This window comes from Ambystoma mexicanum, chromosome 9 (genome assembly GCF_040938575.1).
Source record: "Ambystoma mexicanum isolate Mex_15411 chromosome 9, UKY_AmexF1_1, whole genome shotgun sequence".
NCBI lineage: Eukaryota > Metazoa > Chordata > Amphibia > Caudata > Ambystomatidae > Ambystoma > Ambystoma mexicanum.
Genome location: NC_090931.1, coordinates 964,797,455 through 964,869,543, shown reverse-complemented (window position 1 = coordinate 964,869,543; position 72,089 = coordinate 964,797,455).

Here is a 72,089-nt window from a genome sequence, read left to right as displayed (position 1 = left end):
CCCCCCTGGTCGACCCATGGCCATTTTAGATTTTTATTATTTTAATTTTTTTCCTCTTTTTTTGTCTGTTGTGCATTCATGTCACAGTGTGTTGCCTGGGCTCGCAAGGGTGGCACCGTGTGCCAGTAACTTACACAGAGGCATTGGGCTTCCATCAGTTGTGTGGCCAGTCTGCAGTCCAATCTGTGTATACACCCCTAGTGGGGATTACTCATGATTACTTCACTGCACAGTTGATTTGTATGTTGTATTCCATATGGCTCATTATGCATATTTGCATGTAGCTTGTTCATGTCTTACCTTGCCTGTCTCCATTGCAGATGCAGTTCATGTTGTATGCACTACCTTGCCACATTTACCTACCAGCAACACACTGGAGATGGGAGGGGTCGATGTGCTGCCTTTGTCAGGTGGTCACACTTGCAGTATTGTGATTGGTTACTGTCAGACGTTGCCACTGTTGGGTCCTGTACTCATGTTTTGTCATGCTGGTAAGTATATGTTCATGTGTGCTGTTTCTTTTTCATAGGTGAGAGGGAATTGTCTGTGGCCGGTTTCCATTTGTGATGGTGCACTTTATGACAGTTGTGTAATGTGTTGTGCATTCATTTGGTTGCTTTCACATTGCATGCCATGCCATGGTGTCTTGGGTGGGTGAGATGGGGTATGGGAGGGGTTGGGTGACATACCAGTATTTGGGTGTGCTGTTTTGCAAGGGGGTAGTCCTTTATGCAGCATGAATGTGTGCCTTTTACTGACACAACACTGGGTCTGTTTAAGTAGCTAGGGATGCACACAATGTAGCACTTCCAGGGAAACAATCTCAGGGTAGTATGGTTGTGACAGTTGGCTGACCCTTTGTCATCATCAATTGTCAGCTGGCATGTGCCAGACCTGTGTGCACTCCGCAGGGGAGGGATTTTAGGTGAAAAATGTTGCCACAAGCTGGGTACAGGCTGGCTTGCCATGTGTCCTTTCCCCTCCCATGCGCAGCGGCCGTGCATGTGGTTGGGGATGTGGGGGAACCACCATGTCCACCGGCACACCCTGCCGGGTTACAACGTTGTGCAGGACACATGCTGCCACTATTATCCTGCACACTACTGGGGGCGCATATAGAAGCTGGCCGCCAGAGCAGTCAAGGGAGCGGAAACGTGACTTCAGCACTCCGAATGTGCGCTCCACTATGCCCCGGGTTGCAATATGGGCTGAGTTGTATCTTACCTCGGGTGTTGTGGTGAGGTTCCGTATTGGCGTCATCATGTAGGTGCTCAGAGGATAGGCACTGTCCCCTGGGGAGGTGATACTGGTTGTCATTAGTTGGGTTTTGCCATTTCTCTGTGTGTGACATGCATGCATGTGCACAGGCATTTGTACTCGCCAATGAGCCATGTGTCGCCATGCCCCCCAGCTTCCAGGTCCCGGTTTAGGGGTGATGTTCTGAATATGAAACTATCATGGCTGGACCCCGGATAGTTGCATATACAGAGGTGATGATTCCCTTGGCATCACATACAACCTGCACGTTGATGGAATGCCAGTGCGGGCGGTTGCGATAGATGTGCTCAGTGGCCCTAGGAGGATGTAGAGCCACATGGGTGCAATCAATGGCACCTAGCACTTTGGGGAAGTGTGCCACCCCGTAAAAGTCCTGGACCATGACCTGCCTTTCTGCAGATGTTCTGGGCATGTATATGTGCCTGCGGACTGAGGGGCGTGCAGTCATGATCGCCAACACCTGGTGTAGGCAGCGTGACTGCGTGGCCTGTGAGACGCCCCCAACTGTGGCACTTGTCCGCTGAAATGACCCAGTGGCCAAGAAATGCAGTACATTGAGCACCTTTTCTAAGGGGCTCAGTGCTTGGGAGCACAGGGTGGCTGATGTGAGGTCATCCTCCCACTCAGCACCCGGGTCTAAGATGATATGGGGTGGAAAGCTGTACCTGCCATAGACCTGGCCATCAGGCATCCAAAAAAGGCTGGACCTGGGTAAAAAAATGTGGGGCCTGGCTATCCACCTCCTCCTGCGTTATCCCACGACCACTGATGCTAGAAACGGTATATTCATCGTAACGTATGAGCTTGTTTGTTGTTTGCATGCACTTTTATGCTGCGCTGGGCCGCTTCTGCCAGCTTCCACCTGGCGTGCGTGTTTCCGGATTAGCGCATCTTTTGTGGCATGTGGGTGTCCCCTGTTCGATTCCATGAATATGTGTTGTTAGCGTGCGTGTGGGCGTTGCGAGGATTTAGCAGCAGTACTTCCCCCGTAATGCCCACATGTTCACGTGTTGTTCCCCATTCCGCGTGTTCTGCCCCCTTTTTAAGTGTGTGTGCTGCCCTGTCTGCTCTTTCACTGGCCGTCTCGCGCTCAGCCTTTGGGATGTCGCAATGACGTGTGTGCCACACGACGATTCAGCGCAGATCTCAGGTAAGCCATGTGCAGCTCCTTCCATGAATTGACAACCTGCGGCTTTTGCGTGCGTGCGCTACGATTTTCACGCTTGTGCCCCCGTTTTCAGCGCACATTAATTCCATGAATTACCCTGTCAATCTGATCAACGAAATTCATATATCCCTTTGAATAATGAATTTTGAATACGAAACAGGTAGTAAGTGTATTGCGACCTGTCTCAATCCTATTTCCACAAAGGCGACATAGCCCATCTTGAAGGGGAATTCTTTCCAAGCCCCAATATAGTCCAAACTAGGGAGGAGATTCAAACGCAAATATATAATGATTCACCTTATCGAAAAGGAGCATTTTTGAAGTGGTAATGCCCCCGCCCAGCTCGGGGCTTCTTGCTTAATTATTTTATTATCATTTAATCATAAGATAATCATTTTTGACAGTTTCTGTTCCATACTATGGTTGCTTCCTTTCACTCCTGTCACTCTTTAGCCGGAATTGCTTTATTTATTCAAAGTCATTTGCAGTCATTAATTCATGTTGTGCTACTCCTCATACGCATTATATTTTACAGTATTATCCATTTCGCATATCTATTCCTATGAATTCTATTATCTGTAGATCATTACTTGAGCAATTGACATCATTTGAATGTGCATGTTTTTTTTATATCAAAATATAATGATAAACAGACGCATTTAACAAGATAGATTGAACCAGATATGTTTTGTGTCTTATGCCTTTACTGCTGCTGATCGTATTGCATGTCTTCCTAAATTATAAAACATCCATTGAATATATGTATTCTTCTTAATTTAAGGCTAACAATTTCATAAATCTATTTGAACAGAAATCCTAAATTTTTAACAAAGATCAAGAGAGTACATTTTTGCATGGTTCACAGAGAAGGATTGGGAATATAGAAGACATATTGATAATGGAAGTGAGTTTCATATTGCCACCACTGTGACTGAAGTCATTTCAGGGGACAGTGGCATGTCCAGGGAGTGGCCTGTGGTGGCATGTGCTACCCCTCGAATCAGATTGGCCACACCGGGTGCCACACCATTATCCTAAACTATGATCATTATCTGTGTGTGCGCTCATACTTCATGCCACCCATGCATGACTCAGTGTCCCACTTGGGCCACCCCAGTCAAACGAGTCTGGACGCGCCACTGTCAAAGGACTGGGCCAAGTTGATATTTAGTTGATATTTGGATGGAAGCAGATCGAAGAATTATACAATTATTTCTCATGCCCATGGCTCGTATTACCGAATAAACTATTTTCTGCTTCCCAGAGGATGTGCCCCCTTTGTAAAATGCACAGATTTTGAACATTGCCTCTGAGGGCAAAAGGGGCACTTGCCCCAGTCCCCCACTTTTTAGAGGGGCCCCACAAGGCTGCCTGATCTAGCGAAGTTAGTTTCCATTGTTCACCAAACATAAATGCCACACACACACGTCAGAATATTTTATGGCATGTGGCATGCTGTTGAGGCTAAACTATTGCCTGTCTGTTATTGACAAGTACATTGTGTAAGAGGTACTAGGCCCTCCACCATCAAACTGAATATAGATAACATAATAGGCTGATCAATGATTCCAGTATTGCAAAAATCAGAAGTATAGTGCTTTTTGAAGATAAAGAGTGCATATAGGGTGACATATTTTAGGGGTCAGAATGACTCTGGAAATGAAGGGTGTCTTTGTTATTACACACACATCATGAATATCTAAAAATGAAATCTGAAAGCTGGATAGAAAATTAGGTATGCTCAAAAGTAAATAAGACCTCACCGTTGGTAGCCGAACATCTATGCTGAACAGACAGATTCTAAAATGGATGCCAAAATACAAAATGGCTTTGGGAGCAGGAGTCAAAAGTCCTCACTCATGCATATAATGAATAATTCTTTGGCAGCAGTTCACTGTAGATAAACACGTCTGGAGGGTATATTTAGAAATTTTGGCAGAGAAAGCAGACATGATTGATAGATCAAGATAAAGGCACGGGAAGGCTACCAATTAGACAGAACAGCTGTGGAACTTGGCAAGCATAATTGAGTTTATATGTGTTTCTTTACAGTATGAACTGCCAAGTGAATTTAGCAGAGCCTCAGGAAGCAGATAAGAGTTGGTTTTTGGCAAGCATTAAAGGATGTTTAAATATGTTTAGCTGAGACTGGAATGAGCTTATCAGTCTATGTGTCAGTCAACCTATGCTTGCCAAGATGAGCAAATGTGGGCTTTGTGAGTGACGTATAAGCCAACCAATCAAAGACAAGGGGGCTTATATTCTAGTTAAGTGAACCAATTAGAAATGTATTCTGAATGTGCATGAAAATATTGCATCATTGAAATAAGCCTATATAAGCAAGCTGATTGTAGGAGCTCTGTGTGCTGCTTCCAGTGTCTTCTAAACCTGTATTAAAGATGACTGAACTTGTGCCTGGGCGCCCATTCCTGTATTCCTGTCTCCAGTGCCAGAGTCCATAGATTTCAGAGGGCTTGAGGTGATGCAGAGGGTCCCCCTTTACAACATTCTGCTCCGATCAATTCATCCTGTAATGCTTTCTGTGTTCACTGTGGTATACACAGTGTGTGCATTCACTACAGCACAAATCTTGCAACATTCTCACCGCTCTCTGGGGATCATATTGTTCATGTGTAATAGCCACCGTTGAAATGCAGATTGATAAGTTTGAGTGCTGCGATGTTTCAGAAGTTAGCTCAGTGTATTAAACACATACTGCAAAGATCTGTGTTATGCACAATTGCAAATCTAAATCCCAGCAAGTCCGACATAGCCTTTCCTATCTATGAAGTTAATAAAGAAGCATTTATATGCACTTTGTTTGGCAGCACATCAGCAATGTACCTGCACCCGATAGCGGTTGCTATAAAAACAAACCACTAATCTTACACACCCCATACAAAAAGCCACCCCGATTACACACAGAATGGAGCAGGATTGCAGATACAATTACCTGGGTTCCCACTTCGTGGATAATGGGAGTTGGGCAGAGCCGATGGAAGAATCCTCATTAACATTGGAAAGGGTCAGCAATGCAGTCATAAAATGTGCCCATTGTAATGGAAGTCGTGTGTTCACCCCAGCCCTCAATACATACAACATGCAGGAGGGCTGCTGCTATAACTGGAGCCAAAAGCTGGAGTTTCATAAATACATCCAGATTAGACAAAGCAGAAACCAAATTCTTGAAATATTTCTTGAAAGCACCCCAAATAATAGACTACACACTGAAATTAACCTTGATCAAATCTCAGACGTCATCACCCTTAGGCCTTTGCTATACTGGGCAGAGCTGTGTGCTTCGCCACACCTAGGAAAAGACAGAGAAGCAATGCTCAATCTACTTGCACAGGAAGGGGTTTGGGGTGCAGACCTGACCATGGTGCAAAAACATCAGGGTAAAGCTAAGTCTTTTAGGACTGGCAGTGTTATGGTCCAATTCGAAGAAGGACCTAGGCTAGAAAGCCAACTGCGAGGGCTGCACACCGCAAGGAACCTAGATTGGTTAATAAATGGTAGTAAAAACTAGTCATGAATACGCAAGGTGATCAATTTAATGAAGGTTTACTAATTTTCAGAGGAACCACCAGTGAGTAATGGAAATTAAGCAACAAAAACTTTAGCTTGAGGAAAAACAACCAAATTCGATGTTCAACAGTGCACATGAACCAATAGAAACCACCAGTGAGTAATGGAAATTAAGCAACAAAAACTTTAGCTTGAGGAAAAACAACCAAATTCGATGTTCAACAGTGCACATGAACCAATAGAATCAAACCAGATTGGAGTACGTAAACCAAAGTGCATCAAGAAAAACACATGATGCAGCATCAAAATGGAAGCCCCATGAATGTAAATTTCCAATTTTGACATTATTCATAGATCGGTAAAACATGAAAATCCAAAATATTGCTGCAATAAACAAATGAAAACATATGAACAAAAGAGGAGAATGAAAGAAGAAAAAACATGTTATGATCATCTTAAAGGGCATGGTTACAGTTACCCTTCTACAACAGCTTGCTGTGAAAAGCGGAGAGGCGTAAATGATCACAGGAGTAAATGGGAACTTAAGAGAAGCCAAATGAGGTTGCTACATGATCTGATCACCGAAGTAGACAAAGGTGAAGGAAGCCCAGAAAAGGGGGTGCATGGCTTATTGATGGCAGATTAACAAAAAACCCGGTGGAAACTACCCTCTTAATGCAAGACTTAAAGTGCAGGACCTAGAAAAACAGCGCTCTGTGTGACCTAATCAAACACTTGAACAGAGAAGTCTTAAAACCGGTGCTCCAAAAATATGGTATCAGTCATCTTGCTGAGGCCGTGGCCCTGTGCAAAATGAGTGGAGAGGAACATATAATGTAAACTGGGTCCAAAATCATATGCAGAGCGTGGATGATCAGGAAGCAAATGATTCTGCCAAAATAATCTCTCAGACTAGGATTTTTATGATGGATTTTCTGATAGAACTGCTTGATTAGACAATTGATGCTCTTTATATGCTTGAGGTACTAAAGCTTGCAGGGTCATAGGCACCCGCAAAAAAATCCTTCTCACAAGCATGGTATCCGTGATGATGTGATGGCCCTGTGCAAAATGTGTGGGATAATAATCTATATTGAATGCCCTAATATAATTGGCTGATAGGACACAACTTTCTTTTTTTAAACCTGCACGGTCCCTTTATATTTTTGAGCTGCTAAACCCTATGATCACACCACATGCACTGCCAGCACAGCCCACACTGTAAATGAGCTAAACCAGCTTGAGTCAGCAGGTGTCTGCATCTGTTCTGCTGGATGACTCTGCTGCCCCATGCTGACTCAAGCTGGTTTAGCTCATTTACAATGTTGCTTTTGTAAATATAATTGAAACAGAATGTGTGCTTTCTTATCCCCTTCTACATGTAATGCTGAATTATTCCTTAGATTATGTGTAAAGTATATTGTGCAAAGCTGGATGATTCTGCCACCACATATTTTCTCAACTTGTTTTCAGCCTGTTCAACACAGTGCTTTCTAGAAAACGCTGGGATTTTAGTGTGTACTGCTTTTACTCATTTCCATTTGCAAACGATTAATTACTTCTTTGTTTGTTTTATGCTTGTTGTGCTGGCTCGTATGCCGGATTGTATGCTTGTTGTGTAATGTTGCTGCTATATGACAAAGTTATTGTCGAATAACGCAATTTGAATTGAAAATAAAAACAAACATAGCATCATTATGGTGAATGTCTAGAAATCGGTTTCTTCAGAGGGGTGGCTGTAAAACTTGGGTAGCCACCCCCAATGCTGAGCATAAAGTGTTAGGCTGGAGAGGTGGTAGGGAACCAAATTCAAGACTGTGGAACCATGGCATTCATTCTCGTATCCTGGCTTCGCCGGCAAACGATACAGTGATCTTGGAAAAATCATCTCATATCAGTGACAGTACTGTACTGTCTTCTGTGAAAAGGTTTGCCTTCTCGCATGCAGGTGGAATTGTTCAGCTCATTAACTGATCTTTCTTTTTATGTAGGCTATTTTAGTTGAAAGGGTTCTAGACAGAAGAAAGGGGACCAGATATTGCAGGCTTCTGGCAAGCATATTTTAAGGCCTCCTCATTTGACACAAAAAACGGTTTGCATTTCAGTACTATTCAAACGTGTATCTGCACTTTTATAAATAACAATTTACAAACCAGTGTTTTGGGCATATTTAAAGCTTTAAAATACCAATGAGATAAAGGGCCTCATTACCGTTACCGCCACTTGGTCGGCGGGATTCCCGCTGGATTACAAGTGGCAGTGTAGATTCGCATTTTCTATGAGTCCATGGGACTCTATGGGGCTTTTTGGCAGAATTACTGCAGCGGCAATTAAGCCACAGTAACTGTGCAGAAGTTGCCAATTTTGCAAATTATCCAGCAGTGATTTGGAGGATTTACCTGCAGCATGACGCTGGAGGTGAATCCTCCAATCCATAGCCATACTAGTAGTATGGCACAGCAGGAATATTGGCGGTAATTCAGTTACCACCAGTTTTTTCCCGCTCCGCCATACTTGTAATGAGGCCCAAAATCTTTTAAGATCACATCAGTTATAATGCTTGTACTTATATACTTCTCTTGATAATGGAAACAATGAAGCAAAAATCATTCCCATTTTACTTAATAGGCTTCTATAACATTTTGTTTATAAAAATGATCATGTTGGGTTATGTGATTTGTGTACTTCCCAAGTCAGTTCTAAACATTTTGATTATTTTAGTTCATGGTAAGAAGTGAAAAAGAAAGTGCTAAAGTGCAGAAATTGCAGAGTGGGTGCAAATCCCAGCGTCACCTCTTAACCTGTGTGTGCTCCTCATCTCATTTAATCTCGTATTGCCTAACCTTTCAGAATTGCCAGTTCCTAAAACCTTCAAAATTGTCACACTTCAGATTTATTTCTCAGGGTATGATCATCAAAAAAACGCGACTCGTGGTTTCACTGGCTACAGTGTTTCCTCTATAACAATAGTGAGTATTAATATATTGCACAGCACAACCACTGTTTTCCTGGCTCTCTAATGGCAACACTACTTAAAAATGATGTCCCTCTTCTAATCTCAGTCTGTCTGGATACGGACACTGTCCTGGTAGTGTCTTACCTTCATCCACTATGTATGCTATGGTATGCATAGCTTTCTCTTTGCTTCCAATTCGTCTCCTGTATCCATTCTTCGGCACTTTTGTATAATGAGCGGTAGCTAATCTGAGTTGTCTGTCTTTTCTGGATTGTGTGCACCTTTTTCATACAATCGGTGTTCTGCATTTATACAATGACCAGTATACCTTCCTTGTGGCTGCTATTAATGAAAAGTGCCCTGTACCTATGCTATAAAAAAGTACCCTTATCCTGGACTGCTAATGTTGCCCTTGAAATGCTACTCGTTTATCACTCCGATTACAGGAAGAATTAAGAGGCTAATGGGACTGAAATGGAGTAACCATGTTTATTTTGATTGCTGCGAGGCAGCATAACAAGCTATGGGTGGTGAGGGTGTTACGACACGATATTCAGATCCCTTCATTCTTTTGGATTGGTGGAAGGAGCCCAAAGGTGTTCCTGCCCCAGGCCCCAGAAGTGCTTAAAATGGCCCAGACCTGAGTGCTTTCTCATGGCTTCCTGAGCTTGCTAGCCCTGTCCTGGATGGCCTTCTGCGTCTCCTCTTGATGTTCTGCTCCATCCATCTGCTTCTGATGGCTTCACCTAACCTCCTCCTTACCTTTCCATCCAACCTCCTCCTCCTCCTCCTGATGACTTGCCCAACCTCCTAACTCTCAATCAAGTTCCTGCTTTTCATTACTTCGATCCCCCTCCCATTTCAATGATTCTTCTGCTTCAGATTTCCCTGCAAACCCATTCCTTGCTCTTTAACTTGCTCCAAACCCCTGCATCAACCACACTATCTGAATGAGCCCGGTGAAAGTACGCTTAATGAGATGAGCTTCACCTGTTGATGTGAATGCATTTGGAGGGTTTTGTTAGCTCTATTTAATTTGTTACCTATGTGCTTTGGGACATAGGTCCTGGGATAAGCCTTTAAAAGACTGACGGGTCATTTTGTATTCCTCTCCACTCTCCTGCACTGCCCAGATCTTCCCACAGCATCGTTTGGGTTTTTTGTGCCCGGGCTCCACAGTTATTTGAAGGTAAGCGGAACGAAAGCCCTTATGAATGGGCTGCAGTTTCTCTGCCGGAGCGCACTGCAAATAAATGCTCTTCAGAAGTATTATAGGGTAGCATGGTGTGCGCCAGCTGTCTGCAAGAGCTTGAGCACTGCTGGAAAATGTAATATGCCCCGGACGACTGAGTGCACACACCGAACGAGCGCCAGAGTAACATTGAACGTGCCTATGTAGTCTGAGCGCACTTGCCAAGTGAGGGCTGGAGAGGATGTCTGAGTCGGTGCTTTCTACCCACAACAGAAAGACGCATTTCCTTCACTAAATGCTTGTCCTCACTCCCAGTGGTCAATTTTCGCAAAGAGGCAGTGTTTCTAAAAAAATCAAATTACTTTATGAATGTATAAAGTGCTAATTTCTGAGCATGGAAAGAGACATATTTTAGTGGTTTCTTTACTGTTCCAGATCCTTGGAGTTATGAACAGTCACCCTCCAGTGGGCCGCGTCCTTAACTGGTACAATGCGTCAGTTCCCTGCCCGAAGATGAGGCTTGGTGTGAGAGTCAAGGAGATCTTACCCATGCCACGGTGGGAGGCACCAGACTCCCTAGATCACTCTATTCGATTTCTCGAGAAGCAGGCAGAGGACTGTCACATAGTGTCTCCCACTTCTTTCTGATCCCCGTGAGCCTCCTCCACAAGGTACTTACTTAATCCATATTGGCCTTCCTGTAGGCAAGGGAAAAAGAACAGGGCTGAAGGGATAGGAAACGCCTCATGAGTCTGGAGTTGGTGTTCCGGATTCTAGACAGCCGCAGAAAAGGGACATGATCCATGGCTAATGTAAATGTACAATCTGCCCGGTAAATACATGAGCAACTCTATAAAGTCCTTCCACTGGCGAGGCTTTCTTGTTCGTTGTTAGTGTCGCTTTTCTCACAGGGGTGGAGATTCCTGCTAACATAACGGATGGCTTGTCCTATGTCATTCTGGACTTGAGAGATTTCTGCACCAACGCCACATGGGAGGCATCCATTTGTAGGACAAATGAATCATTAAAGTTGGCTATGCTTAACAGTGGAATAAAAAAAAGGGGGCTCTTCAACATCCCAGAGGCCTTCTACGGACTCTCTGCATATTGGATACAGTTACATTTGTATCCTTTCAGCCGGTCCACCAGTTTTCCCACTATTGTTGAGAAATTGGGAGCAAAGTGCTGGTAATAGCACTCTAAGCCAAGAAAAGTGTGCAGCTCCTTCACTGTATCGAGAGTCAAGATCTTCCACATGCTTTCCACTTTCACCTCTTGTGGTTTCTCTGTTCCTCTCCCAATTTGGAAGCCTCAGTACTATACTGGAGGCAAGGTGACATGTACATATGCCTTAATCCCTGCATTTCCAAGACTTTGGGTGACCAGATATAGATGTCTCGTGCTCGACCTAGTTCCGAGTATATAACATGATTTCATCTTGGTAGGCTCCCACCAAACGTTGTTGAAGCTGAGGTTTTGTGTCCATCACCCATTGAAATGTAGCAGGGGCCCCTTTAGAGCCCCAGGGGTAGAACAGTGGATTGGAAAAAGCCTATAGGTGTGACAAAGTCTGTTTTCTCTCAATAATCGGGGGCCAATGCAATCTTCTAGTATTGATTTGTTAAGTCAAGGGTGGGGATAATCTTTGGCGGTCCAATCCTCTCAATCATTTTGTCACTTTTTGGCATAGAGCAGGTGTCAAAGCTAGAGATCTTTTTACCTTCCTGAAATCTCTGCAAAACTGAACACCAAGCTTTGGTGGAAGGATGATTGTGGATCACCAGTGGCTTTGTAAAGGTGCTAGGCCATTAAATTCCAGCTCCTTCTTCACCTTGTCGTCCACAGCCTTCTGACGATCCTTGAGTAGGTGATGGGCTCATAGTTGGGCCAAATTTCCCTGGCAGGGTCTTGATACGATGCACACATTTGTGGGCCCAGCCTGGACAATCTACAGAGACATTGGATAAATGCTGTAGGGAGGTATGTACATGATGGTTCCACTTTTTTGTCTGTCTTGTATGCTCTGTCTCAGTTTATTTGCACCCGCAAACCTCAGGGTCCTTGGTGCGCGTTACAAATAGAATAAAGTAAAGTAAATGGTCTGGTCTTGAGACAGGTCCTTGGGGATCAAATCAGTTAATGGTTTGTTAATCAGTAAATGGACACAGTCAACTACTCAGTCCTGCTGGACCACTTGCACAAGCAGGCATTGCTGGCACTGTTTTGGCTTGTTTCGGTTCTTTTCTGTCTGACCGGACTTCGTCTCTTTCTCTACCACTTTTAAGTCTGTTCCTGTTCCTCTCACTCGCGGTGTACCCCAGGGGTCTGCCATCTCACTCATTTTGTTTAATATCTACATTCAGCCTGTGGCCAAACTCATCTCCTCCCACAACTTCCTTTGCTATTCCTATGCCGATGACACCCTAATCATCAAGTGTTTGGATCTTTCATCAGAGGAGACAGCCTCTCGTTTTAGGACCTTTCTGGCAGCCGTGTGGAATAGTATGAGGACTAATTGGCTCATGCTGTATGGTAGCAAAGCTGTGGTGTTGATGGTAGGCACTCTATCTGCCACTGCTCTCTGGACCCCTCTGTTCTGCCCCCCTTCTCTTGGCCCTTTACCTGACCTGGTTGCTATGGTAAAAGACCTTGGTGTTAAGATCTCTGCCACCGTCTCCGCTGATAAGCAGATTGGTGCAATATGCCATCAGACCCACTTTCAGTTGAAAATCTTGAGGAAGGTCCTTCCCTTTATACATTTGCAGATTAGGGCTCCTGTGGTGGCGTTGTTGTACCTGGGGAAACCTGCATATCTTATCAAGCGACGTTAGGTCCTCCAGAACATGGCGGCCATGGTGGCCACTTTTGCACCTTGTGTTTCTCATATTACTCCCATTCTTTGCCATCTACACTGGCTCCCGGTCAACAAGCAGATTTCTTTTAAGTCCATCTGTCTGGTCCACCAGGCTTATTACAGCAAGGTAGCAGGGCATATGCAGCAGAAATGTGTTGATTTTACCCCTGCCCTGTCTTCCATCCTTTCTTCCTCCTTTCCATAGGACTCCACGGGAATGGGGACTCGGAAGCATCGGCACTGTTGCAAACGGTGCTTCAATGATAACTCTGCCTACCTGGGCCTTTGCACCCAGCAGTGTCCGACCTGCTGGCGCGGTGCCCCCGGCAGGCAGACTTCTAGTATAGTGGTCCGGAAACAAGGGTGCCGGTAAGGTTACTGGCATCCTTGCTTCCAGACCGCCACACTCATAATGAGGACCAGTATGTCTGAATACATTGGTGGACCCCTGGCCAAATGAAGTGACTAAGTACATGATCCTAATCAATTTATTTTTGTCTGATTTTGTTTGTGTCCATTATTTGTCCTTTTGACTTCCACTTATATTATTGTGTCTATGTGGCTCAAATATTATTATATATCAACAATGTTCAGTCTGATAAAGTTATGAAACTATGCCCTGGCGAAGACCACAACTTTAGAAACATGTGTTGGCATAAACGATGTCAGAAGCTCCCTTCTTTCTCATCTTTTTATCCTTGTTGGCGTTCTTCCGGGATGTGGCTTCTTTCTTTTTCACCGACCGTGACTTGTATAAACTGGAACGCGAGTCCTCGGGTTCCAGCGTGGAAACAGGCTGCCAAGCCGGTAGCATTCGAATATCCAGGAACAATGTCAATTAATCCAGGAAGGCAGATAATGAAAGGTAAGGAATAGAAGGGGGGGGGCTTCCAGGAGTGAAGGAAGGTAGAATGCATGATAAACAGAGAGCGAACTCGAACACGTCTAGTAACTCGTAGGGGTAGAGTTGAGACGCGTGGAGCCACAGGGGCGTGCCGGTTTTCTAGGAAGCTGGCGAGTGCACGCAAAGGCTAGACCACCGCAGTTCTGTGTCGGTGGCGATTTTGGATGGGTTGCAGAGTTAATGCCGCGGTGCATCAAGGACCATGAAGTCCAGAAAGGTCGAACCTGGCCATTCATGACAGCATGCCTCCTCCTTAGCCCGGACCCACCTGGTTTGCCTGGGTGTATTCGATGAAACCTTTGTAGTAGGCGAGGAGCATTCATGTTAGAAACTGGTTCCCATGTACGCTCAATAGGGGGATAGACTTTCCACTCCACCAAGTATTGTAGTTGGCCTTGTCTATACCTGGAATCACATATCCTAGAGACCTCAAATTCGACCTGATCGTTGATGAGCACAGTATTAGGTCTAGGAACTGTCTGATTGGACTGCACATATGGCTTCAATAAGGAGGTGTGAAAGACCGGATGAATTTGTTTGCAGGAGTCTGGGAGCTGAAGTCAATATGCCACTGGGTAAATGATTTCTTTGAAGGTGAAGGGTCCGTAATACTTGGGAGCCAGTTTGTTAGGCCGTAGATGTCGAGGAAGGAGTCTGGAGGATAGCCAGACTTCGTCCCCTATTGAACAAAAAGGGCTAGGTCTTCGCTTAGCTTCTGCATCTCGTTTAACAGCTATCCTGGCCTTTTCCGAGTGTTCTTTAGCATCCTTGTAGCCGTTCACTAATTTTTCAATCCAGGAATCAACTGCAGGTACCGGGGTAGGATGTGGCAAAATTGATGGTAAAACCGAAGGATGGAATCCTTGACTGCAGAAAAAAGGACTTGTCTTGATGGCCGAATGATCTGAATTGTTGTAAGCGAATTCAGCTACCGGAATCAATAGTGACCAATCATCCTGGACCTTGCTAGCAAAACAACGGAGATATTGCTCTAAAGTCTGGTTGGTTCTTTCTGTGATACTGTTGGATTGAGGATGATATCCTGAAGACAATGCTCGCTGAATACCTAGCATTTGACAGAGCTGTTTCCAGAACTGGGATATGTACTGGGGACCTCTGTCAGAGATGATCGTGGATGGTAATCCATGAAGTCCGAATATGTGTTCAATAAATATCCCGGCAAGTTCAAGTGAAGAGGGCAATTTGAACAGTGGTGTGAAATGAGCTGTATGGGTAAACAAGTCAATTATAACCATTATGGTTGTATAACCCCGGGATGGTGGTAATTCCACAATAAAATCTGTAGCGATGAACTCCCAAAGACGTGTTGGTAATGTTGTCGTGTTTGTTTTGATTGCACACAGTACAGGATTGAATGTAGGCCTTTATGTCAGTGATCATTCTTGGCCACCACAATTGACTCTGTATGAGCTGAAGGGTAGTAGTGATGCCTCGATGTCCTGAATGAAGGTATCATGACGGAGATTCATGACTTTATTTCTCAGTCCTTGTGTAGGGATGACCAGTCGTTGATCCTTGAAGAGATAACCATCCTTAGTATTCAAGTTCAAATGATTATTCTGGGTGTATTCCTTCCAAAGATCTGAGGAAGGAGTATGGGCATGGATGTCTTCCAGGAGGCAATTAGCTTGTGCCACAAACACAGTTTTTTTGGCGGTTGTTTCTGCACTCCAGGGATTGTAATACTTGTAAGTTCCGATGATCTGTTCGTACTTGCACTGGATATTTAGCTCCCAGGAGTAAATGACGCCAATCAGTGAATGCTTGTCGGATGGCCAAAAGCTCTTTCTCCAGGAACGAGTAATGACATTCACTTGGGGTCAAAGTACGGGATAGATAGGCAATTGGATGTTCCAACTTGTCCTCAAATTCTTGTTTTAGGACTGCCCCAATATCATAGTCAGAAGCATCGGTTTCCACCAGGAAGATTCAATCTATGTCGGGTTGGGCTAGGATAGGACCTTCCGTGAACTTTCTTTTTAGATGTTGGAAGGCCTTCTCTTGTTCTGTAGACCAAACAAACGGTGTATCCTTTTTTAAAAGAGCCACGATGGGTTGTACAATTGCAGAAAATTTAGGAATGAATTTTCTGTAAGAGTTTGCAAGTCCCAAGAAGGATTGTATTTGCTTCACAGTGGTAGGTGCCGGCCACGAGAGTATGGAATCTATCTTGCCAGGGTCCATTCCAATTCCTTTAGGACTGAGCACAAAACCCAGGTAGTGAACGGTTTGAGTATGGAATAAACATTTTTCAGGTTTGGCCAGGAGTTTGTTTTCTAGTAATCTCTGTAGAACTGCCTAAACATGCTCTTCATGAATCTGAGGGTCTTTAGAATAAATCAATATGTCATCCAGGTACACGATAACAAAAAGGAACAACATATCCGAGAACACTGTCCATGAATCGTTGAAATACTGCAGGAGCGTTGGCCAGACCGAAGGGAAGGACCAAATACTCAAAGTGGCCGAAGGGAGTTCTAAAGGCTGTCTTCCATTCTTCACCCTCCTTAATTCTAATGAGATGGCAAGCACCCCTAAGGTCGAGTTTGGTGAATATAACAGCTCCTGGAACGCCTCCAGAATATCTGAAAGGAGTGGTAATGGATAACGGTCCTTGAGGGTACATCAATTAAGACCATGGTGATCCAAACAAGGTCGTAACTCCCTTGTGTCATTTGGAACAAAAAACAAGGACGCGCCTGCGGGAGACTTTGAAGTCCGGATGGTTCCATTTGCTAAGTTGGTATCCAGGTACTCACGTAGGGCCTTCTTTTCAGGCTCGGATAATATAAACATTCTCCCAAATGGAATCACAGCGGAAGAGTCCGTTTCAATTGCGCAATCCTCAGGTCTGTGGGGCAGAAGAGCTTGAACAATGTCTGTTGAAAACACATCAGAAAATGCCTGGTAAGTTTCAGGTACTTGGATAATGTTGGACACGCTCAAGGAGGATGGTTCATGGTTCTGAGAGTTTACTAGAGGGATCCGGGATGTGTCCTGACAAACAGTGTGACATACAAAACTCAGAGCCAAGGAACAAGGAACCTGCTGTCCAATTGAAATAAGGGTTGTACTTCTGTAACCAGGGCATGCCTAGTACCATGAGATAGTGGACAGCCTTTATGATGTCAAACCGTATTCTTTCCTGGTGGTTGTTTATTGACAATTTTAGTTCCCTTGTTTGATGAGTGATAGGGCCTGAAGACAAAGGTCTCCCGTCGATTCCCTCCACGGGTTGCATCACTTCTTTAAGCTCTCTCAGAATCCCATGAGCGGTGGCCCATTCATGATCAATAAAGATCCCCATGGCACCGCAGTCCACGAGAGCCAGGATGGGAAAGGATTCATTCTCTGTAGTTGTCAGTACAGTTTGTAGAAGTACTAAGGTGTTTTGTCCAGGAGTATTCAAGGAAGGAATGGATGCAGAGCAGGCATCTCTCTCCCGAAGCTGTGCTCCGTTTAGGATCGGGAGCCTTCTTTTCCCGAACGCCGGGGTGGTGCTATAGGACATTCTCTAACCAAATGTTTGTCAGAGGCACAGTACATGCAGAGACCAGTATTGATTCTGCAGAGCCTTTCTTGTGGAGAAATTGGCCCCCTAAAGGCACCTAGTTGCATGGGTTCCACATCAGGGGTTTGTGGAGCAACGGTCTCTTTGGTAGTTAAGTATTCAGTAGCTGTCTTTGGGGACGTTTTCGCCTTTCTTTTCTCAGCCTTTCTCTCCTGGATCCTGAAATCTATCTGCAAGGAACGATCCATAAGTGCCTGGAAGGTTCCTGGATGAGCCACTCTGGCTAGCTCATCCTTAACTTCATTGTTTAAAACTCTTCTGAAGAGAGTGAAACTGGCTTCTTGCGACCAATCTGCTTCTTTGGCTAGCTGCTTGAAGAGAGTGACGTAAGAGAGCATGTCCTGACTCCCTTGTTTAAATTCAAGAAGTCTTGCTTGTGCGCTGTAGACGAGCTCAGGTCGATCGAACATGGCTTTTAGGGCATCCACAAATCCTTCGTAGTCATCGAAAAGCTGATCTCCAGAATTAACCAAGGGAGTAGCCCAGGTTAATGCATTACCCGTTAATTGGGATATCATGAATCCAACCTTTGCTCGTGGTGTAACGCGAGTCCAGCGTGGAAGCCGGCTGCCAAGCCGGTAGCATTCGAATATCCAGGAACAATGTCAATTAATCCAGGAAGGCAGATAACGAAAGGTAAGGAATAGAAAGGGGGGGGGGGGTTCCAGGAGTGAAGGAAGGTAGAATGCACGATAAACAGAGAGCGAACTCGAACACATCTAGTAACTCGTAGGGGTAGAGTTGAGACGCGCGGAACTGCGGGGGCGTGCCGGTTTTCTAGGAAGCTGGCGAGTGCACGCAAAGGCTAGACCGCTGCAGTTCTGTGTCGGTGGCCATTTTGGACGGGTTGCAGAGTTAATGCCGCGGTGCATCAAGGACCATGAAGTCCAGAAAGGTCGAACCTTGCCATTCATGACAAACAAGTTTTGAAAGATTACTTAAATAAATTGATATAAATGTTTTTCTTGGTGTACTTTTTGATACTTAGGCACAGACCTATTACCCAAGAGACTATTTTGTAACTAGGTGTTCCTCCATATACCACAGTTGGGTCTATCATGCACTAGCTTGAGGAGACACCCAGCTCCTTTTTGCCACCTAATTGGATATCTACGGAGGCAGGCAACTGACTTTGTCAAATAGACCTTATTGCTACAGAAGAAATTGAAGGTCAGATAAGGTATTGTAGGTGTGGGCAAGGAGGAGACTGACACACAGGTAGCATGCTATACAGTTTTTCTAATGAAAACAAATAACCAATAGCTTTTTCAGTGAAAAAAAATAATGAAAGAAATGTCGAAGTTATGGTAAAAAGCACATAAGGGGTTGGGTAAGGGCTTAGAAAGGCTGGGGGGGTGGAAGGTAATAAAGCTTAGGGAAACAGGGTTTTGGGGGGACCCACCAAATTAAAAAAAGAGAAGAAAAAAAATCAAAATGTTTTGTTATCTTTCTTTCACTGAAAAGGTTTTCGTTATTTATGTATTTGTTGTGAAGACATGGAACCAGGTGGCATACTAGTTGCTATAGACTTTTATTCAGCAAGAAATTAAAGGGAAAACCTAACATTCCCTATTTCTATGAGGGGTTTCCCTGCTCAACTAAAATGCTAATGCGTCTGTCAGAATGTCCTAGTAAACTAAAAAAATCCATCGTCCCATGTCAAAACTCTATGTCCATTACACTTATAAACAAACTAGAAGGTTGCGTCAATGGTCTTGGTCGAGGAGAATGACTCTCTCCTCTTAGACTGGGTAGCACAGTTCTGGTTGCCAGTTCTTACCAAGGGGAATTACTCCCTTCCCCAGGTCCCAATACTTCCCAGACAAAGGATTGTCAATCTTGAAACACTATATATGAGAAAAGGTCTGCATTTCACCCAGGGGGAATGACTCATTTCCCTGGATGACAACATTCTGTGGTTTGATCCTTTTTGCAGATTCAACTACTAGGAGAAAAATTACTCCCTATTCTTGGTCTCTGGTTTCCCTGTTTCTCACACAAAAATGGGAGAATGACTCAATTCCCCCAGGCCTCTTGGTTAGACTGTCCTTTTTCCTGTAGATGGAGCACTACCAGGAGAATGACTTGCTTCTCCTGGAATATTGATTTCACAGTCACTTTGCCCTCAGCGATACTCAGGGGGAATGACTCCCACCCCCTGATGATCCTTGTTTCACTGTTTTCCTTCTTTCGCAATAGTTCATGTACAAGTATGGTTCTTGACCAAGGTTTCCCCAGTTTAGTCGACTTGGTCTTCTGGTTTACCAAGTACAGCAACGAGGGAGAGGATCGCTCTCCCTCTCTTGCCTTTTCAGATCGTGAGTCCCAGGGCTAGGTTTCCTCATCTCTAGATGTGGTTCACTCTCCTGCCAAGTACTGACACAAGGAAGATGGCTTACGCTTCTCTTGTGAGCGTGGGTCCCAGACCCGTATCGCTCTTCTGTTTGGCTCTGGCAGGCCTGGTTTACTCTCCTGTCAGGTACTGCACGAAGAAGACGACTTATATTTCTCCTCTCTTGTGGGTGTGGGTCCCCACCCCATATTTCTCTCGTTAAATATTTAAGGTTCTTCTTCTTGCCCCTGCTCTGTGGGTCTTGCTCTATTAACTTTTTCTGAGTCTGCCGGACTCTGTTGTGCCCCCACCAACTGTCCTGGCAACCCAGGTATCTTAAGGGTTTTCACCAGAATGCTCCAGTCAGTCTCCGGCTCTTCCTTCTCTAGTCTTGTGGCTTCCTTCTCCTTCCGATTTTTGCGGCGGCTCTGAAGTGTCTGGTTGTTCGCAGACAGTTCGTCAGAACCTGACTGCATGGTCCAGCTTCTCCACAGGTCTGAACTACTGCTTTTCCAGCTTCCTGGTCTGTCCTTCAATGCTGGACCGGGTGGAGATGTGTCTGCCCTTTCGCCAGTGACCTGGTTAGCAACCCATTATTTCTTCAATGCCAAACTGCTTCCTTGCTAGTGGCTCCTCAAGTGAGGTGTGACGAGTCCTTGGATGTCAACACTTTGCCCCAAGGGGAAGACCCTTCCCATGAGGCAGGCAGGTTAAGCCGCTACCTGATAGTCCCCCTGGGGGTGGTACTCAAAAGGGAGGATCTCATAGGGAGAGACACCCCCTCTAAGGATAGGGATGACCATTCAAGAGAAACACGGTATGCCAACCCTCCATCACTTCCACCCACCTCCTACACATCTTCCTATCCTCTCTCTCAACCCCTTGTAGCCGACACTTCCATTTGCTTCTGTAGCATTAATAAGTCAGTGTTAGCCGAGACTAAGTAGAGTATAGTAGGGATGACTTTGGGAAGATTTCCATGGAAGGTACTAGGACGAGGAGAACAGGCAGAGCAATAAAAAGTCCACAAGAGAATGTACATACATGTTATAGTTTTGCTAAACTCAGGATAAAAACAGAAGAAGGACTTCCCAACATGTCCCTGGAGGAACACAGAGTGAAGGTGGTATGGCGTGGTCAGAGGAAACAGATTGTGACACAGAGAAGGGAGCCGAGAGGGCTGAAGCCAGTCCAAGTAAGAAAAGCAGCATGGCAAGCTGCTGGATGGAAGCTCCAGGAGTTCCTGAAACCTAGGAGGTGCGGCAGAGAAATGTGGCACGACCGGGAAGAAGTCAAAGTCTGCACAAGTGTCATCACAGACAGCAGATGTAAACAAAAGCTACAGGGACCCCACAGCTGTTGGCAGATGCCCAGGAGAGACCAGAACCCTTGTGGACCATGACACAGGTGTTCAGGTTAAAGGGAAGGCATTAGGGACCCGGGAGGGCTGTGGCAGATACAGAGGAGCCCACAGAGAGCCACCAAACTCTTGCTGGGACTGGCAGGGAAGCCCAGGAAGCACAGAAAGCCAGAACGGGTCGAGTGGGAGCCCCTACCCGAGTTGTAGGCACCCAAGGGGAAGGTCATCACAGTATTAGCAAGATAACCGAAGAGTAAGGGTGAAAGCCCACCCAACCGATTACCAAGATCATACTTGCCAGGTTAGTGAACCAAGTGGGTCCAAACCAGAGGAAGGGAGTCATTCTCTTGGTAATTGAGTCTACAAGATATCTGAAGAAGGGAAACATTCTACAGGAATCCTAACAAAAATAGATATTTGGAGAGGCAGCAGCTGACCGAAGACTTAAAGGATCAAGAAAGGGAACACGCATTGTCTGACTCGAAGAAGCTCTAATCAATCAGTGGCTAGCGTAAGGCCTATCTGACTGGTACAGTTAAGAACACGCTTATTCACACATGCCAACAATCATACAAGAAAAGTGACAACGCCAGTCGCCCTGCTTGCCCTCATATTATGTGGCCAGAGACAACAGGATTATGTGCAGGTGTAATCAATCAATGTTGATTCTGCTGCAAGGGATTATGCTAGCTGTAGGCATTAGGTTTGCAGGAACCTGCTCACTCCCAAACACCCACAGTGGGGGAGGGAGGGGAGTAGCCCACAGTGTGACACTCCAAAGCTAGGCATATATTGCTTGGTGCAGCACCCTATAGGACCATGGAGCTTCCACCCTCCAGAGTACCTTAAACAAACAGCACTGGTAGGAAGGGGCAGACTCTGGTTCCCTGCACAATTTACTTCCACAGCTACTGATGGCAACCTCTCTCTCCTCCCGCTTCCTAACCTCTCTGCAACATTTAATTTAGTGGACCACCAAACGCTTTGCCACCACCTTACTTTTGCAACCCACTTCTCCACGGATGCAGCCAATTGAGTCGCCTTGTTCCTAGCTGATAGAACTTCCTGACTCTTCACTGGCAAAGCATCATACCCCAGCCCCTTGTAGTGTATCACAAGGCTCCTGCGCCTCCCCCACATTATATAACATTTACACCAAACCCCTCTTCAACCTTCTGGATTCGTCATGCATTTCATACACCAACTATGCAGACGATACGCAGATCCTCATCCCCCTCTCAGGTAACCGCAATCAAGATTCGCTCAGGATAAATGCAATTTGTGAAACCATTCAAACCTGGATGGCCACACACAGCCTCTGTCTGAACGATGACAAGACAGAACTGCTCCTCATTGGCCCCCCGTCACGCCTAGCCAAGCATCCACAGGAGTATTAAACATTCACCATCGATGGGCACAATATTCCTGTAGCCAACGCAGTAAAAACCCTTGGAGTATATTTAGACGCCTCCCTTAACAGGCTTGTTGGCGAATGTATTAAAGGAAATCCCTATGCACATAGTGGTGCAAACTCGGCATGAACCCTAGATCAGTAATGTATTAGAGGAATATTAACCCGAAGTAGGGTTGGGCATCATGTTCGCAAATGGTATAAAAGAGCAACGAATTCTAATGTACAGCGTCTCTCACTAAGCACACTGAACCACGCTTGAGTTCATTGTGTTGTACTGAGGGCCGATAGCTATCTGGTACTTTTCTCTGAAAACTGTTCAGTATAAAATTAAAAGATCTTTGTATGTTCCTTTGTAACCCGTGTTCGGTGTATTTCCTTTTGGGGTACTCAGCCTCGATATTTTGATTTTGTTTTCACAATGTAGTCTAGCTTCGTTCTACTTCTTCCTCTTCTTCATGGCTGGAGATGGGTTTGACTCACATAACTGCTCTCCATACAATAATTTTGCTTCGATCCATGTTTGCCGTAAGGGTACATTGCTTGTAGCATTCTGAATGTCATGATGCTTTTTCCTTTCTCAGTTCTTCAGGTGTTAAGTTCCCTAATCGTAGACTTATGCTCAAGTATTTGTTATTGTTCCACTTGCCTCTCTTCTTAATACACTCTACAACCTTTTCATAACATTTGGGATTAACCAGGGGAGACTTCTTTCTTTGTTGTCATAAGATACACTAGGAAGAGCCTGTTATGCATTTTCTTTTTTTGGCTGGTGGTGGAAGTTCTACTTTTAAATGGCTTTCAACACCTGGAGGTATCGACATTTTGAAAAAATACATTTTACTGGAAGATAGAATCACATTTCATGCTTAAAGTGCTCTTAAATAATTTTCAATTTTTCTTTCCAATTACCAAAACCCTAACAAAATAGAAGGAAAAAAAATGTTACAAATCATGAAAAACAAACTGAACAGAAACCTCTAAACAATAAGAGATATCAGTGAACAGAGTATAGCACAGAGGCAATGCGCTGGTCTTGAAAGCAAGACCATGCAGAGCAACAGAGGTTCGAATAATGGATCCGCGCTTAGAAACCAAATTCAGGTATGGTTATAAAAAAAAAACCAATAAAATACATAAATATCAAATTCTTTTATGGACCTTCTTTAGTTCATTTTTATCGTGATAAATAATGTCCTTAGAACATATTTGATAGGAGGACCCTGCAAGGAGTTATACATCAGATTCTGATTCATAGACTCTAGTGGCGGCCATCTTGAATTAATGATGTCACACGCCCTCTGCCACAAATTCAGACAAAACACCTGGTAATACATGATTATTTGCTTCATTTGCAATGCACCCACGGTATTCATGACTTCCCTTCATTCAAAATTCAGCAGAATTACATATGCCTGGAACCAGTTATGAAAATATCTTGTTTTTGCCGTTGTAAAGTCTAGTTTCAGTCTAAAGTTCAGAATATAGTTTAAGGCAGGCACGCTACTACAAATGCGTGTATCTCTGATAACGGACATATATCCTAGAAATATTAGAGCCAAAGGTGAACCAGACAAGACTTTCATTTAAAAGTACACAAATGAATGCTGACTGATGTATGAATAAGTACATTAAACACCAAAATCAGGTGATATTATTTTTAGTCCACTGTACGAAGTACATTTTAGGATTAGTATCATTTTATAACCAAACTACAGTCCTAGAATATGTTGGGAAACTGCTAGTAACTGGGCTTAAAATAACATTGTTCTCATATGTGAAGTTAAATAGGTGTAATGTTTTCACATGTAACAGAAAAGGCAGCACACGTTCAATAATACTGTAATAACAGCATCAAAATAAATGACAACTCAATTTCTCTTTTTCATGTTTCACCCAACATTGCCCCCTTAGCCATTTGTATTTCAAACCACACACAACACTGAGGATGAAGGGAAACCATTACCAGATGTTCAGCAGGTCTTGGAAAACCCTTTAGGAACATGCAATTTGTTTTCATATCCATCTGTTTATGTACCACATCCCTATATGGTCTGCTTAAAAAGCATTCAAAGGCTGTCTTCAGGTCTGACTGCAGTGTTATATACAACTCTCAAGTAAATAAATAACTGTAAACATCTGTTGGAGGATATCTGAAAAATTGATCTCTCTGTTCCTGGGAGTGTAGGAACTGAATGTGCATATTACTTGCCATGTACAAACTAGCAAAACCTATTATTATTCGACATGTGAAAACTATCCATAACAGTTACGCAGCAAGAGCAACTGGTTCTATCTGCATATGGAGCATTTGGAAACTGGTAATATTGGAGCATGTAAACTTGGAAATATCTGTTACTTGGCGCATGGACATTTTACTTCGGTCACATCTACAGCAGTGTTGAAGATTGGCAAGCATGTCCTTTGCTAGTGTAGTGCTCCCCTGCATATATGCTTTACAGCTGTAATGTGTAAACTGTGCACATACATTCATTATTCATCCAAGGAAGTGTCAAAATGTGTGAATTTCTTTGGCACTGTGGGAATTTAGGAAATATTTGCTTTGCTGTGCTACTCTAGGACCTGTGCAAATATATGCATTACTGTGTCATGGTGATAATGGGGCATTCACGTGGAGTTGTGAAAACTAGGCGTAAATGCACATAATAATGCAGCATTGCAGAAATTTGGCAATGACAAGTTTATGTGAATCTTTATGGAAATTGTACACATTTTTGTATTACTGTAGCAATGCTGAAACTAAATTGTTTATGTTGCCGTGCCTTACTTTGCAATTCCAGAACCTAACTATTCGTGGTATCTGGGCGGTAAATCTGCCCAGATATCACAAAACGGAATTACTGTTAATGCCACTTGGTCTGCCAGTATTACCGCCAGATTACAAGTGACGATGCCGGTGTTAGTAACCATTTAATTGGAGTCCATAGGACTCCATCGCAGATTTCGGTGGAATTACTGTGACAGTAACTCTGCCAGTGGCAATTCTGCTTAAAATTGGCAGAAATGTGGCAGATTTGCCTACAGCTCATAGCTGGAGGTGAATCCACCAATTTAACACCAAACTCATAGTTTAGCGGTGAGGTAATGCTGTGGTATACGGTATTACCGCCACATTTTACCCACACTGCCCAACTTGTAATCAGGCCCTATAGATGTTGAAGGACATTAGGAACATATTTTCTGACACTTAGATCTATGTAGTGCTGATTAATTTGGGCCAAATAAACTTGTCATTTGGCTTTTTATGTCGAGCCTTCTTTAAATTTTCCTTTAAAATTCATCTAGCTTTTATTGAGATACTTGGCAAAAGTTGCTGAAAATGCATAGTTTTCCACACATTTCCTATACATTTACACATTTCTTGCAACTCCATACCAACAGGACCTCCCTCCACCCCCCTGTTCCAATACTTGTTATGATTTTTTCTTTAAATCACATCTAACGTTGGCTTTTGTTACTGGGTCAATTTACCATTTTCCACCAATGTCCCCTCCACATCGAAGGGGGAAAACTCCCAACCTTATATAAATATGTATTTCAATAAGATCATGTTTTGAAAAATGTTACTTGTGTAATTTGCTTTGAAACAAACTATTTGTCCTTGTTTTTGTCAAAAGTCACTTGAAAGGGGACAGACTGAAACAGTGAATTTATATTGTATGAAGTTTTGCCAAATGTACTGCTCTAATTTACTTTAAACCCCATTTATATTTTTTCATCAACATTTCTCTCCAAGCATGCTCTAAATGTAAAATAACGAACTTTCCCGGTGAGATGCCCACTAAAAACCTTATCAAATTGCTTTACAACCTATCGAAATTTCTCTCGTTACAAATGCTCTAACATAATCCTTGAACAAGTTTCCACAAATCGCCCAATACATTTTATCATGTTATTCCAAAAGTCACTTGAGGGGAAAACTCAGAATCAAACAGTAAGTATGTGTTGAAAGTCCATCCAATAACAGCCAATGTTAAAGTACTTATCTGGTACAGCCTTACTATATTCTGCTACCAAAATATCAGATGTTCTCCTCTGTTACTCCCACAAAATTCCTTGGAATGTACAATTTACCACTAACATGCTCACACTTATTAATTTCCAAATAATACAAATGATAAAAAAAAGTAGTCAAAAACATGTTAAACAATCTCACCATTTGGAATGAGCCTAGCATTGGTTACAGGTACAAGCCTGGGTGTCAAAATGCGTGATACTTCCCCGTTCCCTCTCCTCACCTGATTCTTCTTTTAAGACGTCCAATATGTTTTTCTTTCGGTTCCCTTTAGTTTCCTGCGTCTTTCTTTCCTTTTTCTCATGCAAGTAAGGGCGAGCTCCCTCAGAGGCCTCCTTGACCTGTAAGGAAACAGGATTGGGGGATCCCCAACAAGCAAGCCCCCCAAAAGTCCAGGGAAAAAGCTGTTATGGCAGAAAAAACCCTGATAACAGTTCTGTGTAGACAGCAGAGGTGATGTTATTTTTGTTGGAATTCCTAAGGATCAGGAGAGAAGGGCCGCTTTCCTCTTTCCTCTGTAGAGATCCTCCAAAGTTCACCCTTGATACCCAGTGGCAAGGAAATGGTCACCGGTCCTTTGACAGAATAGAATACTGTAGTTCAAACTCTTCCAAAAGATCTTAGTAGCAGGCGTAGTATCATCCAGATTATGGAACACAGGAAGTGGATAGCAGGAGGAACAAGAATTGACAGAGGAAGTGGAGGTGCGTATCAAGGAAAAAGAGGAAACCTGGCGCGGCTCCAGGACTGCATCCGACCTGGCGTTCCTCCAGAACTCAACAACTAATCAGCACAGCCAAAACCTCTACTATCAAAACATGTTAGGAGAAGCCGAAAACAAAAGCAAAGCCCTCTTCAATTCCATCAAGCACTGCATCAACCCGGTAGCCAACCCTGCCATACACCACACTCCATCAAAAAATCCACTGCCATCAACACCTTTATCGACAAAATTAGCAAGATTCACCAGCACAGAGACACCAGTTCTGCATCCACAGGCCCACCTCATGTCTCTCTTCATGAAATCGCCACACCCTGGACAACATTCATGACACTCTCTACAGAGGACCACATCGTATACAGACGACATCCTCCGAGCATCCATCCTTAAAACCCTCCCTGCAGATGTGATCCTTCCCTACCTGGAGATCATCAACAGCTCCCTAACTCAAGGCACCTTTCCATCTACCCTAAAGACAGGACACATCCATCCTCCCTCTAGTAAAGAAACCCACTCTGGATTCCGACAACTTAGGAACCTAAAGCAACAGATTGACACCAACAATCTCCTCCAACCCTACCAATCCGGGTTCAGACCCAGATGCAGCACGGAGACAGCAATCATACAGGTGGCTGACAATGCCCTCAAAATCCTTGATGACAGGCAACCCTGCCTCCTTGTTCTCCTCAACCTCTATGCCGATTTTGACACAGTAGATCACCAGACGCTCATGGACACCCTATATCGGAGCATGGCGATCAGAAACCTTATCCTACGCTGGTTCAAGTCCTACCTTGTGAACCGCCAGCAGATTTTTGTACTCCTCTAGATTGCCAATGCTACCCGTCACCTGTGGATTCCGGCAGGGCTCCATCGTCTCACCAGTGATCTTCAATCGATAAATGGAGCTGTTGGGAGCCCTCTTAGCCACACACAACATCCACATGCACCAATACATCGCTATACCTCAAGATTGATTCCATCAAGGGCATCCACAGGCTCAAAACCTTCCTCTCGTTGATCCAGTCTTGGATATCCAGTGGATACGTGAAGCTCATTCCTCCAAGACCGAATTCCTACTCCTCACCAACAACTCTGAATACCCAGACATACAGACCAGGCTATCAACCATGAACCCTGAGGGCTTCACACCCGACCTCACCTCCCACACCAAGTCCCTCGGGTTCCACTTCGACAAACACCTCTCTTTCAAGACACATATAACCAAGACAACTCAGACAGCTTGGTATCAGCTCTCCCTCCTGCGGAATGTCAAGCCCTTACTCCAGAGATGTCTTTATGGGAGGGCAAAATGGGCACTTGCCCCGGGCCACCACCCTGGAAGTGGCTCCACAAGGATACCTAATCTAAAGGAGTCCCTTTCCATTGTTCACCAAACAATAGCACATCAGGATATTTTATGGCCTGCTGCTGAAGCTAAAACTATTGCCTGTCTGCTGTTGACAAGCACATTCTGATTTGATCAATTCATCCTGTAATGCTTTCCGTGTTCACTGTGGTATACAGTTTGTGCATTCACTATGGTACAACTCCTGCAGCACTCTCATCCTTCTGTGGGGATCATATTGATCATGTGCAATAGCCAAAGTTGAAATTCATATTGTTATGTTTCAGTGCTGCGATGGTTCAGAAGATAGCTCAGTGTGTTAAGCACTCATTTCACATGCAAGATTAGAATACCAAATTCTAGCATGGCCGACTCAGCCTTTCCTATGTCTAAGGTTGATAAGACTGCATGTACATTAACTCTGTTTTGTAGCACATCAGGTGCTATTATCAGCAATGTACCTGCACCAGATAGCGGTTGCTATAAATACAAAAATAGCATCTGTGTGGTGAAGGTCTAGACATCGGTTTCTTCAGATGCCTTGTTATAAAACCTAGGAAGCCATCCCTAATGAGGGGCATAAAATGTTAGTTTGGATAAGTGTTTAGGTAACCAACTTTAAGACTGTGGTGCAAAGCATTCATTCAGGTATCCTGGATTTGCCAGCAGACAATGCTGTGATCCTGGACAATCATCTTAGATCACTGACAGTACTGTGCTGTCTTCTATGAAAAGGTTTGCCTTCTCACATGCAGTGGATAATGTTGAGCTCATTACCTGATCTTTCTTTTTATATTGGCCATTTGAGTGGAAGGGGATCTAGACAGACCATATATTGCAGGCCTTTGCCAAGCATATTTTAAGGTCTGCTCATTTATCATAGAAGGAAAATTGACCTCATTACGAGTCCGGCAGTAACCCTGCCGGTGCTACCGACGGGTTCCCGCTGGACTGGTAACATTTTACCTGCACCTACCTTCCCGGTGACGTTAGTCCCCATTCCCATGTAGTCCCATAGGGAATGGGTTCACGGAAGCATTGGCGCTGTTACTAATGGTGCCGATGCTTCTGTGGTGAGTTTGCCTAACAGGGCTACTGTGCCCGTCAGACCTGTCGGGCACAGTGGCCCTGGCAGGCAAACTTGTAATTTTCCGGTCCGGAAACAAGAGTGCTAGTAAGCTTACGGGCACCTTTGTTTCCGGACCGGCAAGGTTGTAATGAGGCCCAATGTGTTTTTTTATACAATTCAAAGGTTCATCTGCACATTTTTAAATAACAATTTCACAAGCCTGTGTTTTGGGCATATTTAAATCTTTAAAATACAAGAACCCAGAGAAAAACTTTTAAGATCACATCAATTAGAATGCTGCTACTTATATACTTCCCTTGATGATGGAGACAATGAAGCTAGAATAATTCCCATTTTACATAATATAAAAATTCTATAACATTTTGGTGTTAAATATTGTCATGTTGGGTTCTGTGCTTTGTTTCATTTCCAAGTCAGTTCTATAAAACTGGATCATTTTAGTTCATGGTAAAACCTGGAAAGAAATTGGTAATGGGAAGAAATTGCAGAGTGGCCGCAAATCTCAGTGTAACTGCTTAACCTATGTGTGATCCTCATCTCATTAATCTCGTATTGCCTAATTATCTGTCTCTAAACATTTCCAAATTGTAACCCTCAGAGTGCGTTAATTCTCAGGGAATGATCTTCAAAAACGCCTTGCTCATGGTTTCACTGGCTATAGTGTTGCTTTCTCTGCATAACAGTGAGCAGTGATAAATTGCACATGACAGCCACTCGTCTATGCTCTCTAATGGCAACACTATTTGAAAACCATATCCCTCTTTTTATCTCAGTCTGTCGGATATGGACACCTTTCTGGTAGCTTCTAATCTTCATTCACAATGTATGCCATGGTATGTGCAGCTTTCGCCAGAGGCGTTGCTAGGGGAGGGCCTGGGGGGGCTATAGCCCTGGGTCTTATGGCTGTAGCCCCGGATAGAAACTCAGGGGCTACAACCAAAAGGCTAGCTAGCCCTGAGTCCCGGCAGTCCTGACATTAGCGTAGCCCCGGATCTTTTCCAAACCTAGCAACACCCCTGGCTTTCGCCTTGGCTCCAATTGGCCTCCTGTATCCATGCTTAAGCACTTTTGCAGCTAATCTGGGTCGTCTAGTCTGGATTGTGTGCACCTTTTTCATACGATCTGTGTCCTGCTTTTAAATTATGTCCAGTATACCCGTCCAGTATACCTTCCTCGTAGCTACGACTGATGAATGGTGCCCTGTACATGTTAGAACACATGTACCTTTATCGTGGATTGCTAATGTTGCCCTTGAAATGCTAGTTGTTTATCCTGATTACAGCAAGGATGAAGAGGGTAATGCGTAATGCTTATTTTGATCACTGGGAGGCAGCATATCAAGCTATGGGTGGTGATCGCAGTGAGGGGGGGCACAACCAGATATTCGGATGCCTTAATTGCTTTGGTTCGGTGGAGGGGGGCCCCCCAAAGGTCTCTGTGCCCTGGGACCCAAAAGTGCTTAAAATGGCCCTGAATTACTCCCGCGGGACAGCTTTAGATTTACCATTCAAACACTGGTCCTATCCCACCTGCATGGGGTCAATGCCCTTGTTCAAGGCCTGCCATCGTCCTCCCTTGTGCCACTGAAAAGTCTCCTGCACGCGGCTGCATGCCTCATCAAGGGTCTGCGCAGATATGACCACATCACCCTGGCCCTCATTGAACCTTCACTGGCTACAATCACCTTCAAGCCATACATTGACAACAAGCCCATCAAATGGACAATAAATCATAGATTAAATTTGCAGGAATGATGAACGATTCGTTACCACAACGTGGAGGTCATTTGGTGCTTAAACTCAGGCAATTAGAAGCCGGCCTTATCTGTCAATATCGGACTGTTGAAAATGGCCTCAATACAGACCATGGCCTATCTGTTTTCCTGTGATTTATCTTTGACCATGATCGTGTATTAACATGCATAGACTTGGGTTTATATCCTTGCTGTTGTACAGCTGTATATTTACATGTACATTATCATAATTGATCAACCTCACCCAGTAGTGGCCATCCAGCCAGTCCATGTGTTTCTCACCACATGTGCTTTTTCACCATATGTATCTTTAAAATTGCAATGGAGAATGAGGATTCCAAAGTACGACCCATTAGCATGCAAAGGTCTCTGTGTGCACAGCAATTCCCTGCACCTCATGTTCATTGTTACTTGTGCTCCGTTATTAGATTCCTAAAATGACACATTTCAAATTGAGGATGGATGTACCTAGTTATTTATTTCCCTTATCCATGGGCTGTGATTAAGTATACTTGGCTTAATTACAAGGACTTCGCAACCCTCAATTTATAGCCTCTAATTTGTACAACATGTACATATAATGTAGTTGTTTTAATACCTTACTCCAAACTGACTAATTCGCCTCCTTTTCTCTGCGTTACGTGCAATTAATTCAGCGCCTAACATAGATATACTCACTTTTGCATTGAATATCGCGGTCAACTATACGACCAAGATGGCGGCACGTTTGAGACTCCTTGCCGTCCATCTCTTTACGTTGCCACGCTTTTTTGTTAGTTGTAATACACTGCATGAGCCGCGAACGAGGATACAAGGTGTTTACGGATGGTTCAAAGGATCCTATGTCTGGGAGAGTGGGAATGGCGTATTATATAGAAAACATTGGGGAGTATAAAATAGGACGACTGACGAATGATGTGTCTATTTGTACGGCTGAGTTGGTGGCGTTTGCATTGGTGATTGACAGGGTGTATGAGTTGAGGTATGAGAAAGTGGTGGTGTTCTCAGATTCATTGAGTGGGTTACAGGCGATTGTGGCAGGGGATGGTGATAGGAAGGATGTGATTTTGGACATTAGGATGAAGATTGATCGGTGTGTGCGTGGGGGTATGGATTTAGAGTTGGCGTGGGTTCCCAGCCACAGTGGCATTTTGGGAAATGAGTTGGTGGATCTGGCGGCGGGTGAGGGTATGAGGAGGGGAGCGATTGATATGAGGTTGCCTTTGAGTATGAATGAGGTGAAGGCTGTGATGATGAGACGGGTCCTGGATGAATGGCAGGAGAGGTGGGTGAATGGGGTGAAGGGCAGGTGGATGTTCGGTGTTCGTGGGAAAGTGTCGGTGAAGGTGGATGCAGGGAGTTTAGAATGGAGGAGGGGGGAGGAGGTGATGCTGAATCGGTTGAGGATAGGTCATGTGGGGCTGAACGACTGTCTATTTCGAATAGGGAAGCGTGAATCAAGGGACTGTGCGGTGTGTGGGGTACCTGAAACGGTGGGACATTTTTTGATTAGGTGTGAAAGACATGTTACGGAGAGAGAATTGATGAGGGTTCGGTTGAATGCGTTGGGAGTGGCTGAGCTGAGTGAGAGGATTATACTGGGAGGTGATGGGGAGAGAGGCTGGAGGAGGAGTAGTGTGATGTTGGATTTTGTGAGACAGACGGGGAGGTGGGAGGAGTTGTGAGCTTAAATGGAGCCAAATAATAATTAGTGGGTGCGGTGCACATCATCCTATAGGATGGGGAAGCGCCTGCGTGGGTCCGCCCATGCTTCTGATAATTAAGAAGAAGAAGAAGAAGAGCCGCGAACGCTTGGCTCCTGCTCGTCACTTTGCAGCGTACACGCTGGTGAGTAACCTACTTTGCACTGATCCCTTACACAATTGGAGGGTCTCCGATAGATCAGCTGCGCGTCTAGACGGCCTCCGGCAGACAATGCTAATTGGTCTACTTTTTCTCCCTTTTATCTCCGAGCCCGCTCGGCTTGAAAACTTGCCTCCAACTCCTTGACCAAACCAGCACAAGCAATAATTTACAAAACAAAGCTGCCCTTGCAACTGCAAATTAACTGGTACATGCTATTCGTCTATCCTTTTTATTATAATCTAATTGTGCTTGGTTTTGTCATTAGTTCGTAATCCAACTGGCCAACTTATTTTCACTTTTATTTTAGTGGAGCCCGTGATAAAGTCTGATCCTTAACCCTAGTTATACCGATTTATGGGTAAGTGAATATAATCCTTCAACTATGGCCTTGAACCTTTGCTACAGATTCAATAGAATTTTGAATTCGCCTTTGGCAATTTACTTCTACTAACACTGGCAACTACCTCATTTAATTAGCTGTTTTGTCAATTTTAATCTCCCAGTATTCAGCTAAGAGAGGCCAACATTAAGGTACAATCCTCATGGCAATCGTTTAACACATGAATTGAGTGAATGATCACCATTGCTATTACTAGCTTATATAGCTATTGTTAAATAATAATTCTTTTTTCTCCCTCCCCATATCTTTTTCTTCTTTTTTATGAATTGGTGTGCACTACATTATATCCTTTGAACTTTCTACGAATTGTTCTATTTGCAAAAATTGCATGTATATGTCCAATGTTTATCTGATTTTGGTTTGTTTGTACCACCACAATTGGCCGGTTCCTTTGGGTTTGGGCTCTTATTTTGTCAGTTGTTGTAATTAACTGTATTATTTGACATTTTTCAATTACACTTAACATTATGCAGCCTCAGTGGAAGAGATTGGTGCTCGAAACACGTGTCAGGCTGCAATTTTGCTGATTCAATTTACAACAAAAACAACTGTTTCAAAACTTTGTGTGCGCAGTGTGGGAGCCAAACAACCCTCTCATGTTCACTGTACTCATTGGGTAATCAGGCAGGTTCTCACTACCGCTCCCACCGGCAGCCCATCCGAACCACCGAATTTCATAGTCCTTGCACTGAACCTTGCGGGCTCCCTTTCTGCCACAATTCTCATTATTATTATTATGGTATTTATTGAGCGCAGACCAAACTTCGAGAAGCAACGGAGCGCTATACAAAAATACAGATACACAATAGTGTGTTTTACAAAGGTGTATAACAGTACAGTTGCATAACCGAGCACTGTTTCAAAACTTTGTGTGTGCAGTGTGGGAGCAAAACAACCCTCTCATAATAATAATAAGCATAATAATAATATTAATAGTAAGGTTTCTGCGAGTACATCCTGGAGTTAGACCTTTAGCATGCATGGGACTCATGGATAGGGGATTACTGGCGCAGGCCCCTGCTTCTTGTATATGGTCTATAGGAAAAACTGTTGGAGCACAGAGGTCGCTGCGCTTGCCTTGTGGTTAAGGACGGAGGCTTCCCTGACCGCAGTGGTGACTTGTGGGATCTGTTCTCTTATCACTGCGGGGAGGGGTGGAAACAGGGGAATCCGGATAATGTTTAGTTCTGTAGGCAGGCTGAGCAGTATCCACTCCTGTGACCAGGATGCATGTTCCGGGATGGCCGCTGGGTAATCCTCCATAACCGTCCTCTGGGAAACTACGCACATAGCTGGCGAGCCTCCCCAGTCTCCATAACTCCTCTTGTTCCCAAAGAGGGATGGTCACACCGTTTGCTTAAGTCACACATTCTGTGACTTTTCATGTAGTGGATCAGTTCCCACTTAGATGTCACAAATAGTGTGGCGCAGGGGGATGGGGGGGGCGAGGAGTTACCTTTTGGCCATCTTCTGTAGCGTCAGAGCACAGCACTATGGCCCTTAGTGTAGCTATTCAGGCTGGTTATGGCTCCATTCCGATTTCTACAACACCAGCCTGTGTAAGAGGACTTGTTCTTTTTCAAGATGTCAAGATGTTTTTTTTCCTGTGAAGGAGGGCTGTGTTTGTGACATATTTATAAGGGGCTCCTATTCCAGCATGGGTGGTGTTATGCTCCGCCCATTGTCTGGTGCGTGATGGGATGGAGAAGCTTTGCAGCTCATGGATGAGTGGCAGGAGAGGTGGGTGAGTGGGGTGAAGGGCAGGTGGAGGTTTGGTGTTCGTGGGAAAGTGTTGGTGAAGGTGGATGCGGGGAGTCTGGAATGGAGGAGGGGGGAAGAGGAGGTGATGCTGAATCGGTTGAGGATAGGGCATGTGGGGCTGAATGACTGTCTGTTTCGAGTGGGGAAGCGTGTTTGAGGGACTGTGCGGTGTGTGGGGTGCCTGAGACTGTGGGACATATTTTGCTTAGGTGTGAGAGACATGTTGAAGAGAGAGAATTGATGAGGGTTCGGTTGACTGCGCTGGGTGTGGCGGGGTGAGAGGCAGGAGGAGGAGCAGTGTGATGTTGGATTTTGTGAGGCAGACGGGGCGGTGGGAGGAGTTGTGAGTTTATGTGTGCTAAGTATTGATTGGTGGGTCTGGTGCACATCATCCTTTAGGATGGGGAAGCGCCTGCGTGGGTCCGCCCACGCCTCCGAAAATTGAGAAGAAGAAGAAGAAGAAGAAGCTCTCCTATTCTGTGAGTGAGGCTTCCTCGACATCTACTTGTGCATTGCTCCAGACCATCACAAAGATAGTCTTATGTCACAAGTCTTTTTACCTCCTTTAAGTCTTCTAAGCATGGGTCTTCAGGCCTCTCTTTTATGCCTAAAAGGGCAGATGGAGTGGCTCCAGGAAAAGGCAGCCCGCTTTGACGCGGATCTCGGAAAGGTCTGAAACAAGTGCGTCTAGAGCCTGATACACAGTGAACATTTTAAAAACTCGGGTGGGAATTTATCCCCGACTTTCCCAGACAGGTCCCACTTTACTGTGGCTGCTGGGGCCAATGGCCCCAAAACATACAGTCCTAATTACTAGGGGCCCATAGCGCCCCGGCTGATGAAGGGGGTAGGGATAGATTTGATTTTAAACAAATAATGGAAAAGAACAATGTTTTTGTTGACTAAGGTATTTTTAAATCCCTACATCCCCACTTTTGGTCATGTGATCTAGATGCAAGGTTCCCTCTAGATCCATCAGTGATCAGAAGATGGCTGCCAGGGTAATAAGGGGCACATTTCTTCAAAACATTTTATAAAGCGAAGCGTGTTTGCTGGCACCCCACAGATGATCCTCATGGTCTTGAAGATGGCAGCGTTGTTTTTAAATTGATTTTGCCTTTGTGGTGAAGTCATCTTCTCTAAGTTCACCGGGGCTTAGAACATTTCTTCCATGATGTTAAAGGAATCAAGGGTCCGTTTTCTTTCAAAAACAACGCAAATCTGCATTGTTTTCTGTTCCATGCCCATTGATGGTCTCCAGGACTTTATGGACGCTGTTATCAATGGCATTATGGCACTGCCGTTGGCTTGCTAAACACCAGCACCCACCAAAACTCGAACGCACAACGTATTTTATTTTAATTTTATTGTTTAAAGCACAGACCTAGCTCGAGAGTAGCAGAGCACTGCACAGAGTGTGGGTAGCCAGCATTTGGGGCCTCATCACTAGTTGGGCGCAGCGGTAAAATGAGGCAGTAACAGTATTACCACCACATTTACCGCTCCGCCCAATCTCGAGTTGGGCGGAAAGTGGGAGTTTTACCTCCAGCGTTTTTTGATGGAGCTAAAAATCTCCCCTTTCCGCCCCATTTCAGCGATATTAGCGCAGCGCTAATTGCACCAAGAAACCCCCATTGGGTCCAATGAACCCAATGGGAATGGAGATTTACCTCCCCACTGCAACTTGGGATTCGGTGCAAATTGCGGTAGAACGAGTTACAGTAACACTAATAGCGTTGGGTAATATCCTGGCGCAATTAGCACCGGGATACTGCCAAAGCACTGATGAGGCCCAATGGACTGACGTCTTTTAACAGTAAATGTAAACAAGGCACGCTCAAACCCACAAGCAGTCAGCAGTAAAACAGGGCCTGCCTCACACAGACGATCTAATAACCTCTGCTTTGCTTCCTCTAGTCCACCCCTAACGCCCTTTCAACTTGCCTCATCCAAAGTGCCAAGAGGCCATGCAAAAGCCAAAAGATGTGCTATAGCAAGTCCCACTAACATAATGTAAAATAACATAAAGACAGCCCATAATTCTTGGTTCCAAAGATGTTGCTGGTCTCCAAAGACCATTACTTCTATCTTCAGTGGGTTGTGTTTCAAGAACCAATGCCACATTGCAAACAAGGATGAAGGTGGCTGATGGTGTTAATCCAGACAAAGAAAAAGTTAGGCATCAGCAGCCTAAGCAATTAAAACCTATTAAGTGGATTTTAGGATAGAGGTATCAAGAATCGAGTGGCGACAAGGAAGTGCCGTAGAGAATGAAACTGACAGTGTAAAGAAAAAAAAGGAACAAAAATTAAAACATCCATTTTACAGCACAACCCTGCAGAGTGACCTCACATCGGTGAAAGAGCAAAACTTCAGGTTCACCAGTATAGCATAAATATCTAAAAGTCTCCATCAGGAGGACTTCAAAGAGGGTTACCAAGAGTGAATGTCCTGTCTTGAGAAGCCCGGAAGCCTGCCTCAAAAAATAAGGGATCAAGAACATTAGTGTTTAATGCAGAGGTAGAGCTGCTGAGAGTCAAGGTGGGTCAAAAGCTGCCCAGACCAAGTTTTTTCACCATAGGAATGTCTATGATCTCATTAAATAAAATGGAAAGGCAATCAGGAAATGAAAGCAAAGTTACTAGGGGCTAGATCATGAGAGGTTCTTTCAAGTTGGGACAGATATTTTTTAATGAAATGAGGCTGTTTGGCAATGAGTGGTCCTTGCTAATATATCAAATTGGGGTGGGGTAAGTGGAACAAACAAGTCCAAAATAGGGAACATGTGAACAAAAGGCTGATAAGTAACAGCCAAAATATAACAATTTATTAGCTGGAGAGTAAGTAATAGCCAGTCTTCCAACCCCTCACCTAATTGCATTGCGTCTATGATAAGAAATAATGGCAAATTGTTTAAAAACGGTGATGGCTAGAGGAATAGCAAGAATGGAAGATAATGGAATGGTACATTCTTTTAATACCTGCAATACTATTGTCTTGGATATGATGGCACACATGCATTTTTGAGAGTTATAGACTGCATCTCCCTGGTGCATCTTGTGTTGATACAAGCTAAGATTTCAAGGATTCTCAGCAGCTATCTCTCCAGTGAACCACACTGTCATTACAGCTTTGTTTTTGAGGGAATGTTAGTATTCCGGAGTGTCAAAGAAATAACAGCTTTTTTAATTGTTATACAGGAGCATTGGTCGTTCATTCCATGGGTTAAACTTGAAGGACTATTTTTGGTGCTTTATATTGATACTGCCAAATGGGGTTTCAATGTGCATCATCAGATAGGAACTAGGCCTGTCGTTGTTAGAATATATGGTAAAATGGAAAATCATGTCCTTCTATAGGAATGTTGTTGACCCCCTAAGGTCTCCCGTTCCAGCAGTCTCATTTCAGCCCTACTCCAACACACTGATCAGGAACTGATCATGTGGAAGAAAAGATGTATAAAGTTAAAAGCTACTGAAGAATTGCTTATCAACCAACCACTTTCTGTAAGGAATAAATTAAGAGAACATGATTGGATAACAACCAGAGAGGAGGGGTCCAAATAGAAGTTGATCACATAAATATCTGGGCCAGATAAAGTGGTAAACTGCATACCCAAATAACCGCAAAAATATCCCGATAGCAATTAAAGACAACTGATTTTAAGAATGCGATTTTATTTATTTCCGACTAAGGAGATTATGGGAAAACATTTAAGGGCGCAAGGCCATACTAGTTTTAGTGGATGTTGTGACTGTGAGGCAAAGGTAGAAGCATTAAAAGACATTGTTGTTGAATATCAAAGTCTAAGCAGATTAGACATTTATACCCTTTCGACTGTCTGGATTAGGGCTGGGCGATATGGACCAAAGGTCATATCTCTATTTTGTGTGCTGAATGGCGATACATAATATATATCTCAATACTGTTAATTTTGGTTAAATGCTCAGTTGTAAGCCGCCAACTACATGTGAGAGGTCACAAACACCTTTATTTATAAGACGTTGTTCAAAATAAAATGCAAATACAGGGTTCCTCTTCCTGTTTGAGAATGCACACAACTGTGTAAATAACATGTTAATAAAGAAAATTGTAGTACATGCCTACCCACTAAACTTTGGAACTCCCTCCCCAGATAAATGTGAACCATGAAGGACCATCTAAAATTCTGAAAACTTCTAAAAACCTGGCTCTTCAACTCAGAATGGTACAAAAACGAACAAGCAACACCCTGGCCCCATGGATGGAACACACAACTGGAAAAGTCGGGGGACTAGAACAGACCACAGCGAAGTGCAGGGAAGTAGAAGGGCCTCTCAATGGGAGGGAAGATCCAGGTGCAACCACTCCAATAGAGGGGCCCTACCGGAAACAAAGGAGAGAGATGGGACCGACCTAATAGAAACACAGATAGAGGGCATTAGAATTAAAGGGGAGAGAATGGCAGCTGAACAGATGGACCACAGTGAGCTCAAGGAGTGCAGGGAAGAGGCGCTTCCTCCTCGAGGAACACTTGCAGCGATGGTTGCTGCACACTGGGATGTGCCAGGGGGTAAAGTGATGTGGATATACAGTAGTCTGAACACGGGGGTGGAGATGGTACCACCATTAAACAGCCCTGTTAACGACCCACACCCCTGCACAGAAAATAGAAATGGGAATTGAAGCGCACCACAATGCACAAATTGAGGGGGTACGTTAAGATATTGCCACTTTCCAACCTCATCGCTCTGCATACACCTCTCAAACTCTGAACTAAACACAACCATACCTCTACAGCACGCCAAACAACAAAACACACGATCTTCACTACACTGCTTCAACAAAACAAACCACACATGGCCTCGCACAACAGCACATGACAGATACTCGCTGAAAATTCATACCTACAATCAGCAAATGGGGTGAACCAAACTGAAGCTGCCATAAGCACATCACAGCTCGCTCGCTCTTTGGTCCCACACAGTCCTACAAACTTACCTCCCCACCCCCAACAAGTTACCCGCTTGCTTTACAGATCTGCCAGAGCACCAAGGGACCACGCAGTGCACAGTATAAAAGACCATTAACATAACATAACATTATGTAGACATATGTGTATATCTCAATGCTAATTATATTTTCTCATCCTATATCGATTTTGAAAATATATAGATATATCTCCAAAACTCAATATATCGCTCAGCCCTAGTCTGGATACCATTAAGTACGTTAATCAAAATGAACTGCATGCAAGAATTAGGATTAGGTAATGATAGCAAGATTTATCATCTGAACTTTTATAAAAGTCATTCAGAAAGTCAGACAGTGAGGGATTTTGAATGTTCAGATACAAACCAATGTTCATCTATTTTAGACACCTTTGAAGGTTGTGAAATCTAATTCTGATCGTATCACAGTAATGGAAATGGTCATGGTAAACCCAACAGTATTAACCATATCAATTTCTCCAATAATATTTAACCAAGTCCAGTTGGCTCCCAGTTACGCCTCTAAGCCATGAAATAAAATAGGCACACCATTTTTGGGTATATGATAAAAAATCAAGGGTAGTAGTGAGAATGTTGAATATTGTGACTTAAAAGATTTGATTCTGCCCATTATTGCAACAATGTTTAACCTAAGCATCTTAAACAATAATCTTATCAAATGAAGAACTTATAAGAGGCCTATGTACATTATGTGTTCCATCTTTTCCAATTTCTTTCTCTTCATAAACAAGGACATTTCATTTTAACTTTTGTTCCAATTAAATCTAATTATTCTATATTTCTCTGTATTAAGCTTCAAAGAATTCACTTCTACATTGTATGTATTCATTTTATTGAGCATTTGTAAGGCGATCTATACAACAGAATTGTGTTTCAAAGCGCCACAAGGCTAAATGGGAAGGGAACAGGGGAAATAATAACAATGGGAAAACAGTAAATATACAGTCATGGTCCTACTAGGTCTTGCAGCATTCGAACATGCAAGTACATTGAGGAGAAGTGCAGGAGATGGCGAGGGAAATAGAGCAGAGGAGCGGACAAGTGCTGGGGGAGGGTCTGGGAGGGAAGTGCTAAGGGGGGCCAAGGAGGCGAACCTCAGGCTAAGTGCTAGTACAAGCGACTCTCAAGAGTGGGATGTGGAGCCACCAAGCAGGGGCCTGCAGGCCAGTGCAGTGGGGGCAGGGGTTGCTGGTATTGAAAGGGAGGAAGGGCCTGGGATCCTGTGAGATTCATGAGGATCAAGCCACCGGCCACAATGGCAGCAGGGTGGTTAGCAGGGAAGGGAAAGGGGTAGAGAAGAGCAGAGCTTTCAGCAGTTTTTGGATCTTAAGGAGGTCCGGCTCAAGTCTGAGAGGGGCAGGGCAGCTGTTCCAAAGGGAGGCACCAACCGAGGAGAGAGACCTGCCCCCCCACTCTCTGCTTGGAGAAGCGTTTGACAGTCAGAAAGTTGATGTTAGAGGAGCATAGGGCTCTAGCAGGGGAGTATTTAGGGAGGGAAAGTTGGAGATAGTGTGGTCCCATGTCCCAGAAGGCCTTGTGAATAATGCAGAGGGTCTTGAATTTGATCCTGGCAGCCACCGGAAGCCAGTGGAGAGATTTTAGGGCTGGAAAGATTCAATCCCTGGTCTTGAGGCCAAGGATAAGTCTTGCAGCCCTATTCCGGATTAGCTGGAGAGGCAAAGGGAGGAAAGAGGGAGATTGAGAAAGAGGCTGTTGCAGTAGTCCAGCCTGGAGAGGACCAGAGCTCTGGAGAAATTGAGCCTCTGGGGGAAGGTGAGAAAAGGAAGAATGCCTCTGAGGAGGTGGAGCATATGTTTCTATAGCAGCTAGATTACATTGAAGTCCTATCAGAGTAGACTCCATCGTTTTGATAGCTCCAGGGTTAGCACACTTTATAAATCCGAAAATAAATACATAAATAACAGGCAAGAAATCATGATCAAGACAAAGTTCTGAGCGTCTTCCAATTCTTAACTTCATTTTCAGCTCCCCTTCCCCAAGTTCAAGAAAGTTCCACAAAAAGTCTTAAGAATACCTTTCCCAAGTTCAAGCTAATACAGTTCCACACAATTCTCGGGGTTCCCTTGCCCAAGTTTCAGGCAAAACAGTTCAAAAAGAAAAGGGTCTTGAGGCTCTGTCCTCAAGACAGCATTTGTAGTTCATCAAGTCTCAGGGTTTCCTTACCCAAGACCTCAACCTAGCAACTGATATTTGTTTCAGTCTTTCAAAGTTCAACATAACTCTAGGTCAACCTGACCCTCCTTCTGGATTGCATCACCAGTTCACTTACAGTTCTTATTTTCGGTATGTTTTACCATGTCTTTGGCTTTCACAATTTAGGGCTCACTGGTCTAGGCGCAGTTGTCAGACCACACAGTCCACCAATCCAGGTGGCGCAACCAGCAACCCTAAACTCTTTCGCCCACACAGGTTCTTTGGTACTGAACCCTGTGTGCAGATTCACATTCACTTAGTTTCTCTTTGTCTGCCTCTTGGCTTTATATGCAGCTTTACACTCTCCTGGCTTCTCCTGTTTAGCCCCTTGGCTTTGCTATAACGTGTCACAGACTTATTGCCAGTCTTTGGCCTTACTGTACTGTATCCATTCGGAAGCTTCACATTGTGGTGGACTTGTTCATGCCCAACCTTACTGTCGGACTGTTTCACAAAGCGCTCTTTTCCGTAGGTTGCTTTCAAAGGGGCACTTTCCCTTTGCGCTTTCATCAGCTATTATCTTTGCCCATAAAGTTTTATTCAGTTCCGTATTCAATATGCTTAAGTTAGATTGGTTTCAAGTTTTCATTCAGTTTGGTAGTCAATATGCATAGTTTAGCTTTGTTTCAAGTTTGCATGGATTTTGGGATTCAATATGACAAATTCGGCACTTTATTACTTATGCGTAGCCCTTTAGGAGCACCCCAGCATTGAGTGACTTTCCCCAACACCCACCGGTCATCAGCGTGCCTCTCTGGCGGCTCTGCTTCTTCCTTTCTGCCTCTCAGGCTGGAGGGCCGGCCTCTGCGAGCCCTGCTTACTCCCCGGGTGTTGTCCTCCACATGCCGACGGCTTTGCTGCTTGAGGCCAGACATGGACAGTGTCCTTTCTTCTTTCTTCCACGCTTGCAGCTGCTCTCTCTGCACCACGGAGGCTCCCACACCTGTGGCACCCTAACAGCCCAGCTCGCCCTGGGCTCCATAGGTCCTCTGAGACATGGGCCAGCGTCCTGGCTTCCTCTCAGGTCCCACCACGGCTACCTCCACACGAGAAGGGTCCCCTGCAGGTCTCTCCCACACAGGCCTCCCTGTTCCTCCCTCTGCTGCTCTTTGGCTCTCCCTTTATAAACCTACAACCACTTGACAGGTTGCAGGTGTGTATTCTCAATTGGGCTTGCCTGACCATAGTTAAAGGGACATGACTGACCCACAGAGTACTCTGCAGGCATGTTCCATATCCCAGTACTACTCGTCCCAGTACTAGAGTTGTGAAATTAGGTTTTTGTGTTCATTACTCTCAGTCACTTCTTCCTCATCCCAGTACTGTCAGAGATACAATGTGGAGAAATAATGTGATAGGTTTTACAGTAGCCTATAAAGGCCCGGGGGAGGGTTAGATTGGTCTTAAAGAGGAAAGGGGGGGAACCATGTCTCCCCTACCTCACCCTTAGCCCCTCTCTTCTTCACCCTCTTTCTAGTGCTTCTGGATTTGTAATATCTCCTGTCATTTTCTTGGTCAGTGGGACAGGGATAACAATACCCCATGAGTGCCTCTGGGATAGAGGATTCTTCATGAAAGGTAAATGAGGAATACGCCTCTCACCTGAGGACCTCTCGGCCCCAATCCCCAAGTACCTGCTACCATGTGATCCTCCCTCACTTCACCACACCCAGGACCAGGATCCAAAATCAATGACATTTCCCTGTCCACCTTAGAAGAGGGCCCAAGGGCAGTACATGTGAGAAAGCCCTAATGGTTTCTCACAGTATGCAGTTGCCAGAGCAATGGAGATATTCAAACTAAGTGAGCGCTTCCACATCATTTGATGATCTTTAGGAGTGTGAACAGCCCAGTGAGGTGGCTGAGCTGGGCCTTTCTTGATCACAGTGAACTGCACATCTGTTCATTTGAATATACACTGAATTACAGAAGTAGTCCCACCCACACGATTGCATAAAATGAATGTGGCCATTTCGGATTGAGCTGGAAGCCTGTCCCAACAGTAATCAGCATAACAATTAATGATGGTGGCCAGTTGTTGAAGTGAGCAGAAACAGTCGGAACCGGAGTTCCATTACTTTTATTTTTTACTGTTAACAGTTCCAATACTTTATGCAAACATTTGCACTGTTCCGAAACTGTTCTTTGTTAAGATAAAGCACACTTCTCAATGTTACCACCCAATAGCATTTACAGCTACACTAAAAGCTGTTTCAGTTCTATTGACTGTCAACCAGCATGGCTGCCATCCTTGCAAAATGTTTTGCACTTTGCTCCTCTCCTGCCTACCCTGTTCTCCACCGGGGACACAGTTGCACTACTTTTCTGGTACATTTTTACCACCGACAGTGGCTAGTTTTATAGTCAAAGCTGTGTTTGCAGCAGATACATCCCTAAGAAAAGCATCCCGACAAATGTAATTGACTGAATTGCATACCATGAAAGAGTAGTAACAGCAAGCAATGCAGGCCACCTACAATCTAAGAAACTGAACTACACAATAAAGACTAATACAACTGAAAGGGTCACCAAATACAGACAGCTAGTGCTCCAATTGGGATCATACTGCATTCAGTTGATACCACAACCACAGAGGTCAATAATATAAAGTCAGAGCTCTAGATGAAGAGGTGCTACAGTGCCAATAGAAGCGCAGGCCGTAGTGCTGGAGGGTTGTCAGTGAGCACAGACTCAATGCAGATTGCTCGCTGGCAGATACCAACATGTGCTAAACTGTACCTAAGGCAGAGGACAAAGAAATAGGAGTGACCATTCATATTAAGTATATCAGATGTTGAGTGCAAATGGGATTAACCATTCCCTTTTGCAATGTCCTACACACAAGCCCTCTGGCGCAAGTGAGAACATGGGATCTGTAGATTTGAAAACGACTACAAATCAAAACAGGAAGACTACACAGATAACTATGCTAAATGTCGGTTCCTTAAGCTCATTAGTGATGAAGTAGAAGATTTACGTCATGCTTTTTAGCCAGATGAGACAAACCCATACAAAGGCCTCAAAGAAGACCCATGGGATTACACTGATTCACATAGATACATTGATCATAAGAGGCACACTTTAAATTTGGTGTGCTAGCTACCAAGAGTATCAGAGGACATATTTCCCACAAGTCCACCTAAATTAGCAGCATGCTGCCACTTCCTCAATTTTAACAATGATGAAGCCCTACGTATCTGAATTATTGACAGCTGCTCATCACCATATCTGAGGAACAGTTGGCTAAAATAACTGATCTAGCCAGGTAACATCCTTATTATGGTCAGGACAGACACAAGAGCAGATGCGCAGGCTACTCAAACAGAACTTAGAAGTTGAAAGAAAGTAGAATAAATATGCCAGGTGTGAAGCGGATCATTGCACACAGACAAGAAAAAGAAATCAGAGAGCATAGCAAGCAGTTAGAAAGTGTGTAACAGTTGTGGGTAGCCCTTCCCTCATGATGGTGTGTGTCCTGTGATAGGCCAGAAATCCAGCAACTGTAATGAAGGGACTCACTGTAGAAAAGATCTGGAACTCAGATTCCAGAAGCAGAAACCTCAAAAGGACCTGAATGAGCAGAGTAGAAATGTGGACATCAGGGATCAGGAAAGCAACTAAGAAGAGTACAGAAGAGTGCATTTACATGATCACTAAAGTGGAGCAATGTCTCGAGGAAGACACAGACCTTCTTGTAGGAGATCAAGCAGGCAATTGCATCAGATACGGGTGCCATGCTGAAAGGTATGCTCATAAGGGAATGTGAGCGAATAAAGAACAAGCCAACCCTTTCACCATCAGATCTAAAAGTGTTCTTGTGGGCTACAAAAGGACAGTTGAAGAACCATGGCAAGTGAGGGTGCTCATGTACAAAGACAAGAATTGACAAGTGCCTTGCATGTCCTACAAGGAGAAGTATTAAAAAACAACTTACTGGGTTGCATCATGGTATGTGCCATGGACATAGCAGTAATTAACTCTTCAGTGCCAAATGAACCTTTGATTGAGGTAAAATACCCTAAATTATTCAATGATTTAGGCAAGCCGTGAGAGTCTCAGGTGGCATTACACATTGTGCTAAATTACTGGATAAATTAATTAATCTATCACGTTAGAGGCACAGGTGTAGAAAGCAATTCCATCCCCCTACAAAATGACAGAAAACTATATGTCCTATGCCAAAAAAAAAGTCCTAAATGGGACATTCACTTTTTTGTCTGTATGCAGATAGTCAACATGGTCATAGAAAAGAACTAACTCAAGAAATCATACACATTCAGGGTGCAACATTGAGGGGTGCTGGGACCTATTAAAGGAATAGTGTGCTCAAAAATGGTATTGTCCCGTTTGTTCGGGCATGTGGTTTTAAGCAAACTGATCGATCGTAAAAACATTTTGTATGCACTGTACCTTAGTTTTCCGCACTTTTATACACGAAAAATCATGTGGGCCAGCCATCTTGTGCTAATCTTATCTGTGGATCAATTGCATGAAGTTCAAGTGCCCCTGCGGCACAAAATCATACCACCCGCCCCTGAAGCTGACATCACTAGACGCGTACGGCCCATTTCACAACGCGACTGCACATCTCATGTCAATGTTCTCTGTGCACCAGCTAATGACATGTCTCCATTGAAATGGCACGACGCCGCTTTCCTCAATAAGTGTAAACAGACCATTTCTCATCAGACAATATTAGAGTTGCTTTTTCAATCGTTTCATTGTTTTTTTTGTACAGCCTGTGACTTGTTTCTGCAGTGTTCATCTATATTCAATGCTCGGAGCCCCTGCGAACCGATACTTATACTAGCATTACTATTGATTTCAATTTTGTTGTATAATGGCAACAATACAGCCCTACCAGTACGAGCCAGAGAATTCCGAGGTGGAATTACTTGATAGAGAAAGATGTGGAAAAGATGGGGCATCGGATGACAGTTGGGAAGACGAATCACTAGATCCTGAGCCAGAGCCAAGTCGCATGGAAGGCATTTCCACCTGGTGTACCTGCAATCGGTGCGAGGTCATGCCAACCAAGCCAGAGAACTGCTGCTGCAGAGAAAACTCTGGAGGCTTGGCCTCCATATCGGAAGACGACGCACCGCCGCTATGCGTTACTGAGCTGCATGACTTCAGGGAAGCCTGCCTCACAAGTTCTGTGTTGAGGATTATGATGGTGCTTATGCACGAACTTCGTGCAACCGTTCACCCTCGCAATCCAAGTCACGAGTAAGTGTACTTCAGATGTGATGTCACTTTGACCACTGAAGCCATTAACATTTCTTGGTTGTCTCCATTATTGTCGTAACTTTGATCTATTACTGCCAAATGAATGTAGTCTGCCAATTGAATACATTTCTCGCGCTTTAGGGGAAAACAGAGTGTTCAAGTTATGTGTCTTTCACGTTTAACTAAAACAATATTTCTCTGTGCCCCAAACGTTATGGATTTCATGGGTGTTCACTTTTGTAATGTTTCTACACTTCAAAGCCCAAGTTGATTGATACATGAAGTAACATTTGTACGGGCAACTATGCCATAGGATACAGGGTGCATTTTCAAATAAGGTTTGTAGACTTATCAGGTTCATTTAAATACAGTATGTGTGTTTTTCTTCCACATGTGGTACAGGCTGGTGGCCTGCCGTTCATTTACATGGTGGCTTTATGGGAGGCTTGGATTCCACGTTCGATGAGTAATACCCGCCTCCTATCTCCCCACCCTCCCTCTACTCTCTGCTCTTCCTCTGGCCCTTCTGCAGCCACCTCTCTTCCCTCCTTCTCTGCCTTTTCCCTGTTCTCTGCAGACGAGGTATCTAGACAAGTCTGATCTATGAAAGTCTTGTCGAAACAGGTTCACCCCTGTTCCTGCAAAACTATCAAGTACCACATCGACTCCCTGGCTCCTACCCTGGCTGATTTCTGCAATCACTCCTCGCCACTGGAGTCTTCCCATCCCCCCCTGAAGCACTCCCTTGTGCACCCTCTTCTTAAGAAACCCCCTGCCGACCCCTCGTACCCGGCTAACTATCCTCCAATCTCCATCACTCCCTTCCTGGGCAAGCTCCTGGAGAAACTGGCCATCTCCCAGCTTCATCTCCACTCTGAATCTGTTGGTTGTCTTCATGACCATCAGTCTGGCTTCAGAACAGCCAGAAGCACAGAAACTGCTCTCCTGAACATCCGTGAAGACCTGCTCTCCATCCTTGATGCTAACACCCCCTGCATCCTCATCTTGCTTGATCTCTATTCTGCCTTTGACATGGTCAACCATGCCATCCTGCTCAACCGTCTCCGTGATAACCTGGGTATCACGGGTCAGGCTCTGGTGTGGCTGACTTCCTTCCTCTCTGACCGACCCTCCCAGGTCCAACTTGGGTCCTTCCTCTCTGCTATCATTTTCTCTACTTGTGGTGTCCCCCAGGGGTCTAACCTCTCTCCCTGGCTGTTCAACCAATACCTGGCCTCCTTGCCCACCGCATCGCTGCTCTCTGCCCCAACTTTCAGTGCTATGTGGATGACACCCAGCTCATTTTCAGGCTACCCTCAGCCTCTTCCTCTTTTTCCCTCTTCTATGACTGTCTGCTATCCAGGAGTGGTGTGCCGCCAATGACCTCTGCCTTAATGCCAGTAAGACTGAGATCCTCATCATCCACACACCTGCTGCCTCTCTTCGCCCTCTTCTTGCTCCCACCTGCAAGGCTAAAAACCTCAGGGTTCTCTTCGACTACACACTCTCTTTCTCACTCTCTTTCTCCCCTCACATCTCGGACGTCTCTAAGAAGTCACACTGCAGCTGCACCTCCTCAGAGGTATTCTTCCTTTCCTCTCCTTCCCCCAGAAGCTCACTGTCTCCAGAGCTCTGGTTCTCTCTAGGCTGGACTATTGCAACAGCCCCTTTCTAAATCTGCCTGCTTCTACTCTCCGCCCTCTGCAACTTATCCAGAACAGGACTGCAAGACTTGTCCTTGGCCTCAAGCCCAGGGATCGTATCTCTCCAGGACTGAAATCTCTGCACTGGCTCCCAGTGGCTATGAGGATTAAGTTCAAAACCCTCTGCATCATCCACAAGGCCTTCTGGGGTCTGGGGCCTCAATACCTTCAACTCTCTCTCCCTAAATATCTTCCTTCTCAAGCTCTCCGCTCATCCGCCTCCAACTCCCTCAGAGTCAGTCGCTTCTCTAAGCAACAAGTTGGTGGTAGATCTCTTTCTTCGGATGGGGCCTCCCACTGGAATAGCCTGCCTGCCTCCCTTAAACTTGAGAACCATCTTCGGTTCCGGAAGCACCTCAAAACCTTTCTCTTTGCTTCTGCTTTTTCTCCTCCTCTCCTCCGCTGACCTGGGTGTTAATGGAACGGCACCGGCTACCTGGACACCCTCTGATCTCGGACCCAGGTCCCTCCCCTGCCAGTATCACACACCTGCACTGCCCACCTGGCAACTGTTTCTGTATCCCTACAGTGCCCCTAGCAGCCCTTGACACCTGATGTCTGCATTTACCCATGCACTTGCCACATGATGGCCGTTACTTTATTTATTGTTTTATCTATTCACATGTACTGCACTGTCCCTGCCCCCTTCCCATGCACTTGCGCGATCTGAATGACACCTGGCCTAGTAGGATCGCTGTCTGTCCTCCATCTGTTCCCCTCCCTTGCCTCGTCGCACCTTGAAACACTTGTGTATAGGCACATTATAAATGCCATATCATATAATTCGTGCCAAATTGCCCAGTGACAGCGGACAGTAAAGGGGATTTTCCCACACTGCTTTGCAACCTGAAGTATACAATGGGCCTCATTGCGAGGCCGGAGGTAACTGAGCCGTAAAAACTGGCAGGTTACCGCCGGAGTCGTATTACCATTCCGCCTCCGTGATTCCCAGAATTACCGGGGCATTACGACCCCAGTGACCCGGGAATTCTGGAGGCGGAATTGTGCAAGTCCCCATTCCCGGACTCCATGGGGATGGGGACAATGGAAACACCGGTTTCGTCTATGACGGAGCCGGTGTTTCCATTTCCGCCTGCAGGCGGGTGGTGTTTAACCCGCCAGGTCAGACCGGGCGGGAGTGACACCTCCTGCCTGCAGGACTCAGAATCAGCTGGTCTGGAAAGAACGGTGGTGGCGGTTTTACCACCACCGTTCTTTCTGCACCGGCTGACTCATAATGAGGCCCAATGTGTAGTATATTTGTGCCATCAACATCAGCAACAAAATAAAATACAAAAGAGCTTTTATGAATACTTGTTTCAATTTTTCAGTGAATCAATGACACGCTCATTTGTCTATGAGGGACATGAAAGAATGGTTGGTGCCCTTTTACGCTCACCTCCTCTGCAACAATCCATCCCCCCTCCGCTATCAATGGCAATTTGCACGTGTGGCCGTGTGCTCCAAAGGGAGCTGGGCAGGTGGGGCTGGTCAAGGTGCCAAACACCATGTACACTACAAAGGTATCATCCGCACAGGGGCCATTGTTCACATGGCCTCCCCAGACCCAGTGTCTCCAGGCTCCCCTTAAGCAGACCCCCGTCAGAAACATGTCACACATTCACATACACAGCCACTTTTCTGATCCTTTATAAACCCCCTGATATTTATCCACAGAACATCTCTGAGCACTGGAAGTCAACTCTTGATTGTGCTACCTGTTCTCCTGCTACTTGCTCCCCTGCTTGCTGAATCTAATTTATTGTTAGTCGAGGTAAGGGTAGATCACCTATTCACTTCACTATATTCATCTCTTTCTGATCTCAAAATGTTCTATCTATTTCGACCGAATGCACCCAGTAGTGTAATGTTCATTCATCTCAATGACTTTACCATTGTCTAATGTTTCAAGTGTTCTGATCTTGATATATAGCACATTTCATCAGTGTCCATTGTAATAGACTAATAAAATGAATCGGGAGAGTGCCACGCGCTCAAAGTCCAACTCTACTCAATGACCAAATCATCCGAGAAAACTAAAAAAAGAGTCAACTTGATGATGAGTCTTGGTTTATTCTTTTGTGATGAAGAAAAAACAGCCGACACGTGTTTCGACCCCTGGTCGTTGTCAAGGCTGTACATATACACAGTAAGTATACATATTCAAAGTGGTCAGTCCCATTGGGCATACACATCATTGAGAATATAAACAGTAGGCAAATAATAACAAAACCATTTAACAAGGAAGCATTAATAGACCATACTGTGTTGAAGTCACACGTCAGGCCAGGGTTGGAGGGGTGGTATCAAATGTAGATGAGAAATGCAGAAAATAAAAGAAAATCAAAAAGATGAAAAACACCATTAATTAGGTGTTGGCAATTCTTGGTAAAAGCATCTATTTTAGTGAAGTTATATATGAATGTTCACCCAGTGCAAGGATTGTTAAATTCTATAAAGCCCCTTCAGGGGTATTGTATGAGCAATATCTTGCGTGTGGCCATAAAAGCATGCGCACCAGTAACCCATGGATAATATGGTGTGTCAAATTGAAGAAGTGAGATTAAGATGACCTAAACTTGGTGCAGAGAAATAGTAATAATCATTCTATTAGGCTCACCCTAAATTAGTTCCACATAACGTGTGCCTGGTTTAGAAAATTAAACTGGAGTTTTCAGTGGAGGGGTTTTGATTCCTATTGTTAGTGAGTCCACAGTTAATGTAGATCCTGAAACATTAAAAATTAAAGTTGGGAAAATGTAAAATGAATGCTGTGGTTTAGTTTAAGTGTCATCTTATCATAATTCATTGGTGAAACGAACATCCTTACCTTAACCTAGAACATGCCTTAAGTGGCTGACTCAGATATACATGGAGTAGCAGGGCATCAAATATAGTGTGTCATTGTGATATTTTTTATCACCGGAGTCCCTGGAAGTAGAGAAGGAATCAATGAAGTGTATTATATTAAAAGCACCTCATTTTCTACAAATGGAAAAATATATAGTAATGGATATATTGTTTCTAATGATAGTAGTCACATACACGATTAGAGTGTAATACTGCTGGTGTAAATAAATAAATATGGAAGTTTCTTCAAATTGAAATCCTAATGTTAGGAGCCCCAAAGTATGTGGAGATTGTGATACCCCAATTATGGAATGAGCTAAATGACACAAATTAAGTGTAATATAATGCCTCTTACCTCTTTAGTGGGTTAAATCCCAAACGAAAACATAGTAGAACAGCTTCCCTATACTCTCTTCCTAGAGTTTCTTCTGGCACAATGTACGCGGGCATTGACTAGAAGTGAGATTAAGATGACACAAACTGACTAGAATTGGACTTTGAGTGCGAGGCACTCTCCCAAATCATTTTATTTAGTAATTACTTTATACAGGCCTTGTGGGAGGGTTGAGGGGATTGATTTCTCGCTGCCAAGTAATTTACCTAATATTTTTGAACCAAATGTATAATCCACCCAGTGGGACTAGCGCTCCTTTTTTGAAAACGATCCCACAACCTTATATTACTCATTTTTCCATTGTAATAGAATCGTATCTTTCTCGGACCACGTCTATAAGCATGTTTCCTTTGGATGCATGAAAGTACATTCAATGGACGAGTAACACGTTACGATTTGCGTTATCTCAATCAATTCTGTATGAAAGTTATCCTAGTGTATTCTCGACTGTGCTACACAGGTTTTGCTTCTTTCACCAAAACAAACATTGCATGGAAAACTGTGATATAATTCCATCAATCTCATGCATACCGTACAATTTTTTTTGTAATTATTTAGACTTTTTTTTTTTACACAGATTTTTCTAAAATATCTGCTTGTATGGTTTTGGGTTGCCGTTCTAGGAGCCGTGTCAAAAGTCAGGGCACAATTCTGCATACATTCCCAAAGGATATTGATTCAATAAGAAGATGGGTTCGATATTGTGATTTTGCGGTGGACGAGATTGAAAGTAGAGACCAGGCTGTCTTGGGAGACTTGAGGGCCAATCGGTTCCACATCTGCAGCCTGCTCTATATCCAGGATATGTACGACCAATCGAAGTGCACAAAAAAGCATCGACCCAGAATGTTTCGTAAATTGCTTCCAAATGCAATCCCAACCCTATTGATGCACACGCTGCCTTAGGCGAGTCCCGGATGATGAATTAGCTGTAGGCTGTGGAGTACTGAAAAGGTAACTTCATGAACGGATTGGTGCTTTCGGTGTAAATGTGTCTTACTAAAGTTTGCATATTTACCAGATTGCATTACATTTTAACGGTTCCATGTGTTAATATCCCTGCATAAATATCGCCATACAAAAATATTGCCATATTTGTGCGCCGATATTAAGGCATGGAACCTGCGGGTGACAGCCCCACAACCCCTGCTCCCAAAACCCCCAAATTGATCGCCCCAAAAATAGTGCCTATGGCCATTCCAAACGACCATATATACGGCAATATTTTTGGTGGGGATATGTAGTGATACCATTTTATCTACACCACATTTTACTATACATCTGTCCCTTGTTTATGGAGCCTCAAATGAAGTAATTATGACGGAAAACAATGCCATAGTTCCCTTCACAAGAAGCATAATGTTTTCGTAATCGGTTGCTTGACATGTCAATTCTTTTAGGAAAGCATACTGATGGAAGCACAGACCATAGCAAGTGACGAAACCACCGCCACATCCAGTATACCAACGGCGAGCCCTACAGACTTGCAGAAGTTCATATTCTCGACAATTGGATCTTCCCACATATCTAATACAAATCTAATTTTCCCTTTTACCACTTTATGACAATGCACTGAAAATGAAGGAGCAAGATTCTGCATCCATGTCTTTTCCAGAGTCATCAACAACAACTTCAAGCGCCTATTAGGTAATTCTATTTCATTTTTCAATTACTAGGATGTATTATGTTTGGAATTTCAAATAATATGAAATAGTTTATGTATCCTGTCGGTTGTTTACGCTAGGTGGCATTTATGAGTTTCTCTTTATAGGTACCATTGTCTGCATCCCATTGTCTCTGTTCCGTTTCGCTGTTTTCATCCGTATTAAAACAAGTACTGTGTTACAGGGGGATGCTGGTACTTCGACTACAATTACATTGTCCTTTGCAGCTGGTCCAGAGTATGAGGTATGCGTACTTACAGTTCCCTTGAATGAAAGAAAGTAAATCCTACATAGGGTACTATTAGACAGTGACAATCATATAAACGTGCAGTGTTTCAAACTTCTCAGATTTCAGTTCTAACGTTACACTTCCTCCCTAATGCAAAAAAAAAAATTGCAAAATGTTTGCGTGCAACATGACAATCAGTATGTTTTGCACGATGATCTCTGATCAAGTACACTTGCCATCACTCAGGTGAAATTTGGAATGTATATTTGGACTAAATGACGTACACTGTTTGCGAGGGTATCTATGTAAGCACTGTGTGCGAAGAAAGATTTTAATTTCCAATACGATTGACTTTTTTATGAATGTTTTATTCAAGGAATGTGCACAAGGTGTGGAATTAGAAGTGGTGGCACATGTATCAGAGGTGGTGGGTCAGCTTGCTGGTGCGGTCGTTACATAGAAGACCATGGTTTCACAGAAAATCAAGAAAACAAGGGTAACTAATAAACAATTTCATTGTCTAGAAGTGTTTTGGGCTGGTCTTTTCTTCATAACATGTTTTGTATTTAAAGTGCTATCTGCTGTATGTGTGCTATACATTGAACATGTTTTTACAACACATCTCCTAGAGGCCCAGGAGGAAAAGAAGTATAAAGACACAGACAACAAATGAAACCAAAGATGTTTGTTGCTTGCCAAACAGATTTCACCATGGAGCAATGACTATTTGAGGCACAGCGTGGTCCAGTCAATAAGCAGACTTGTGATGCTTATGCCCAATGGCCTGAAACTGAATTGAATGAGACCGACAAAGACAGAAAAAAGTGTTCTTGGACCATTGCTACAATATGAGAACTCGACAAGATGAAACTGAATATAATGAAGATGCATTTGAATTCCTTGCAGACCACTTGACACAATCTATACCTGCAAAAAAAGGTCCACCCAATAAACATTTCAATTTGACGGTTTCTCCGTTTCGTGTGCAAATAACATAAGCTGAACTAACAGAGACTGAAGCTTCAACGCAATTGACCGATGAACTTGCCAAAGATCTCGACTTCAGTTTGGCTAGTTTGGGCGATTTGTCCACCACAGTTGAGTGACAAACCACATTCATGCAGGACAATTGGCTAATAAAGGAGCAAAAATACATTGTATTCGACAGCTGCCTGGCCTGGTATACATTATACTGATGCTGAAATGTGCCATACATTCAGGGGGAAAATATGCGGGCAGCCATTGGTGCATGTGTCTCGTGTATTACAAGGCACCAACCTGAAAATCCAAGCCAGCTGTGTCAGCCTCCATCATACATTTTCATGGTCCGCCCAACCGATGCTGGGCAAAGTGCCAGCTGGAAATCTATTATGTTCAGCAGCTTTACTTTTCAGTGGTTTGACTTTCAGTAAGATGTCCAGTTTCTGTCAATTTGTGAGAGTTCAGTTCCCCACTATTAGTCAACCCTGGAAAAATTAACAGATGACAATTGAAAGCACATTCCCTGGCAAACAGTTCTGGGTAGCTGGAGATGGACAGTGTGATAGCCCCGCATTTTCAGCAAAGTGCTGCACATACCACTTTCAAAACATGGAAACTAAAAGAATTATGAGTTCAGAGATTGTGCAGGTGTCCCAATGTAAATCCTCAGTGGCCATGGAGAAACATGGTTTCATAGAATCCCTGGAACAACTTCAATCGAGGGGAATGCAAATAGACCTCATAGCCACTGACAGACATGTTTCAATAGCCAAGGCCATGCGAGAGCAGTTTCCAAACATTCGTCTTCAATTTGATGTATGGCACATTGCCAAATCAGCGAGTAAAAGATTCAGAGCTGCTGGTAAAAAAAAGGGTTCAGAAAATATTTTACAGTGGTCTGAGTCTTTCAGCAACCGTCTTTGGTGGAGCTCCAAAACCTTTGATGGGTCTGTGGAAATTGTACTTGAAAAATGGCACTCATTGATGCACCACTGTTCCAACGTTCACTCATGGACAGAAAACCAACATTCTCACAAATGTGCACATGGACCGTTATTGGAGGAGCAGGAACGCAAGAAGAAGTAGTTGGTACCATGTTCACCTCCACCCAAAGCTCTTGAGAAGATTGTGTATGACAAAATTATTTCAAGAGACCTAAAGGGACTCACAGAATTCTGTCACACCAGAGATTTGAAGGTGTTCCACAGTATGTGCCTAAAGTACAGGCCTAGAAGGTTGCATTTGGGCATAGATGGTATGCAAGCCTGAACATTACTAGCCGTATTAGCGCACAATGATAACCTAGGTAGAGAACAATCGAGAACTGCTGGAAACTTTAGGATGCTTCGTTACACCTTGGCCTTTGCAAAACAAAGCAAAAAATGGGTGGCAAAGCCAATATACGGGAAAATGGAATTCGATTTTGTGAAAGATCTCACTTTGATGGTGTTGGCCATGCATACTCAAGGAATGGATCCGGATTGTGCTCCTAGGACACATACAATGCAACAAAACATTGCAAATGAGCCCTGTCCACCTAAAGCTGAACTTGTTGAACAGTTGACTTCCCGGTATAAATGATTTGCAGCAGTTTTCTTAATGTGCTCACTATAACTTTTGGGATATGTTCCCCAATGTTTGTACATTGTACACCAACAATGGGATGCTATTAAACTCGAATTTCAAGGCTATAAAAAGTATTAAGAAGTGTTTAACTATGCAGATTTAATATGGTTTATGATTGATTTAATTTTTATCTTTTGTCTTCCCTTCATTTATATTACTGGTCTTCCAACGATAACATACATGTCTGTGGCTGCTAGGTACCTGTAAATCCCTCTGCTAGACCCAAACCAAATCCACACATGCAGTGCATGGCTCTGGCATTGATAGCCTTAATTGTCTTTTCAAATGTATCCTCTTTGTCAACTTTTTGCCCCGCTCTTTTCCCGTTTCCCCCTCAACTGGACCTGCACGATCATCTGCCCTGCATGGGTCCTCAGGATATAGGTAGACGTGTGTTGCTTTTTGGGAGAATATATTACTACATGGGGTAAGGGCTGTGATGTGGGTCCTTGACTGATATGGGCACGGGAGGGTCAGATGGATATCAGCATGAAAGGAACTGCAGGGTCTGTGCTGTTGGGCTCAGGCCTGTTGGAGTGGAGGTTGTTAGTTCACGGGAAGTTCATTGGAGATGAATGGGCACTTGGATTTATGACTTGTTAGTGTCTCACGTTATCAGCAGAGCACATTCCTCTGCAACAACAGGGTACCCGCAGATGTGGAAATGGGGAGGAGATGGTGTGGGCAGGCTGAGCGAGTCGCTGGGGATGGGAGAGCTGCATTTGTACAGAGAGATGGATTTTCGGGCCTAGTAGAAAGATGTCATTCGGGCTATTTCAAAATGCTTTCCTAATGCTGGGCTTAAAACTATAGTATATGTGTTATTTGCTATGGGGTGTGGTGTAACGGGATGTCGCAGGAGTTGGCTACGCCTCCCCCCTTGGTTATTACGTATGTTATGTTTCGAGAGCGATGAACGAGGAGGGAGGGGGGCAAGGATTGTCTACTTCCCAACACTAGTAAGATTGTTGTCGCTATCTTCCCTCTGTTCCCCCTGCTTTGCCTCGTCGCACCTTGAAGCACTTGTGCATTGGTGCGTTATAAATGCAATATAATATCTTCATATGCTATCATGGTCTGTTTCACACAGACACAAATGGAATCTTAGGTTACAGCAGACTTTCTGTGGCTTGTATTATCTGTTTTACTGACCTTCAGTGTAACTGTTGGATGCCAGCAAAAAATTCATTTATTTTTTGAACATATTTCGAATGGCACGTTGGTCGGCTGGGCTCATCGCTCCCATGGAGTGAAAGTCACTTGGTGTGAACTGTTTGATGTTGCTTGTAGTTCACACCGACGCGTCTTGTACAGTATGTTTTAGATTTATGGCTTTCCTTCACAAACACAAAACTGACCAGCCATACAAGTTCTAAAGAAGCTTCAATGGTTATTTGACCATGGACGAAAGGGAGGATTCACTATGGCTTGAAGGGTGGAAGGTGTCGAATACCTGCAAAAATTATAAGTTTCACTATTTTAAAACTGGATATTGGAACATTTATTTTCATACCTTGAAAACCTTTGTTCTGAGCAGACACTCTGAGTTACGCCAAGAGAATGGAAATACCAAATATTATGTAAGTTGAACTATTTCAGTTTAAGGACGAGTTTATAGACGAACGAGTAAAGGTTTCATTTTCTGACCGGTATTGCTTGCTTACATTGTTATGGGTTGTTAGTTGGAGCATATTGTGACGATTATTCATCGATGACCCACAAACACAACCTGTAAGCAGGCTAGTGATATCTAAACCACTTCGTCCCATGGCATATCAGTGTGTGCCATTAACGTTATATTATTGGATGAGCCGGGTGCAGACCATTTTCCAAGGGACTTGGTTCGCTGGTCGAAATTTGATTTAGCCAGTCCCTTACATTTTTTAAAAAGGTAGCAGGCCTGCTCCAAATCCACACGTTTTCCCCTCACCAACACTACCCTCCCTCCACCTGACCTTATGGGGTTCGCCTAGGCACAATTTGAACTCACCTACCTTGGGGCAGTAGTTGCCCATCAATCCGAATTAGTATTTGAGTCCAACTTTCAAAACTACACTCACTGGGACGGGCTAAACTTCCAATCTCTCTAGCTGGCAAGGTTGGTATCTTAAAAATGATTGTGCTTCCTCAACTCCTTTACCGCTTCCTCAGCCTTCTGCTCTGGCCCGGTAGATTCTTCCAATCTCTAAACCGCACGATTAACACGTTCCTATGGCACTCCAGTGCAGTTTGCCTCAAATTAGATACACTAGCTACCCCAATGGATAGTGGCGGCTTTGGGGCTCCCAACTTCGAAAAATACTGGCTGGTCGGCCAGGCGCATTTCGTGTCGCACTGGTTTAATACTACGAATCCTCCTCCACATGTTAGGCCGGAACGGCGGGCGGTTGGGAGACGGGATATTCGCTCCTTGGTTCTCTATCCTCCAAATCTTAGTTGTAGTCCCTTAGATCCGGTGGGCACCACATTCCTTGCTCTATCTTAAATTTGGACGCTGTCAAACGAGTCTTGCCCTTTTCATGGCTGTCTACCTCTCTGGAATTTCCTCTTGGGAGCCCCCTATATTCCACCCCCTGTAGTGCACCTCTGGGCAGAGTCAGGATTTGAATCCATCCGTGATGTCTTCCATCAAGGCAACTTCTTGGAGTGGGTGGACTTACCTGAGGTTTTGCGGCTGAGGTCACCTATCTGGTTTCAATATTCAGGCCTCCGTCGGTTCCTTAGGAGGAGCTACCCGAGTTTTCCCACTATACCCCCTGATGATCCTATTCTAGCCGAACTCAAGAATACTAATACCTCTAGGGGGAAGGTCTCTAGGTTATATGCTTTACTACAATCCAAGTCTACTCCATTTGACAAACTCAAATGCTCTTGGGCAGAGGACCTGGAGATCAACATTACTGATCAATGCTGGAAACGTATGTGTGCTCGTACCCACGATGTGTCATTTAATTCTCACTTCAAACTTATGCAATTCAAAATCTTACACAGATTCCACTACACTCGAATCAGGTTGCACCGCATATCACCAGATCATTCCTCCAGGTGTCCCAGGTGTGGCTTTGAGGATGCAACATACATCCATATGCTCTGGTCCTGCCCATCCCTTACCCAATTCTGGGGGGAGATCTGCTCCACAATGTCTGATATCCTAGATCACGATATCACCCCTGTCCCCTCTAGGATGTCTCTTTCATGACTTTCCCGGTCTCAGTCGCACTCCAGGAGGTTGGCAGGACTATGCATGCTTCATGCGACTCATTGTATCCTACTATGCTGGCTCAGGCCCCGTTTCCCCACGCATTCAGAGGGGCTTGCCGCCGTGACCTGGGCCTCAGATACAGAGGGGGCTTTGGTGACCCAGCAACCTTCTATGTCCAAACCCAGAAATGTCTGGTCCCCGTTCCGCTCCTACAATTCCTCTATTTCCGCCAATGATGTTGGTGGGTCATCAGTGTCTTCTTCTCCCATCAACAGCTCCACCTGAATTATACAATAGTTGCTGTTTACTTGTATGCTTTTGGTGTGAACAGACGCATTGTCTATTCTACACGATTGTTGTTGCTGTGCACACAGTGTTTGTATTAATACTGTGATTGCAAAGTGCGGCTTCATGCTTGCTCTTTTGTTGTAATGTCAAGTGCTATAAATAAAACATTTTTTTTAAAAAAGGTAGCAGGCGCCCCTTGCTAGAAAGAACATAGCATGATAACCGGTTATGTTTTTTTTTCACAGTTTGAGTGTCCGCAGCTGTGCGTTCCAATTGTTTGCGATTTGTGTTCGTCATTAGGATTCACCGGTGCAGAATTACAGGGTAAATGGATACATTTGAATAAAGAATGGCTACTAAAATATATTTTAATATGTTTTCTACACTGCTATATTTTTCCGTTCTGCGAATGCCATAGTTTCCAGATTCCGACAGATGGATTTTTCAGCCAGCAGTGGCAGATACACCTTTACACTGATGTGGGATGATCGCCCGGGACCGATATGCCCTTTGGCTTTACAAGCGACAAGGAGCAACCCGTCATCATTTACGGTGCTCTAGCAAGAAGCTGGTGCCGAAGCCTTGGGGTTCAAGGTGCGTCGAATGTGGTGCATCTTCTCCTGAAAGGAACATCGTGTTAGTCATGATTAAGTTTTGATACTATAACCCAAGGACTTTCAATAATTGGTGGTAAATTGAACTCACCGGATGTTCTCCAAGTGTTTTTTGTGAAATAAAAGCACATCGGGCCTCATTACGAGTCCGGCGGTAACCGCGGCAGTAAATCCATGACTCCCGGAAATACCAGGGCATTACGACCCTGGTGTCCTGGGAATCCCGGAGGCGGAATGGTGTACATCCCCATTGAGTCCTATAGGACTCAATGGAAATGGGTAAGTGGAAATACCGGCACCATCTCGTGATGGTGCTGGCGTTTCCACGTGTGTCTGCAGGCGGGAAGTGTTCAACCCGCCAGGTCAGACCTGGCGGGAAGATCACCTCCCGCCTGCAGGACTCGGGATCGGGTTGTCCCGGACAGCCCGACCTGTAATGAGGCCCATTGTCAGTTGCAGAGTATTGATGTTTCCTTTTAGAAATAGTGTTTTCTATTCCGATTTGGGACGCACTGTGCTGTGAGAGGATGTGTGTGTTGATATCCCAGTTTCTGCATCAATTGATTTTAAGACGTAGGTTATGACTGGGCACGTTTTGTCATGAACCATCGGACACGCCCCTTCTGGGCCTCCTGGTCCTTGACGCGTCGGGTCTTTCACTCTGTTGTACTTCCAACATGGCCGTAAGCACAGAACGCTGCTTACCAGCCTTCACATCCGATGCAACACGTTCTATAAATTAGCCACACCCCCGCTGCCCCACGCATCTCAAGACTACTTTTAGCTGTGGCTAGACGTGTGCTACGTAGTTCGCCTTCGCGGAACTCTGTTTCCTGGTTCCCGGATCCTCTGCTTTTCCCTACTATCCTTTCTCCTTCTTATTCAGCCTTCTGCGCGGATTCCGTGCACCCGCCTCCGAGTGCACCTTCTCCTTTCCTGGACTTCCTGGAGTTTTCTATTGATCCCGGACATTGAAGCTGAACGAACACTGGAAGCCGAAGACGGCCGAGCGGGCTTGTACAAGACCCGTACCGTATGGAAGAAAACTCCTCCTAAAGAGTCCATCAAGCAGCGAAAAACAGGTGAGAAAGGGGGAAACCTGTGACACGTTTGGCTACGCTCCACACTAACGTCATGAAAATAGGTGGAGAATATCTCTAGGCATAGTGATGTCGGCTTCAGGGGCGGGTGATATGATTTAGTGACGCGAGGGCACTTCAACTTAGGGCGATCGATCTACGGATATGATTAGCACAAGATGGCTGCGCCCGCTTGTTGATGTTGCATGTGTAAAAGTGAGGAAAACTAAGGTAAGGTGCATAGGAAATGTTTTTACGTCGATCACAGTTTGCTTAAAACCTCATGTCTGAACAATCGGGACAATAACATTTTTGAACGCACTATTCCTTTAAGCTCCTGCTTGTGGCGTAGAAGTAGCTCGTTAGCTTGACACCAACAGCTACCAGGAGTCACTTTTGGCTCCCCAAGTCAACTGATGCTGAACAAACATACCTATGTGACATTAACTCTTTGCATTTGGGGTTATCTATATATGAGCATTAGGACGCATGTATACGATATTTAAACCATAAGGGACAAATTCATAAATAATGGACAAAATGTTAAGTTTGCATCTTTTGTGAAGTTAGATTTGCGGAACGCTATGTACTAGCTCTTTGTACCCCAGTGGCAGCTCCTGCTAACTAGTTAATGCTCGATACCCAAGAGATGCTTTGAGCTACAGCTCATCCAATCTTAAATTCAATCCCTGAAATTATATGATTAGTTACCACGATTGAGTCTGAATATTCTCCAAATCAGACCTTAACCCCTTAATGCGGAGGACGAGGCATCTCGTCCTCCGCACAATGTTTCCAGTGCGGGGATGAGATACCTCGTCCTCCGCAGTGGGGGGGTGGATCGCCGCCCCTGCTGCTCCGTCGATCCCTCTACCCCCTAGGCAGTGAAGGGGAGGACTTCCCCTTTCGTGCCTGCCAGTCGGGGGGATGCCGTGATGACGTTGGTGCATGCTACATTCGCCGACATCAGGAAATCTAATTTACATGCTGAAGCCAAAAGGCTTCAGCATGTAAATTTCACAGAGATGCATTTACGTCCTGCAAGGGCATTATTTGCCCAATTAGGACAAGTGAGGGCTCGTTGGAAAGGGGAGACTCTCTCAGAAGTGCCAAAGTTAATGTTGTGTGGGCCGAGATGGAGATGATGCGGGACATGAAAGTCCAAAAGGAGGTATGTGGCAGAGAAGGCAGTGGTGGCAGGTTGGTGGGGGGTAGGGGCACCCTTCCTTGAAGAATGAGATGGGAAGTATGGGGGAACCCCCTTATGAAACAAGTCAGGGGTGGGCAGTGAGGAAAAGTGCTCTATGCATTTGCTGTGTGGAAAAGGCCCATGCAGTAAATGGCACCAGAACAAAATCAATTAACCATATTTGTGAAGAATAGTGCACCTCTTAGTGAGCTGGAAAAACAAGATGTGCTGTTAGCTGGTATGAGGTGTTCAGTCATCCCAGGGATGGCAGAATTCCACACGAAGAAGAATATGTTAATTTTCTCAATCAAAATATTTCCTCGGGCCCAGCATCAATGTCACCAAAATGACAAAGACGGATCTGTCTAATTGAAAAATTATGGAATTGTCAACACACAGAGGAAGAGCGGTTACTCCCTTCAGGAGACTTCATGAACGCATCATCATAGATTTCCTGTCTTTCAAACAGGAGCATGATGGACTGTCCATATCAGCAGGTGGCATTCTTCTCAGAATCACAAATGGTCATCCTAAAAAAACCTGCAACACCAAATCAAAGGACCTGCACACAAAGGCATCAAGATATCGGGGCCACAGAAAGACAAATATGGGACAGTGTATGGTTTGCACTGGGTGATAGCTTGGTGGAAAGGACTTCTGGGGGCATGCATGCCATCCATGTGATTGTACCAGTAGATCAGGAAGGCTGGAACCTCTGGTGATGTCCTAATAGTCTATAATTACAAGGCATGTAACTGCTAATGTCTTTACCTGTTGGTCCCATGCATGAAAATCCATCAATTCATTCAAACTTCAAATGTATTGTGGAAATTTGCCCTACTAGTTATTGCAATACTTTCGACATATAGTCAGTCTTCCAAGTAGTCCAGCTATTGTCATCCACAGCTGTGAGTGTGGCCATTCCACTGTTAGATTACCTATTCTCTTCATGGGGCATTCCCATAGTCCAAAAATCAGACCGTGCTCCCCTTCCAATGTAATGTAATATAATATAAAGGGATCTGATATAGCGCCTTTATGCCAATAATGTTGGCCTCGCTGGGCATGGTACTGTAATAAAGGAGGGCAACCATCACAGGTTATATGAAACACATGACGGTTAAACATAGAACAATAAGGCCACTGTGGGCTGAATGACATGGTGGAAAGATTGACAAAACAGAGGGACCCGTATAGAAAGGGGATATCCTTGGTACTGTTACACCTTTATGCACACAACAAATCCCCTTTCTTTATTGCACCAAATAAGAAAACCACAGAAAAAAATGCTGTATAGATCACAATGAGTAGCAAAAATGTGTGTGTGTGTGTGTATATATATTTCATAAATGGCTCATGTATTTTTTTTTTAAAGGCGACTATACATTTTCCTATGTTGAAAACATTGATAAACGAGGTCGCCACATCCGTTGTGAAACGGCAGGTACTCCCAACAGAACAATGAAAAGGAATGCTTAAACATTTAGGGAAGTATTTTGGAGATGCTGGACCAACAGCGGCAAGCTAGGAAGACCAGGGGTAGAGGAGCTGGAGAATCACGAGCAGCAACGAACCAAACTCTGAAAAAAGGCTGTGACGAATCATTCATCATCCTTCAAGAATAACTGAAGAAATGTAAAGCTATTGTAGTTGAAGCAGGTTAGGTCCATATTTTTCAAATTTACTGTTTGTTCATTTTTGGACAAACCAGGGAATGTCCGCCACTACTGACGGTCATATTGCCCACCCCACCAGAAAGGTTCAGGGAACAGTACATACCAGGGTATTCTGGCACCAGGCAGGTTTTCCCATCACGGCAAAGACCCTGTGAAACCAGCCCTACTGCGACAAGTGCACACAGACCAGGAAGAATCCTAACCCACAACTACATACTCAACCCGAGAAGATGGAGTAATGACTGAGGTTCAAGCCTCGGTATCCAAAAATCACTGCTGGTGGATAAAATCTATCAGCAAGAAGAAGACGACGGACCAGGCAGGTTTGCACAGGGATACAGGGAGGCAAGCTGTGCGCATAACGGAATAAAGCGATACAGACTAGAGTGTGTGCTGCACGTTACAATCAAGTATCACTCCTACTTCCGCGTCCATGTCTTCATTTGCATGTACGTAACCTCAATAACGAGTCTCCTACTGGCCTTGCCCACCCGCAACGGTTAGTACTTTAACGCACAGCAACAGGTTTCATGCATTGCCAGAAAACAAGGCAGGACATGGTGTGTTTTGGCGACGATGTGTGTCCAGTCGATGAAAAGTAAGAATATATTCAGCATAGGCCATCGTAGATCAATACATGAAAAGCCAAATGGCAGATTGCATTGCTCGACATGGAAACTGAGGGGCAAAATGCAAATGGCCGGCCACCCTGGGAGGCAATGAAACTCAGTTGTACAGAAAGCCAAAAGGTTAGTAGGATCTTGCTGAGCCCATTGGAGAAACGAGTGTAGACGGGCTGCAGGGGGTGGCCTCTTGGGAACTGTCTGCAATGTATAAGACTTTAGGTGTTACCAAGGTGTTCTTCGCAGAAAATACAGTTACCAGAGCGCAGGTGGGTGCAATTTGCCAGGCAAGTGCAAGTTTCCTCTGCAAATCGTCAGCATACATTTACTTCTGACCTTCAAACACAGCTCAAAGAGCAGCCTCCCGCTGCAAACAGAAAAATCCAATACATACAAAGACTCATTAGAAATATAAATTAGCACCTTGAGCCATGGAATGTCATTATTGGATGCACAAACGTCAATCAAAATTAATCAGTTTAGTGTTTTCGCACCTTTTAAACAGAAAAGACAATTACACAAAGAACCAAAATATTAATGTAAACTGGTATGAAAGGCCATTGGTTTTGCTGCAGAATGCTAAGCAGCATGAGTCATTTAGCAGCGGATTTTAGCATACGGAGCAGATCATTCTGTACGCCACACGTCGGCCTCCCTCTCATTGGCTGCTCGATGAAGGGCAGCATCCGGCTAATTAGCAGGACTTGGAGCGCCTGCACAGATGAATGATCCCCCGAGCTCTTCATGAATGGTGTGCTCCTCTTATCCTGCTGTCGCCCAAGCGATAACACGAATACACCCGCTCTACCAAAATTCAACACATATTTGAGAAAAAACTCGAGTGCAAAGTGCAGTGTTGGACTCAGGTTTTCAAGCATACAAAGGGCTGCAAACGGCAGTCTATTCAGTCCCAGGCTCGCATGGTTTTCACCTGGAAGGTCACTCATTCTTAGCTTTAATGCTGGTGAGAACATGTATGTGTTGCTCTTGGACGTTGAATATTTTGCTATGTGCTGTTGGATTCCGCCTCACGTCCCGCATGCGCGGTGACATGAGGAGCACAATAAATAAAGGGCCTGTCCTGCCGGAAGGCACGAGACCTCACGGGCAGGTCGTGTTCTTTGTTCGCTCTCACAGCTGCAGGCCCTGATCATCCCTCTCTCCGCTGGGTGCACCGGCAGGAGGGAATATCACACTGGCGACGAGACGAGGGAGTGAAACATGCGCACATCTGATGCCAGGCCATAAATCAGCCCACAAGCCCACGACACGGGCACATTCTTGGAAAAAACGGTGGGGGTACAATCCCTAACCCCCAAAAAATAAAATGTTTTAAAAAATATTTCCTCCACAAATCTAAGCATCTGCAAAGTGGAACCCAGCAACACAGTGGAAGGCACTGTGGAATTCTTTGTTTCTCTTTTGGAACACCAAGCAGCGCAGAGGGAGCCACAGCCACTGCACCAACCCATGGAGACACGTAGGAGCTGGCAAGCCCACAGTGCCACACCTGCAAACAAAGGTGAGGAGGAGTCCATTGCTGCCCATAGACACAGGGGTGAACATGGCACCAGGGCAACATGGCAACCGGCCTTTCTACGACCAGACGAAGCACACCGTCAAGGAAAGCTGCATCACTGACACTGCTGTCCCCTCAACCTCATGGAGGTGCCACTGTGGCATTAGGGCCTTTTGACCTCTACACCAATCCATCATCAGTAGGGCTCCACTGGATGCTGTGGATGCAAAAGTTCGAGATGGAAATGGACTGCAAGGACATTACAACACCCAGGAAGATGAGGTCACACCTTCTGCTCAACGTGGGTGACGACGTCCTGCGTATTTTCAACACGTTGGTCATTGACAATGGTGCGGACATATACCAACTGGCCAAAGACGCCCTTACAGCACATTTGATGCCACAGTTGAATCCGGACTACGAAACCTTCAACTTCTGCACCACAGTACAGATGGAGGATGAAACACTGGACGCTTACCACACAAGACTCAGGAAACTAGCACTCTTGTGTGAATTCGACAACGTTGAAAAGGAAATAAGGCAGCCGATCATCAATGGCATGCACTCAGAGAAACTGCGCAGAATGGTGTTGGGTGAAAAGGACATCACCTTAGCCAGGATCCTTGAATATGGACGCCAAAGAGAGCTGTTGCATGCGAGGGCGGCACACATGGGCACCACACAACAGAACTCAAACTAACGACAAAAGTGATAGCACAGATCTCCAACCGCCAAGCATCAAGGGAAGACTACAACGGGGCAAACAATTCACCGCGGTGGCAACCGAGAATCCCGGGGCCTACCTGCGGAAGGTGTGGTGCAGCATGCCATGGAAGGAGAAACTGCCCAGCGCAGGGCACCACATGTGGGGCATGTGGCTAGAAGGACCACTACGCACGTGTCTACAGATCTGCAGGGCAGCCTCAACGCCCACAACCGCAATAAGCTAAATCCTTCTCCAGGAAAAAGAAGCAGGTGATACGTGTCGTATAGCAGCCGACAACAGCTCGTCGACAGAATCTGCACTACTTTCCATGATGTTTTTACCAGCAAAGCCTGCATAAGCATTGTGCGAATTGTGGCCTTTTGAAAGAAAGAACATTTGAATGTTGTTACATCTTCTTAAGCCATTACAAGAACATATATGTTTGCACAACATACAGAAGAAATGTCAGCTTCTTATTGTTAGGCAGAATCCTGTGCAGTGCCTTAGGGACCAATACACACAATTAAGACTACAGGTGGCAATACAAGTTTTACCTTTGGTACAAGCCTGTACTACTATGTCAGAGTGGTAGCAGTGGTGGAGCAGCCAGGCTTATCTCAAGAGTATATTAGCAGTAGCAGAGATTACACAAAGGGACCACAATTACTGTGACTCAAGCAAACACTGACTCAAGGTTTCAGGTAAAAAAGTATAAGTACATTTATTTTTAAACCATTTGTTATAAACACACCACTTCTATTAAACTCAAATAAAAACCACACGTTAAATATACTACAACTAACCAATTCACTTTGTACAGTAAGTCTCAAGGTAAGTACCCTGTGTTGAATGAACCAGTGTTACGAACAAAACACGTTACCGTGAATATGATTGCGATCACTTTTTGACATTTGGTCTAATAAATAAACGCGTATCTGTGACATGAAATGCTACTGGGGCAAAAACACACTTAGCACCTGAGATACCCAGAGGGAGTTGGAGGCAAAAATCACAGGCCATATTTTGGTTAGGCAGGCAGAATCAAGAAACACTCAGAGACAGGACTTCAAAAGTCAAAGGGCCGGAGCCAGGGTCGAAAGACACTGGGGCCTGTTGTCGAAGATCACACAGTCAGACAGTTCACGATTCAACGTAGCCAAAAGTACTTCGATATTGTCAATGTTCGGAAGCAAAAGTTATAAGAAGGAGGGAAGACAAGGGCAAGCCTTGGAAATGAAGAAAAGGGATTCACCCAGTTTCCTCAAGTAGAGCACAGTACCTTGTTCCAATGGTGCAGCTGGTGCCCTGGCAGTTGTTCCTGTAGGTTTCCCGCAGACCCACAATTCCTGGAGCTTCGTTGTGAAGGAGGACCTCTGAAGGGGGTCTGCACCACACAGGGATGAAGCCGGCAGCAGCGACAAGGAATAAAAGGTGTGCTCCTTAAAAACAGGTGAGGCTCTACAGGTGGCTATCCGGACCACTACAGCAACGTGCAGCGATTTCGACCAAGGATGAGGATCCACTGGCTGTGGAAGATGAGCTGGTTATCCCCACCAAGCTCAAGGGAAGAAGACTTCGGACTGGATCTTCTCTGAGTCGTCGAAGGGAAGATAGCTCAGACTGCAGCAAGGCTTCACCAGGACGGGGTAGTTGCAGCAGCCGTCGTTCTCTCCGCTTCTCTTCGGTTCCTTGTAGTTGCAGTGGTGACTCTGACTTCTATCCCAAGAGACCTGCCTTTTATGCAGAAAACCCCCATTCACACAGCCTGGCTGTCAATCACCCAGCAGGGGGGTTGTCCATCCTGGACAACTACCCTGGCCAATCATGACAAAGTGCGACTTGGGTTTCCTAGGAGACTACGCCCCTCCGTCACATTCAGCCCACCTAGACACCCAGGCGCCTTGAGGAGGGCTTCTGAGCAGAAGCCTGCCAAAAGACAGTCAACAAAAAAGGCGAACCTAGTTTGCCGCGCAAAGTAAAACACAAGAAGGATTTTAACAAAAAGAAATGGCAAATAAACCCAACCGGAGCCAAAAGAAATACGATTTGGTCAAGCGGGTTTATGTTCGAGGCTAAGATAATAGCCAAGAACAGTACCACGTTTATCTAATATAATCGCGATAGAAAAGTTAGGGTAGATACCACTGCCACCAGCCAAGTCTAAATGTTAAAAGAGTGAAACAATGCTCTAGGAGGTACAGATAAAAATGGATAGGGGTTAACACTTTCCAGTACTCCATGGAAGATGGGGTGTACTGGATCTGTGGTAGATTGACTAAGTAAAGTTAATGGTAACAGTAGTCGCCTCAGAAATGGAGTCGAGGGAAGTCTCAAAGACAACCCTGCATCACGGCACTGAAGGTGCTGTGTGACACACAAAAAGAAGAGGGCTACTGAAGTGGTGTACTTCAGAGTCCACAATCACAAAAACAGGTGGAAACACATAACAAAACACCGGTAAGAGGGGGGGGAGCCCTCACTCTTACCAAGTGGAGAAAAAAAAACTCCAGAAGTCCAGCAAAGCTGCTGGGGGACTCACTAGGTGAGGGAAATTTGCCATAGATGAGAATTCTCCCTAACACCCAACAGAACATACGTGTTGGTATTCATTTACCAAAATCATAGCTGTTGTGGAACAGACATCACATGGCCTTTGACCATTGCAATGACTTCTGCGACAAGATCAGTAGTCTGGTCCTGTCAGGAGGGTTTGGGGACCCTTCCTAGTCTAGATTGGGAAGACTACCAAATCGGGGAAACCAGAGCCAGTCCTAACTCAGAGGGGGGAGGTGGCAGTTGGGAGGGCAGCAGTCCCTGCCCCCACTCTAAATACCTATATGTGTTTGGGCAGTACAGTTGATCACCCCATACCTCTTGGAAAAGATGCTGGCCAGTTTCTTTCTTATTATTTCTGAGAACAACATGCATCAGCCGCCCGGGACTAGGCAGCCCACAAGAGCCTTCAAAAAGAAGTCTCCCACCAGCATATCCCAACCAGCACTAGAGAGTGAAAGAGACACAGGGCGACATGGCAGCGATGCTAAAGAGCGGAGCAACAGCCGAGTACGCACCACCTGCCGACGGGGACTCCCTTATTCACAGCGCTGACACAGAGTGGCATCCTAAGGTGAAATATGCATTCAACAAAGCAAACCACTTACCTGTGCTTTAGCCGCTGAGTAGTAGGAATGTTGGGGCAGACGAGAGTAGAGGAGAGACTAGTAGGCGGGAGTTGTAGCAAGAAGACTAGGCAGAGGTGAGCAAGAAGAGGTAAGGTCAAAGGGCAGAGGTAGGTAAGGGAGAGAAACATTGCAGTGACAGTGGAGAGAGTAGCAGAGAGAAAGAGCCATAGAAGGCAAGTGGAAACAGAGTGAGCAGGGTAGTAGGACGACGCGAGGGGGACAGAAGTAGAAAGGATAGCTAGATCAGGGCGTGAGAGAGGAAAGACCAAGTGGGACTTGACTGGTTGGAAGTTTTCCTCTCCCAAGCTTTAGAACTAACCAAGGGAGTAGAGTAGGTCACACCTACGAAGTTCCTGAGGGATTAAGAAGAGGAGGCATTTGCATTCCAGGGGAAAGTTTTGGCTCTCCAGAGATTTAGGATTACAACTCTCATGATTTCCTCACCATTGACTATGCTTGCTAGAGTAGATGGGGTTCTAATACAAAACATCTGGAGGGACAAAGGTTACGGACCCCTGCTTTAGGCCACCACTGCAAGACGGACAGAACTTAGACATTAGGTGGGGGGGCAGTAATCCAA